The 66,778-nt window shown below is 35.4% G+C and overlaps 5 protein-coding genes and 1 pseudogene across 5 annotated transcripts in view; 4 read left to right on the top strand and 2 right to left on the bottom strand.

The window, feature by feature from the left end:
• Positions 1-94, bottom strand: part of LOC122578243 (exocyst complex component EXO70E2) — a 2,304-nt gene extending 2,210 nt beyond the window's left edge. Inside the window, exon 1 of the mRNA XM_043750157.1 lies at positions 1-94. This exon is cut by the window's left edge and continues 2,210 nt beyond it. The gene's annotated coding sequence lies outside the window, so the exon portion shown is untranslated.
• A 39,767-nt stretch (positions 95-39,861) lies between these two features.
• Positions 39,862-42,251, top strand: LOC122580547 (glycine-rich RNA-binding protein 4, mitochondrial-like). Its single transcript, XM_043752817.1, has 5 exons — positions 39,862-39,911; positions 40,747-40,894; positions 40,988-41,056; positions 41,389-41,495; positions 41,695-42,251. Exons 2-5 carry the CDS (start codon positions 40,759-40,761, stop codon positions 42,025-42,027), a joined length of 645 nt encoding a protein of 214 aa, XP_043608752.1. The 5' UTR covers positions 39,862-39,911; positions 40,747-40,758; the 3' UTR covers positions 42,028-42,251.
• A 1,333-nt stretch (positions 42,252-43,584) lies between these two features.
• Positions 43,585-46,147, top strand: LOC122609692 (annotated as a pseudogene).
• Positions 46,148-47,557: 1,410 nt separating this feature from the next.
• Positions 47,558-52,889, bottom strand: LOC122580548 (protein RIK). The gene is made up of 12 exons (XM_043752818.1): positions 52,773-52,889; positions 52,540-52,663; positions 52,012-52,110; positions 51,823-51,857; positions 51,667-51,742; positions 51,424-51,519; positions 51,254-51,340; positions 50,925-51,018; positions 50,724-50,838; positions 49,797-50,226; positions 48,046-48,277; positions 47,558-47,966 (listed from the first exon to the last, which is right to left on the bottom strand). The coding sequence occupies exons 1-12, from the start codon at positions 52,838-52,840 to the stop codon at positions 47,842-47,844; spliced, it is 1,581 nt and encodes a 526-aa protein (XP_043608753.1). The 5' UTR covers positions 52,841-52,889; the 3' UTR covers positions 47,558-47,841.
• Positions 52,890-55,322: 2,433 nt separating this feature from the next.
• On the top strand, positions 55,323-58,078 carry LOC122578069 (UDP-glycosyltransferase 83A1-like). Its single transcript, XM_043749939.1, has 2 exons — positions 55,323-56,026; positions 56,991-58,078. The coding sequence occupies exons 1-2, from the start codon at positions 55,549-55,551 to the stop codon at positions 57,902-57,904; spliced, it is 1,392 nt and encodes a 463-aa protein (XP_043605874.1). The 5' UTR covers positions 55,323-55,548; the 3' UTR covers positions 57,905-58,078.
• A 5,077-nt stretch (positions 58,079-63,155) lies between these two features.
• LOC122579463 (UDP-glycosyltransferase 83A1-like) lies at positions 63,156-65,729 on the top strand. Its single transcript, XM_043751646.1, has 2 exons — positions 63,156-63,679; positions 64,677-65,729. Exons 1-2 carry the CDS (start codon positions 63,199-63,201, stop codon positions 65,588-65,590), a joined length of 1,395 nt encoding a protein of 464 aa, XP_043607581.1. The 5' UTR covers positions 63,156-63,198; the 3' UTR covers positions 65,591-65,729.
• Positions 65,730-66,778: the final 1,049 nt, after the last annotated feature.

Below are 66,778 nucleotides of genomic sequence, written 5' to 3'. Positions count from 1 at the left end.
CAAGAATTAATACAAAGAAAAATAAAAGTTGCAAACTTTTTGATGACCCAGAACAAATATTTAGATCCCAGATATTATATGGTCAAAAGAAAGACATGTGATATAATAAAAGAAAGTTCCTAGTGGTTTATTTTATATGCATATATAACTTTTTATATTATATTTATATTTTTATATGTTTATGAATTTTATAATTTCCTAGAACATGATCAATGATTGACTGAGCACAAAAGTACAGAAATGAACACTTGTTGTGCATGTGACAGGTTTTATGATCTGACACAAAACAACAAAACAAACCCTTTTGAAAGTTTTAAAAAAAGTGTAACAAAAGTTTATAAAGATCAAGAAAACAGTCTGTCAAAATGTAGTCTAGAATACTACTATATGTTAGGAATGGAAAATATAATATAAATTTTTGTTATTTTGATAATGAAAATGAGGTCAATATACAATGAATTCATAGGCCAAATGGGAGATGGTTCGGTGTGGGTGGGCTTTTTTAAAATGATGTGCAACTGGCGGCTAATCCGCCGTAGATGAAGCATCGAGATGATTGTGTGAATGTGCCACGTGGAGAGATGTTATTGGTGGTTGTGAAAGTCTAGGTTGGGACTTTGAATTCCATCTTGACGAATTTGGTAAACCGAAGTATTTTGACATTTTTAAAGTTCTAATTTTAATTTAATAACGATTTCTTATTAGGAAAAACTTTAATTACACGTTTGAAAATTATTATAATTCGAAATATGATAAACATGTGTAGTGATTATTCGGTTTGACAATTATGTTAACTAAATTAATAAAGTTGGGTGATTTAAACCGGATATTAAATTCTATGTTAACATTATTATTATCAGGAAAAAGACAAATAAAATGAAGGGATAACTGCAGAAAATAGAAAGTACCTTTCGACCAATTTACGAAAATAGCAGTGACCTTTAAAAGTTTTGTTATTTAGAAATGAACTTTCATTTATTACCGGATATAGCAACATTTGACACGTGGACATTTTTGATTACGTGGCATTTTTTAATGACGTGACATTATATTTTATTTATTTACTATTTAATTTTTATCAGTCATGTCATTCCCCCCAAAATGGCTTCGTTTCAGTTTTGGTTCCGACAAGGTATTTTTTCTCGTCATTATATTCTGAAGCTAATTTCACCTTCTTTTCATTTATTTTTGTTGTGTCTCTTCCATTTTCAAACATTGAGAAGTTGTGTTTGAAGTTCATAAATGAGACATAGATCTATATCTTCTTCGTCTATCTCGAGTTTTAAATCTCTAAAACTAGATGCCAAAACGTCTTTGTTTTCGTCGGAGAGAGATCCTGCGGATGTTCAGGTGAGACGAGAGTTTCATAGGCCAGATTTGGTTCATTTAAGAAGAGTTTGTTTGCACATGAGATAGATCGATGGCGAAGGTCCAGAGGTTTTCTCGAACTCGAACAAACTGTCGACGGTTTCTAAGTTAGTTGAAGAAATCGAAAAAAAAACCATCTCCACATCCAACACCGACGAGGTGTTCTAGTAATCCGACTATAAATTAAAGTTCATTGCTAAAAAGTAAACTTTTAAAGGTCATTGCTATTTTTGTATTGTTTGAAAGGTCCTTTCTATTTTCTGTGTTGTAAAGAATGACACGTCATTAAAAATGCCACATAATCAAAAAATGTCCACGTCACCTTGTCCACGTGTCAAATGTTGCTATTTCCGGTAATAAATGAAAGTTCATTTCTAAAAAACAAAACTTTTAAAGGTCACTGCTATTTTCGTGAATTGGTTAAAAGGTGCTTTATATTTTCTGCAGTTATCCCTAAAATGAAAGATTTGAACTTTTGACATGGAAAACTATATTCGTGGCATTAAGGGGAGGTTATAATGGGGATCTCAATCTCCATCCTCCATCCTCATATAAGGTTTTCACTTATAATTTTTATCTTCATTTTTGTCGGGAAATTAAATTACATTTCATATCCATCCTCTCTCGGATATCTGGTGATTCGAGAATCGGGGTATTTTTTTGAATAAACATATTTGTAGTAAAAGATAAGTAGTATAATGTGTAGTTCGACCTTTTCTTATTATGTATAAACTAATATCTATGTTAAGTAAATACCGTAATAAATAAAGTTCAGCACTTGAAACAATATTAAACAAAAAGTTCTAAACTTAAAATGATTCTAATATACGAGCATAGTACATGTACGTTGCGGTGAAATATTATAACCACCTTTTTGGATAATACATTGGTTATAGAGTGTCAAAAATATAGATTATCAGATTATGTTGACTGTTTGAAAACTATATAGTATTTTAGTGTTGTAGTGTATAGAAGGGCATTTTGTGAACCATAAATGTGCTGAAAGGGGCATTTTGAGAGCAAAAAATATGTTTCATCTCTTAATCCAATTCTCTTTATAAAGAGTTAAAGATAGTAAAAACTTAAAGTTTTTTTTGTAGAGTTAGTTTCGATTCAGACATGTTAGACACAATTTTAACCAGCGAATTGCTAGACCCCCAACCCCCTCCTCATAGAAACTATCTTGAGATGAGAAACCCAAGACTCGAACCCGAGACCTTGGGAAAAAAACTCACCTCCGGGGCCCACATAGTGGATTTAGAAGATATCCCTAAGTGATTCTAATAAATAAAGATACTGTTTACGGGTGAAGATCGGGGATTTACGATTTTTTATCCTCGTCCCCATTCCAATCAGGGAATAGAATTAGATCTCCATACCCGTCCCAATCCCTGTTCAACTTGTGGATTCTCCGGTCAAATCGAGTTTGGGTATCGAATTTCTTATCAATTACAGATATTTTTGTCATCCCTTGTCGATGGAAGTTCATGAGTGATCGACACCACATGTTAAAAATTAATTACTATAATGTCACGTATGTTTATTTCATTTTTAATAGGGATAAGTGCGCCAGAATGCAGTTAATCATTCCCAAAAAGTTATTGTGTACACGAATTGTAGGTGGACTTTATAGTATCCAGGAAACTTGAAATTATATTTATTGTGAACATAAAACAGGATTATGGCTATATGGGACCAGTTACTTCACATAATACTTTTTTTTTATCTTCTTAATTCTTCTTTCTTTCTTACATTCCCTACTTTCTTTCTACCTTTTCTTTTCCCAGTCAATAAATCCGAACACCATGTTTTTTCCGGCAATCGTTTTTCCCATAACTTCACTTCCCACAAACCTAACAATCTCAATCAATCAAATATATATACAAATATATACATACCGATATGTAAATATATAGAAAAAACATGAGCTCCACAAACCGATAAATTATCTCAATTCCAAGCAATCTTTGGAAGACACCGATCTATGCACCGAAATTCTCTCCGCTCATAACTCGAATCTTGATGAAGCTACTTCAACCATTACTTTTACTTCTTTAGATTCCGATTACATCCCCACCGCCATCGACACCTTCGATAAGCAATCAGGTTTAATTACCATCGACGGTGCCGCTCCACCAGGTTTAGCTTGGAAACTCATTACTATGGCTGCTACTAATCAAAGAATTGCTTTGCCCCAGCAGGTATATATAACCTTTGTTTTATTTTATATATATATATATATATATATATTATTTTTGTTGTGTGTAAACTAATCACAAAAAGTTATTGTGTGCATGGCACGTAAGCAGTCAACGGGTCAACGCGAAAGTGGTGACCGACTAACTTTTTACCCGGTAACTCTTGTTTACTATGGGACTTTTGAACAAGTTTCTTGAATACAATAAAGCCGACCTATAGTTCGTGCACACAATAATTTTTTGGGATTAGTTAACTGCATTCTGGCGCACTTATCCCTTTTTAATATTATATACATTTCTTGACATTCGCTTACCATTATATTTTTTTATTTTATACAATGTGTCATAATTATAAAACAATTTGTAAACAAAAGTTATAAAAAGTATGTCATTTCTCTTATATTATCTATACGTATAATATATATATATATATATATATAGGGACAATCAAATAAGAACAGTTTTAAAATAAAAACGGTGAGATTACCTTAAAATCATCATTTTGATGCATTAAAAGTCCATAAAACTGACATAGTGCATAACTAATTATCATTATTTAAGTGTTTAACAACACATTGATTTATCAAAATCGAAAAAATCACGTTTTTTGTTGGATGCATCATTTTGATGAATATGCATCCAAGATGGATGCACTAAACAAAAAACATGATTATTTCGATTTTGGCGGATGAATGTGTTGTTAATCACTTAATTAATGATAATTAGTTATGCACTATGTTAGTTTTATGGACTTTTAATGCATCAAAATGATGTTTTTAATGTGTTCTCACCGTTCTTATTTTAAGAGTGTTCTCACCGGAGTGTTACCATATATATACATATATATATAGAGAGAGAGAAAAGATAAATTGAAAACCATAAAATTGTCAAGAACCGCGAAAACTAGTATTTAACTAATATACATAGGGTATTATAGTCATTTAATTAATAACTTTTAACTAATTATCAATTCTAAATAAAATTCCCCATGAATAGGTAATTTTAATTAGAGTTTTGTTAATGACAACCCTTAGAGCTGTCAGTATTAATTAATTTGATGCATTAAAATTTGTACTTTATCAGTATCTGGGGGTGATTATTGATATATAAGGTACCACTTTTTATGCATGTAATAAGTTGTTAATGACAACCATTAGGGCTGTTATTATCATTTTCCATTTAATTATCGACAAATACAAAAAGAATTTTCCTTTTATATAAGCTATCATGTATTCATGTGTAAACAACATAACTACATGCTACCTTTTAAGTTTTAACATCAAATTAATATATATACAGGTTTAACAAATATTTAAAAAATATAACATATCTTTCATATCCATTTACGCTAAACGAAAGAGAATCAAAGTTATAATCCATTTATTTGTTAAACACTTTGGAACATATATGTTTAGGCTAAAACAAAGTTATAACTTCTTACGATTTACTTAAGTTAAATGTAACTACATAATTTTATATTGTTAAAACATGTGTACCAGTTAAAAACTTTATAGTTTATAGTTAAAATATGTGTACAAGTTAAGTTAAAATATGTGTATAAGTAAAAACATGTATACAAGTTAAGTTAAAACATGGCACCACTTAAAATGTTTTATAGTTAAAAATATTTGTACATGATGAGCGATAATTATATAGACTTTTTCCGCACTAGTTTCGGCCATTATATAGTCATTTGAGTAAACTTATGATACTTAATGACATGTATATGTGATTTCAGGTTCATTGCTCGTGGCATGAAGGAAAACGTCAAGAAATGGTGATAAAAGACTTAAAGGAAGATAAATGATGCTTCAATGAAGATTCGGGTCGAGATTCAAGACTTAAATGAAGAAACTTGTGTCGACATGATACCTATGACCATGTGTTAGTATTTTGGTCATAACTTCTTCATACGGATTCTGTTTCGGACGTATAAGCTGTCCACGGAAAGGCGAGAGAAAGATCTACAACTTTCATGTTGAACCTGAAGCCTCCAGCGCCGATCCAAAGCCTCTAACGCCGCTGGAAGTGTTCTTGTAGCTTACTAGCACCGCTGGGGAGATCACCAGCGTTGCTGGGAGTGCTTGAGCGCCTCTGAAACCTTACTAGCGCCGCTGGGGATGCATGAGCGCCGCTGGGACTTCCCCAGCGCTGCTGGGAATAGGTCAGTCATCTAGGATTTTGCCTTAAACCTATAAATACCTACCTTAAATCCTAAGTTACGTACCACAATCATTCCAATCGACTTTGGGGTTGTTTCTAAGGTATTTTCATCAGATCTAAACCCTTGCAACATCCCCATAACACACACATCATTGAATCATTCATAATCCTTCGTAATCATTCCAATCACTCCAGCCATTATTCCATTCATGAATCAAGGATTTTCTTTATCAATTGTTGAAGATTTGAAGATGGAGATGTCCTGCTAAACTTCTCGTTATCTCTCCCGGTGAATGATTCTTGTTTAACCATGTTTAGAAAACTTTTTATTGATTTGTATGAACATTAATTCCCCGTTGGTGATTTATGCAAGTACTTGAATATTTGTTTATTTAAGTTGTTATTTGATTATCGTAAGACAGTCTTGTAATAACACGATTTCTGCTATAGATTCGATCTCAACAATGGTGGATGTAAGTGTGTGTGTTCTTGGTGTATTTAGTGTGTGTATTGAGAGAGAGTATGTGTGTGTGTGTGTTTTAGACGGATAGAGGTGTGTGAAAATTATGAAGGTTGTTATTGAAATAGTTATATGTACATGTATATATATGATGCCTAAGGAATGAGGAGTATTTATACTATAAGTCCTTACACATGCTAAACTTTATATTTAGCTCCTCATCCTTAGTTATCATATATCTATGATTTAACAACAAGTAAGTCCACAATCTTAATTACAATTTATCACTATTTTTGGATTTCTAACATTTTCCCCCTTAGTGATATATTGTAATGGATGAAGTACGTGTTATTTTGTCTTGTGGGAATGAAGTAGATGGGCCCGGTGGTGAAGACAATTGGTATGATGAAACAAGACTTCAAAGCTTTCTCATTGTCTTTGGAGAGCTTGAATCAATCTTGGTCTTGGACTTCTTGAAGTTAAAACATAAGGTAATTCTCAATGTTCTTAATTGAACAGAGAATAAAAAGTGTGTCTTGAATCTTTGAAAATTGTTGAACCAAGAATCAGAGTTGTCTTTTGAAAATGCGGAAGGTATAAACTTGGCGTTGGTTCTTCAATCTTCGATTCTTGAGTGAAAAATTGTTTTCTTGGAATAAAGTATCAAAAACTTGTATTGTCCCCCTTGATGTATGCATAGGAACATTCTTGAACAAGTGTAAATGAACAACTTGAAGATCTTGAATAAAATCTATTGATGAAGAATCTTTTGAAGCTTTACTTCTTGGTCTTGAATCTTCCAATAAATTTTCAACTTTTCGTAGCTTTGATCTTTGTTACATTTAACTTGAACACTTTGGAGAGTAAATATTTGAATGAAATTTGGATAAATCTCTTATGAAGTGATCATGCTCCCCCTCAATTCATGAGTATAAACATTTTGGAGCATCTTTAAACATTTGTTCCATCTTGAGATAATATCCTCTCATCATTGGTCTTATTCTTATCTTTGTAATCATCTTGTTTTTCTTTTTCAAGTGAAGAACTCAGTCGACTAAAATCCAGTGAAAATCTGAGCTCAATTGACTGAAATTCCATTAATTGCAAGTTTTTCCATCAATCCCATACATCCTTAACTCTAAATATTCTCTCTTATCTTCATCCCTAACCTCCATACATTCACTTCAGCACAAATCAAGCTAAAAAATCAATCATAATCGTTTTCTCCCCCTCATAATGACAAAGTTGGGAACCAATGTCATTATGCAAACATTGATTGATTAAATACTAAAAGAAATAACACAAGTTAAAACAAGATTTGCCTGGAGAAATATCAAGCATCAACTCATCAACTCAAACCATTAGCCCAACCCAAAGAATCCTAATGGTAACTAAAATGTAAGTTTGAAGTTGTTGGTACAAACGTTATAGAATGGTGTTGGTGGTTTTTGTGTTTGTGAGAAGAGAAATGGAAAAATAAAAAAGAGTAATGAAATAACCGATAGAAATGTATAACATTTTTCAGATTTCCTATGTATCATTGAAATATGCACAAAGCAATGTTCTAACATAGTTCGGTCTTGCAGCTTTTCAACCACGAGATTGCTTCAAAGAATATAAATCATGGTCAGTGTCACCAAGGCATTCGATAACCATAATCTATTATCCTTAAAGACTTTTAGGTAATAACCGAGGTCACTATTAGACTTCTCGTTCACTCGAAAATCAGATAAATGCAATTATGAGACCTATATCACATAGATAAGCAATAATATCACAAAGATATGACTCAAATGTGTCTTAAGAAAATGAAAATGATCAAATGAATGATCAAGCACGATAGTTCTAGACACAATGTGACCAAATGAAGTCGGGGACTGGAGCAGAATGTCTCCCTTTTTCAATATCAACATCTTCAAAATGAAGAGTCAATAGAAATGTGAAAATCTCCGTGAGAAATGAAACAAGTATTTGTTAAGAAAGACTTGAGTGGTTAGGTAAAGATGTGTATCGCTTCACTGGGTCCATGAAGTCTTTATCAAGATATCAACAAATGACATCCGATAGAAATGTGTTTTACCCGGCGATTTTAGAAATTTAGGGAAGGGTATCATTTCTTTTAACCCTTTTCTCACAACATATCACCATAACCTCTCACTTTTCGACTTTACTCCCTCCAACCTATTTGCACGAAATTATCATCACTCAAAATACCCTCACAATCTAATGAAAGAACTGAATACTCCGGGGTTAGAACTCATTGGTGATGATGAAGTTCATGGAGTGAATGAATCACTCAAGTGCAACCTAATCAATGAACTTCAATTGATGAAAAGTCATTTGAAAATCATCAAACGTGTGTATGAAAAAAAAATTTGAAAACACATTTGAAGTTTTGAAATTTTTGAAATCATAAACTCCCCCTTAATCTAAGCAAAGGTATATCAAAATGTTTTTCATAGAAAGGTAGAGCAAAAATTGGTTTTTGTGATATCAAAACAAAATCTTTGTTGTGATATATACAGAAAAATTTGAGAGTCTAAAGTGAACAAAAAAAAAATTTTGGAAACACAAAATTTTTGCTACAACAACAATGTTCATAGTAAGAATACTAGGGAGTACACAAAGGTGTTCAATCCTTTGCATCTTACATTAACAAGTTGGATGCAAAAAAAAACATTTAAAAACATTTAACTCAATCAATTGTTCAAGATGAGACAACTAGGGAGTACACAAAGGCGTTCAATCCTTCTCTTCTCATATCAACAATTGAGAGTTTTGGTAAAAAATAATTTGTTTAACAATGGAGAGTAACAAAATCTTTTGACGGGAAAAATAATTTTTGCCCAGGGTTTTCAAAAGAAATCATGAAAGCCTCTTTTGGAAATAAATCAAACAATGAAGCACGGGTTATACACAGAATATGTATAAGCCACTTTGAAATAAATAAATCATTGAAGCACGGGTTACATACATAGTATATGTAAACCACTAGGATATAAATAAAATTATGAAGACCGGGTTACATAGATATAAATAAAATTATGAAGCCCGGGTTACATACATAGTATGTGTAAGCCACTAGAAAAAGAAAATCTTTTTGTTATCTTTCAAAATTTTATATTTTTGTATTTGATTTTTGTCTTTTCAAATTTTGTATTTTGTTTTTCAAGAATGTATCAAAAACAAAATAAGTTAAGGTTCAAGATTTAACATGCCAAGCTTGGAGATAAGAAAATTAATCCTTTTTTCATCCAATGGTTTGGTGACCAAATCTGCAAGCTGATAGTCTGTGCCCACAAAGTAGAGCTCGATGTCACCTTTCTCAATATGATCTTTGAGAAAATGATATCTCACATCAATATGCATTGATCGAGAGTGGTTCACTGAGTTGACTGCAATAGCAATGGCACTTTGAGAGTCACAATAGATAGGGATATGATCATATTTCGGACCATAATCAGTTAGTTGCGTCTTCATCCATAACACTTGAGCACAACAACTAGCCGCAGCCACATATTCAACTTCAGCTGTTGATAGTGACACACAATTCTGTTTCTTGGAAGACCAACTCACAATTTTATCACCTAAAAATTGTAAAGCCCGGAAGTGCTCTTGCGATCAAGCTTACAACCTGCATGATCTACATCTGAATAGCAGTTAGATTGAATCCAGTATCCCTTGGATACCAGAGACCTAAATTGGGTGTACCCTTCAGATAACGAAATATTTGTTTCACAGCTTGAAAATGTAAATCAGTTGGAGCAGCTTGATACCTAGCACACATACATGTTGCAAACATTATATCTGGGCGAGATGTTGTGAGATACAACAATGAACCAATCATACTTCTATATCTCTTTTGGTCAAATGGTTTCCCATTTTTATCAGCATTTATGTTTGTTCGAGCAGCCATTAGGGTAGAAATTGAAGAACATGAAGTCATATCAAACTTTTTCAACATATCACTTATGTATTTACCTTGTGATATAAAAATACCATTTGGTATTTATTTGATTTGAAGACCCAAAAAGTATTTTATTTCCCCAATCATACTCATTTCAAAATGATTAACCATTAAAGATGAAAAGTTTCGGCAAAATGTTTGATTGGTTGACCCAAAGATAATGTCATCAACATATATTTGGACAAGAAGAACATGTTTAACTTGTTTATGAATGAACAAGGTAGGTTCTATTGTGCCTTTGGTAAAGCCACCTTTAATCAAGAAAGTAGTTAAGGAATCATACCATGCGCGGGGTGCTTGCTTAAGATCGTAGAGAGCCTTGTCTAACTTGTAGACATGGTTTGGCCTTTTAGAATCAACAAAACCTTCTGGTTGTTCAATGTAAACTTCTTCTTTGAGGTCCCCATTCAAGAAAGCTGTCTTCACATCCATTTGAAACACAGTGAAGTTTCGAAATGCGACATAAGCTAAGAAATCCGAATGGCTTCCATTCTTGCAACTGGAGCAAAAGTTTCGTCGAAGTCAACACCAGGTTGTTGGCAATAACCCTTTGCAACTAGTCGAGGTTTATTCCTTACTACTACTCCATTCTCATCTTTCTTATTCTTGAAAATCCACTTTGTTCCAATAGGTTCATCTTTTCTTGGATTTGGAACTAATCTCCATACTTTCAGTCTTTCAAATTGAGCGAGTTCTTCTTGCATAGCTTTAACCCACTCTGGATCACGAAGAGCTTCAGAGACAGTTTTGGGTTCGATGTTGCTGAGAGAAAGTGCAACAAGACACTCGTTTACTGAAGTACGAGTAGATACTCCGGCTTGTGGATCTCCAATAATTTGATCAGTAGGATGATTTTTTAGCATACGTGACCATTTGTGATCATGAGGAAGAGGATCTTGTTATTGAACATCTACATCATCATCATTAAAACCTGAGTTTTGTTGAGAGATGGAATCATAGCTTGGTAGAACAGCTTCCTCATAGGATGGATGATCGAAGTCAAGTGGCACATACACATTTGGAGTGTTTATCGGATTGGTAGTCTGAGTAAACTGGGTAGGTTGTTCTTGAACATTCACTTGAGAAGAATTATTAGGAGAGGGTGTTGAAGAAGAATCATTAGAAGAGGATGAAGAACTACTACTAGAAGATGTAGCACCTTGCTCAGAAGATCTTGATGATGATTCATGATTGTTGTCAGGAACTGGATTATTTGTCTGAATTGGTTCAACGATGATTCGAGGTTCTTTATCATGAATCGGTTTAGAATTGTAGAATTCTTCAAAAAGAATATCTAATTCATCACTTGTTGGAGTTGGAAACTTCTTGAATTTAGATGCTAAAGTAGAAGTCCTTGATGAGGTACTTGAATCACTTGGATCATTACTTGTTGGTATCAAACTTTCTTGTTCAAAGATCATGCCCGACATCTCATCAAACCAAACTTTCATTGTTTCTTGAATTGTATTTGTTCAGCGATTGTAGATTCGGTAGGCAATTGATGTCTTGGAATAACCAACAAAGTAACCTTCATCACCTTTCTTCTCGAACTTTCCAAGATTCTCCCGATCATTCAAAGTATAACAGACACACCCAAAGTTATGAAAATAGTTAATGTTGGGTTTGCGTTTGTTAACAACCTCATAAGGAGTCTTCTCGAAACGCTGATTGACAATGGACCGATTCCGAGTGTGACAAGCAGTGTCAACAGCTTCAGCCCACATATTGGAAGGCAACTTGGAATAAGCAAGCATTGTTCTTGCAGCTTCCACTAGCGTTCGATTTCTCCTTTCAACGACACCGTTTTGTTGTGGGGTACGAACTGCAGAGAATTGGTGAGTAATGCTCTTGGATTTACAAAACTCATCAAATACGGCATTCTTGAACTCAGTACCGTTATCCGAACGGATGTAACGGACTGGAAGTTGAAGATTTACTTGAGTAGAAGTGATGAAATCGATCAAAATCTGAGTTGTTTCATCTTTGGAGGCAAGAAACTTGACCCAAGTATATCTTGAATAATCATCAACAATAACCAAGATGTATTTCTTCCCATTTCGACTTTGTACTTTCATCGGCCCACAAAGATCCATGTGAAGCAAATGAAGAGGTGCTAATGAATTTGGAGATTTCTTCGGTTTATGAGAAGCTCGTTTAATCTTCCCAACAGCACAAGAAGGACAAACATGCTCACTCTCATACTTATAGTTCGGCAAGCCTTCAACAAGATGCTTGTTGACCAAAGTATTGATGGCTGGAAAATTTAGGTGAGAAAACCTTCTATGCCACAACCAAGAATTCTTTGATGTAGCTTTCGAAACGAGACAAAAATTGTCGGGTTGGTTGGTTATCATCAAGATTGATGGTAAAAAGGTTACCATCGCGGTCGTCACACAGAATGTCAACTCCATCTAGAGTTTGGATTTTGCAAAAAGATTGTCGAAAAAGAACTTGAAGATTATTGTCACAGAATTGTCAAACACTGAACAAGTTATGACTTAATCCTTCAACATAATGAACTTTCTTGATGACAATTCCATTGCGTTCAATGTCTCCATAACCTAAGATAGGAGCGAAATTGTTGTTCCAAAATCGAACAGTTCCCATGAATCGTTCGATAAAGTTCTTGAGCAATGCTTTATTGCCAGTCATGTGTTTTGAACACCCGGAATCGAGTATCCAAACACAGATGGTTATTTCCTGCAATCAAAGAAATTTAACCGACTTTAGGTACCCACTTGAAGACGGGTCCTTTGTGGTTAGTTAACATAGGCAGGGTATATAACTTAGGAATAGCATTCAAACATGCTTTGGAATCAACATAAGCATTAACAAACACATTATCAATAAGTACATTTGGATAAAAAGTACGAACATTCACACATGAATTAAAAGTCACATGTCTATAAGCATTCACACCAGCACAAGAATTAAAATTGTTTACAGACCTACAAGGCATTGCCTTGGCATTATTAACATTGTTTAACACAGAGGACTTAAAAGATGAATTGTTTGAACTAAAAGAAACATTCTTCTCATTACTACCAGCTTTTCTCCTTCGCCTTTTCTTCTTTTTCACAACATTAGTGAACTTAGGTACTAATGACTTAGCTACCCATCTAGTATCACTAGTTAAGCTCTTTCCACCTGTTGAATTGACACTAAGAAGATTAGAACGAGAGTTTTTGAACACTTTCATCTTTTTAGAGTCTTTTGTTGGTGCGGAAACTTCTTGTTTCTTTGGTTTATCGTGAGAAAACCACCCATATCTATCCCTATATCTAGTTGCACCATTTGAAGTATCCCTAGTTAGCGAAACTGAGCTAGACTTAGATACCTTAGGTAATGAACTAGATTGAGAGTTAGATGAAGAAACATTAGGATTGTCTTTCGGAAGTTTCACTTTGGTGTACTTTGTTCTGGGAATGGTCTTTGGTTCAGTCTTGACGAGTTTGGACTTAACTCGATCCTTAGAATAATATGAAGTTGGAGCTTTGTCAAATGGGTTTTGAGAATCCTCATTTGTTTCAACTTTGATTTTGGTAGATTTAATCTTTTTCTCAGTTTCTGAATCAAAAACATATTCTCCCTCCATGAATTTATCAAAATCATCTTTTGTGAAGAATTTCACCGGAGGTTGATTAGTTTTAAATTCTTTTGAAGTTTTTGAAAAATCAGGAATCTTGGGATCCAACTTCACATCATGGGTAGTCTCAGAAATTAGGTCAACTTGAACTGACATATCTTTGGTTTCACAAGAAATTAGAGTAGAAGTATCAACACCTATATTAGCACTAAGCTTAGGGTGAACAACTAACTCATCAAGAGTATCACAAGTGAAAAACCTATAGAAGTACCATATCAAAACTAAACAATGTGCAAGTTCGTCATTAGATAAATCAGATTGCACATAATCATCAGCTATTACAGTAGCAGCATTTTGACATGAACATTTAAGAGAATCAGTCAAGGTCTGAGTAGAGGAATTTGTAGATGAGACACAAGTATTTTGGGTTGAATGTTCTACTAAATCAATTAGGTCAATTTGAGTAGAAGCATTCTCACAAACTTTCTTAGCATGTACAACAACTAATTCATCTTCTGAATATGGATTTTGAGACTTGAGATGATCAATGACTTTTTGTTGAGAATCCACCTTTTGTTGTAAACTTTCTATTTGTTTTTCCAAAAATGTTGATGGAATATACATCTTAGCAGGTTTAGGTGAAGGACTAACGGATTCTTGGTTTTGAAAATTCGACGCAATTTCTTCCAATTTAAAAATTGAAGACTCTTTTGTTTTGTAAGAAGCATTTAGAGCATCGTAGTTAACCAAAAATTCATCTTTAGGTTTCTCAACTTCATCGGTCTCAAATTCGTTATCCAATGGACGAATAAATTGTTGTACCATACCCAGTCGAAGAAATTTTTCATCATACAAAGGTTCTATTTCATCCTTGGCTTTTTGCAATGGTGTGATATTCTCAAATCCCAACCCGAGAAGAAGATCATCTTTTCCAATTTTTGACTTGTTAAAATAGGTAGTGAAATCCAAGAGAGGGTTTTGTTCAACTTTATATAACTTCTCTTGATAGAAAAGTATATTCTTTTTAAATTCCTCAACTTGCTTTTCAAGATTTCCAATTTGAACGCCTTTTAGAAAACAAGTATGATTTAAGTCAGAAATCTTCCTTTCGAGTTCAACGTTGTTTGGTTTAGCTTCTTGAAAATATCAACATCTATTTGTCTAGCATTTGCCCGAAGCCATTCATTGGTCTTTTGAATTTCAAGATCTTGATTGGTTTTTTCAAGATCTTGAATGGTCTTTTCAAGATTAAGACATTTTTCTAATAATTTAGAATCAGGAGAGGCATTCAACTCACATTCTTTAACCAACATCCTTTCTTTATATGATTGAAAGTCTTGTTTAATAGTATCATGATCAAAAAGTAATTTTGAATATTCTTTAAGAAGATTTTGAAAATTCACTTTTAGATAATGAAATACTATTTTGCAAATTTTTGTTTTTGTTGGCTAAAGTCTTAATATGAGTTGTCAAGTTAGATAGAGCTAAATTAAGTGACTCTTTATCTCTAACTAATGAAAGAGTAGAGTTAAGATTTACCTCATCATCAGGGTACTCCTCATCAGTGCTTTCAGCCTCAAAAGCTTTGTTCTTGGCCAACCTCTCCATAAAGCAAACATTAGCAGAAAGATCTTCATCTTCATCATCTGAGAGCAATAGCCATTTGTCATCTTCAGCAAGCAATGCATGATCAGCTTCCACTTGCTTGGCTAATAACATCTTCTGCTTGTAGTACTCATAGTTCCGCTTACGAGGTTGTTTGCAATCAATAGCAAAATGACCAGGAATACCACAATTGTAGCACTTTTTGTCAGATGCTTTACCCTTCTCAACAACTTGTTTCTCATAGCCTTCTTTCTTTTCAACATGCTTTGATCCAATTGATTCACCTTGTTCATAATTCTTGGAATGATAGTGTTCCTTCTTGGGAAATGCACTTGTTGAAGAAGTGCGGAGATTGTTATTTGTAGGCCTCGCTTTGTAGAACTTTTTCTTGAAATGCTTAGTTACCGCGGCAAGAGCTTGATATAGTTCATCTGAGACACCTTCTCTTGTAGCCATCATATCATCTCCCTTCTCATCAGATGAAGAAACAACCACCATTTGCCTTTTAAGAGCTTCAGAAACCTTCTTTTCAACAATCAATGCCAAAGGATCAGAAGATACAACTTCTGGCATTTTGTTTGATGAAGCTTTGTTTAGAACTTGATGTTCATTGAGTTTGAAGGATTCATGAAGATTATGGATGGTGAACTTGGCCAGATTTTGATGTTGCTTAATCTGTGTTCCAAAATCTTCCCATTCAGGACCAAGAGCTTTGATGAATTTGATGTTTAACTCAATCTCTGATTTCTTGACATTGTTCTTCCTAAGTTCATTTATGACATTGCAGAATCTACAGTAGACAACCTCTAGAGATTCATTTGGCAATTTGCTGAAGTTGTCAAACTCAGTCAACACATTTGTCAATCTTATTGTTGAAGTCAGGTCAGATCCTTCCATTTGCTTGCCACCTCATCCCATATCTCCTTGGTTGTATCATAAGAATCACCAGAACCATAGATTTCATCTAGTAGTGCTTTGTATAAGCATGATCTAGCTCTGTTATCTGCAGATGTTCGATCTTTTTGTTCAGCATTCAAAAGATCAAGAGTGAGTATTGCATCGGTAGTGGGATGGCGATGAACTGCAAGTCCATTAAGAATGGAATCTTTAAGTAAGTGACCATTTGGTTGACATTCCACATAGTCCATGAATCTTTTCTTCCATAGTCCATAAGAACTAAGGTAGAGAACTGGAGGTCTTGTATCGGAACCCAATGTCAATGCTTCACGAGAAGCCATTTGAAAGAGATTTGTTTTGAAACTTGAAATGAGAGTTTGAAAAAAAAATCAGGAAGTGAAACGATCTTGATGAAGATCGTTCTAGGTGAAGATCGTTTTGGAAGATTGTTAGGTCCAGTTTAAGCTATAAACTGGAGCTCTCCAGCGACATCTGGAGAGCATGCAGAATTGTCCGAAATATTAGAAGTCTAGTTGCATTGTACAGATTTAGCAACTGATGACTTCCTCCAGTTGAGATCTGAAGACTAGAATCTGAAGACCTTCCAGTTGAAGTCAAAGACAACAAATGGAAGACAGAGATTGGCAATGGCAGCGAAGCCCAGTTGACAATCTACCAGATCAATCAACTGGAGAATCCTCCAGTGTAAATGCTCTTACAAAGCTTTACACTGATTACGAGGAGGACCTTTTACACTACGTCCTTTTAACCGGACAACAATATTGTCTCTGGATAAAAGTGCAATGATGTAGAGTGGTTGAATAAAGTAACCTTTTGTCTTACTTTATTTAGCACACACAAAGGATTATTTAACAATACTTTTGTGTGCTGTCAACCATATTTGTACGTCGAAGTTGAGATCCCTATGCTCAATCTTCGACTATAAATAGAGGTCCTTGCATAAGCATTTTCACAACTTTGCAATTACATACATTCTGCAATATTGGTGAACTTGTGCAATATTCTCTCAATCGCAAAAAGGAACATTTCACAACTTTAAGTGTTTCGATTGTTTAGGAGAATTTCCAAGTTTAGATCAATTGTATTTCATGGGTTGTTAGGATATTTACATTCTTGTATTATCTTGGTTCCGCAACAACCTTGTATTTTATTTAAACAATCAATAAATAAAATACACTTGAAAATTACATATTGTCTCACCAATTTATATACTTGTCATTTATATTATTGCATTGCATTAACTTACACATTCTGTCACCTTAAAACATTAACTCCAGTTAACCTGGTACACAATCTTTCTAAACTGGTCATATCCAGATTAATTGATTGTGTTGCAAAGTTCACTCACCATCGACATAGAGGTGTCTTCAGCACCCATCTAGTAATAGTTGGGACTTACAAAGATCGTTCTAGATTTGAGAAGAAAGGCAAGACGATTGAATGGAAGATCGTCTTGGAAGAAATTCAGTGGAATTTGTCTAAGTATGAAATGAAATTGAAATTGAGATATTGATATGTAATTTCGAGTCTTAAAATTTGTTACACGAATCACCTAGCGACTGACTTCTACACACTTGCGGGCAGTGGACCCGTTCGTATGCAGTATAGTTAACTTGGTAAATCCGAGGTCGAACACAAGGACTTTGTAAGCAGTTGTTGATAATAAAGTAATTCAAATAAAAGGGGTTGTGACCAAGTTGTTACTTTGCAAAAGTTAGTAGAAAAAAGTTAGTAATCCCGTAGGATTAATCGAAAAGAGAATTTGGCGTTTTTTTTATGACAAAAGAGATTAAAAAGTCATCCGTCTTGACCTCGCTCAACAACATGTTCGGATTGCACATTAATGAAGTTCAAATTCAATTTTAGTTGATAAAGATAATCGTGAGAAAATAAAGACACAAACTGGTACCACCAACGTTTGTAAAATTATTTAAATCACCTAATTAATTAGTTCTATTGTAAAAGCTGGTACCACCAACGCTTAAATCAATTTCCCTAACCAACTAGTTTGTTTGACTATAAAATTAACAATTGTACCTATGTGAAGATAACGTGGTACCACCAACCGTTACACAATACGTTGACAAAATTACTCCTTTTATTAAATGACATTCACTATCATACCATGAACTAGTGATAACTGTTTATAGACAAACAGTTAATAGAAAATCACATACGTATTCAACTAGTACCACTAACGAAGAACACATATGCCACCAATATCACATAATAATCAATAAGGAGTTAAATCACCAAGATCTCGATACAACGATAATTAAAATCAACTTTGAATTATTTAAAATTAGTGCAATCCTACATATTGTATCACTCCATCAAGACGGATGATAAAAAGATTAGCTACTCATGGGAAGACAAATAAAATTAACAACTATCATATAAATAAAATCCATAATAATAATTGTATAATAATAAAGTCTTAACAATAAGCAACTAATAATAATAATAATCATAGTGAGTTTGAAAAGTCGAACGAGATTGATGAACGCTCAATGATGTATTCCACTTTTTATGCGGCTGCTTCGAACGAAAAACCAAAAACAAAGTGTTTTCGTCTTTTTGTGGCTGACTTCCTACACCACCGTCCAATTCTCCAAATCCCACCGAACCGACACCTCCTATTAATTGTAACTTAGTATCTTTAACATTGAGGAGCTTACAAAATATATAAACTAAGTTGTTGATGTTGTTTCTGCCGTAGCCGACTTCACCAAACAAAAGAGGCTCCGACCTCTTTTTTTCTTTTTTTTTTCCTGGGCTCATGCACCACAAGGCCAAAGTCTTTGGGCTTTTCTTTCTTCTTTTTGGCTGAGCACACCAACGAGACCACCACCTTTCTCATTTCAAATTCCAATTGTAATAATAACAATATTAATGTTAGTGTATGATGGATGCATATTCAAGCCTTTTTTTCTTTGTTGCTTTGTCCAGCCGTTCTAGTACATCAACAACAATAATAATATTACTTGATGTCCACACCTCTTTGTTGTTGATGTTCATGATCTACAGTAGACTTACAGTGTTGTGCTCCATTTAACCGACTCTAATATACGACATCTTTGTGAACCTTAAAAATGCCGTTTCTTCTACAATTATGCTCAAGTACTTGTTAGTAACCTGAAACACAAACAAATATAATAAACGCACCAAATATATACGAAAACGACTCACAAATCATGCAAAAACGACTAAATTACAATGTGAGAAATGGGTATAAAATACGACACATCAGATATGTTTTTGGATTCTTGAAAATGAGAATTGAAATTGAATTAAAGGAATTGAAAATGAAAAATTGAGAAATGAAAGACTTGGAAATGAAACGATCTTGTTTAAGATCGTCTTAGAAATTTTGAAGGGAAAATGAGATGGTCTTGTGATGAAGATCATCTTGGGGTACTGAGAAATTTTCTAAGTAGTTTTTTTTTTGAAAAATTTGACAGAGTTTCAGTATGAATTTGGAAGGAATGAATTTGAGCAAAACCAATCAAGAATGATCAGTTACCTAGGAAGTGTGTGATTCCCAATCACAACAACTTCGATTTAAACAACCAAAACACACTAACTTTCAACAGACACTAAGATGATCTTGAGCAAGATCGTCCTAGAGTCAGGTAACTGAGACGATCTTGGCAAGATCGTCTTAGTTTTCTGCCTTAATTTTCAAAGTAAAACCACTTTGAATTGACCAAAACCGATCCTTTCGGATTAGTTAGCCACAATCAATACTTCACACCACAACCACTTGCTAGAACGATCTTGTGAAGATCGTCCTACAAGCTACGACACACAAAGTATGAACGAATGAAAATTCAAGCACTGAGACGATCTGCAGAAGATCTACCTAGTGAGAATCAACCTGAGATCATCTTCTTCATCAGATAACAACACATTTTCAGAAACTCCATTAACGACTTTTAAAACTTCAATATCTTTCGAATTACATGGAGTTAGAACTTGAAATCACTTGCAAACTGTTTGTTTTCACATCCGCAACAAATCCTTGAACAAAATTCAGCTAAAAACACAACAGAATCAAATTCTGAAATTTGAGCGCCAAAATCTAAAAATTCAATCTCGAGTTCTAGATCGAATTGAAACTTGAAACTTAACAGGATTATGTTTTAAGCTATAAGGAATCTAAATTTGAACAAAAATTGATGATTTTATGTGATTTAAACGATGAAAAATGATGAAACAGGGGACGGTATGAAAAACGGTTTTTGAATTTGATTTTTGATGAAATTGAGATAAAAAACAGTTATGGATCGGTATCAAAAGTGATGTTTAGCTCTGATACCACATGTAATAACACGATTTCTGCTCTAGATTCGATCTCAACAATGATGGATGTAAGTGTGTGTGTTCTTCGTGTGTTTAGTGTGTGTATTGAGAGAGAGTATGTGTGTGTGTGTTTTAGACGGATAGAGGTGTGTGAAAATTATGAAGGTTGTTATTGAAATAGTTATATGTACATGTATATATATGATGCCTAAGGAATGAGGAGTATTTATATCATAAGTCCTTTCACATGCTAAACTTTATATTTAGCTCCTCATCCTTAGTTATCATATATCTATGATTTAACAACAAGTAAGTCCACAATCTTAATTACAATTTATCACTATTTTTGGATTTCTAACAAGTCTATTGCGAGTCAACAATTTGTGTCGAGTCCAACTAGATTAGGGATTAAGACAAGTTGTGTGGTAAACATAAGTTGTACCCAAAATAATTTATTTCAACTTAACAAATTATGTCTATGTGATTTGGAGTAAATAATTCATAGGGTTTGTTAAACTAGTTTATTCAATTATCCAAGAATCGGGAGGGATACGTCTTTTGATTACTGTCCACAACTTTATTTTTGTTATTGCTTTGTTATTGTAAACTTGACTATAACCACAGACGCTCCTCGTGGGAACGATATCCACTTACCCTATCTAGTATAAGGTATTTAGGTATTTACTCTTGATCGGTACTTCGACGTCGATGAGTACACTTGTGAATATGGTTATTCACAGTTTGTGTTTTATAAATTCACATATTAATATACTTAAAAGTAAACACTGGTAATAATATTTAATTCGATTTTATCAATAATAAATAAACAAAATTTAATACTTAAAAGGAGATATTTTAATTTGACATTCCATGATTTTTTCAAACTATATGTGCGTTTGTTGGGTTTTTTTTTTCCAATTTTCCTATTTTGCCATTTTTTAAATTTCTTATTTATTTGTATTCAGTATAACAACAAAAATGTCATCATCATTAATAACCATGGATTAATCTATTCTAATGGTACTAAGTGGTTCTCGCAATTCTCGATAAAAATTGAGTTCTCATAATAACTCAATTATATATAACTATATATATATGAGAAAAGTGAGTATGAGGCTGTTATACACCCAACTTGGGTGAAAAACCCCTCACATACCAATATTTTAATATTTTGAATAAATGTTTGCCCCCACATGATTTTTATGGTTTAAAAAAAGGTATGTGATGGGTTTTTCACCCAACTTAGATGTCTAACAGCCTCATATTCCCTTCCCCTTTACCCTATATATATATATATATAGGGTAACACTCCGGTAAGAACACTCTTAAAATAAGAACGGTGAGAATACCTTAAAAACATCATTTTGATGCATTAAAAGTCCATAAAACTCACATGTTGCATAAATAATTATCATTATTTAAATATTTAACAACACATTCATCCGTTAAAATTGAAATAATCATGCTTTTTGTTTTGTGCATCCATATTGAATGCATATTTATCAAAATAATGCATCCAACAAAAAACATGATTTTTTCTATTTTGATGAATCAATGTGTTGTTAAACACTTAAATAATGATAATTAGTCATGCACTATGTCAGTTTTATGGACTTTTAATGCATCAAAATGATGATTTTAAGGTATTCTCACCATACTTATTTTAAAACTGTTCTTATTTTATTGTCCCCCTATATATATATGAGGGTTATTTTAAGTACAAGGGGAAAAAAAAGTACAAAAAGTACAACCTTCTTCCTTCTTCTCCCACCACCTTCTTCTCCGACGACCCCCACACCTCCTCCTTCTTCTTTCTTCTCCCCCGAATAACCACCGCCACCACCTCCAGCGACATCTCCGGCGACTTTCCAGCAAGAATCAGGTTCGTTTTCGGGTGGATACGGTACGAGCCAGTAGCCCTCAATTTATCTAAATTGGTTGTCAAGGGACGCATATGGGAATCATATGGATTTGATGGGCGACGATCCAAGAGGATGGTCATGGTTTGATACGGTACGAACGAAGCCCTTACTGCCAGCGCCGGCGCCGTGGTTGGGGTGGTCGGAGATGATGGTGGCTGGTGGTGGTTGTCTCGCCGGAGAAGGAGGTGGTGGCTGGCGGCGGCAGTCTCACCGGAGAAGAAACAAGCTGTTGGCCGGAAAAGGAGGAAGAAGGCTTGATCTGATCCATGCAAAGGTTTGATCCAACGGTTGTGGAGTGTACTTTTGTACTTTTTTTTCCCCATATATATATATAGGGGGGCTTTCAAATACAAACTAATTAAAAATAAGAACTAGTAAGAACATACTTGATCCCTTGATTTTTTTCATCAACGGTTACTAATTTTTACAAGATTAATTATTTATTAAAAACATGAAAAGGGTAAAAAAGGAATGGCCCGTAAGTTTTTCAAAAACACGTTCCCAAACATTTAAAAATTAAAATTTATTCTCATTTTCCGAAGCCATGTATGCGTTGGCATTCATCAAAAAAAAAATATCCATGCACTTTCTTTGTTTTTTTTTTCCATTTTTATTTTATTCAATTTGTTTCCTATGGTACGTGTTAAATTGGATGCTCAACCCATTAGTCTATTACCAATGTAAATAACATATCATCTCTATCTCCCTAAAATATATTATTCAATCTCTATCTCCCCTAACAGCAAAATTGAGATTCGACATCCCTATATACATATAGTCTCTCTCTATATAATCTGAAACTCTAAGTTATTTTCAGATTTTTTTCTTTTTTCATTATATTTTTTTTCTTTCATTTGTTCATATATTTATTTATTCCATTTTCTTGTTTGTGCATCTAAAGGTTTATCTGGTTAATTTGTCATTCAATTATTTGGAATTCTAGTGCAGGTGACATAAAATTGTAATGGATGTACTTTTATCCATCTTTTAATTTCTAATAACTAATAAATTATTTTAATTATGTATGAATTACTAAGCCCAGTTTACACATATTTTGTAAATTTTAGCATGGATGTACAATTTTATGCTTTGTGTACATTTTTGGCATGGATGCACAATTATTTTAACATGGATGCACATTTTTTTGGGGGACAAGGATGCAAATATTTTTTTGTAAGTGCATCCACTTCAATTCATCTATATGTGTGGATAATCTATTTTTGGTGTGAAGCTTGATATGTTTGTCTGACTTTTACATCTAAATAGCTCTTTTCTTTTAAATGTTCATCCATTTAAAATCAAGGAAAAATATGGATGCAAAAGTGTTATTTGATCAAAGAGATTGATGTCAAATTAAAGGCAATTAAAAGGTGGAAATTTTGATAAGTGTTATTTGATCAGAAAGTTAATTACATATGGTTTATGTTTGATTGAAAAATTTGGAGATAAAGTGTCAATGAAATGTTAAAAAGGCTGCAGGAAAAACTGTCAGACAAAATTCCTATAATGTCCTTCTGTTCGCACTGTTCTCACGTTAAGCTGGTTTGCAGGAGAAACTTACCCTATATATATATATATATATTTGGGTGGATAAATATATATATATATATATATGTATACTACCTTATAAAAACTTGAGCATATTTTTTTATATAAATAATTTTTTAAAAAAATAGATATTGGAAATTACTTCGTTGTCCTAATAAACCATCTGTTCAGAAAAAGTTATAAAAGATTACTCATTTTGTCCTTAATAAACTATTTACAACTTAAACTCTTATCTTAATTAATAACTTATGGAGATTGGAGACCCTTTCACGAAGGCGTTAGTTGCTCAGAATGCAACATATAATGTCATGAAAGATTAGAGACTCATTCTTAAGTAATTTGATGGAACCCAAAACTGCATTAAGACGGGATTTGACTATTCCTGTGAAAGTCAGTACAATCTCAATATACATATATTGAGGTTTTAGCCAACCATTGTAGTTGATAAATACTAATGTACACTTACTATATACAGTAGTATATACATACCATCGCATAATTGTTTTTTGAACGACAGAATAATTATATATATATATAAATAACATCAGCAGCAAGGTGATGGATACAAACAATAGTACAACTACAAATCTATAATTCGAAATAATCTACTTATTCTAGATTCATCAAAGATCAGCTACAATTACTTGAGAACTTACTTTTCATGTAGCAAAACAAATCAATGATACACACCACACTAGCCTATTGCAATAATCTCCTTTGCAACAATAGAATAGCCAATGTCCAAATAGATTATCCATTCTCATAGCTTTGCTTTGTGACCTTCAAAAGCTATTAAACCATTATTATGATATTAATTGTTAGTGTATAAGTTACTGTAACTTGTATCATTTTGTATTCCTCATTCATGTAATCCATCTATCTATAAATACAATACTCCACCTGTTTGTGGAGTCATTCAATCTTCAATCATTACATGGTATCAGAGCCAAATCCCCTCCCACCACCCTTTCACTTCTCCTCTATCATTCCATAGCTTCTTCTTCTAATATTAATTCCACCGTTCACCTCAACACCGTAATCCATATGCTCACTATTAAACTTGGGGCTTCCAACTATCTTTTATGGAAGAACCAAATGCTTCTAATTCTCTCATATCAACATTTATTGCCTCATGTTGATGGTTCAGGTATCGTCCTTGAGTCGACAATTAAAAGGATAACAAAACCATTAATAATCCTGATTACACAACTTGGAAAGTTTCTGATGAGAAAACAATCATCATTCTTCACGCTTCTCTCACCGAAGAAACGGTTTTGTTAATTGTGGGGTTACCTACTTCTAGGAGTATATGGACGACTTTGGAAGCTGCTTATGGTAATTCTTCTATTGAAAGGGTTCATACCCTTAGGGACCAACTTCGTCTTATCACCAAAGACACTAAAACTATTGCTGAGTATGGCCATGCCTTCAAAACTCTTTGTGATAAACTTGCAGCCATTGGTCACCCGGTTGATGCAAATGATCAGTTCCATTGGTTCTTGTGTGGTTTGGGCCCAAGTTTTGAATCTTTCTTTGCCCCTCTTAGACGCACCCAGCCGCCTCCAGCTTTATCTGATTTGTTGGCTTGTGCAAAAGGCCATGAGATGTTCCTACAAGCTATTCATCGTTCTCCGCCAACACTAATGTACCACCCTCATTTGGTCGCGGTCGTGGTAGCAGGAGCTTTCTCGGAGGTGGTACAAATGGTATTCGTGGTCGTGGTAGACGACCCTCTCATTATCAACTTTGTCGCACCAATGGTCACTATGCTAATATGTGTCCAAGGTTATCTTCGTTTGCCTCTCAAGCAGTCCCGACCAGAGACTTGTCTCAAGCTTTTGCTGCAAATTGTCACATTGACCCTTCCTTTCCAGATTACTATGTGGACTTGGCTGCGACGGATCATATGTCTCCTACCTCTAACACACTAAGTCACACCACTGCTACTTCAGGTAATACTTTTGTTACCTTCGGGAATGGACAGTCTCTTCCCGTTACTCATATGGAAAATGGTTCTCTTCGAAACAATCTCAAGCTTAACGATATTTTAGTGGTTCCTAATCTCACTAAAAAATTGTTATCCGTAAGTAAACTCACTCATGATAATGGAGTGGATGTGTTGTTATCTTATCCTCACTTTTTTGTCCAGGATCGGAACACAAAGCAAGTTCTAGCTCAAGGAAAATGTGAACATGGACTCTATGTGTTACGCGATAATCATGAAGCTCTTCTTGCATTTAATAATTGTCCAAAGGCATCTTTTGAGATTTGGCATTCTCGATTGGGACATGTCAATTTTGATACTCTTAAGTTATTACAAAAATTTGGACATTTGTCTTTTACTTCATTATTACCTAAGCCTGGTATTTGCATCCCTTGTCAAATGGCTAAAAGTCATAAGTTGCCATTTGAATTAAATCCCAAACGTGCCTTACAACCACTAGATTTGATTCATTGTGATGTTTGGGGACCATCTTCAGTTGTCTCTTACAATAATTACCGCTACTATGTTGTGTTTATTGATGACTTTTCTAGATTTTCATGGCTCTACCCTCTCTCATGTAAATCTGATGTCTACATGGCTATAGAAACTTTTGTTAACTTTGTGCAAACACAATTCTCAAGGAAAATAAAAGTGTTTCAAAGTGATGGCGGAACAGAATTCGTGAATCATCGGGTTCGCGACTTGTTTATTCAGAATGGGACACTTCATCTGTTTTCTTGTCCCTACACGCCTCAACAAAATGCCCGGGCCGAAAGAAAACATCGACAGATTGTGGAAACTGGATTAGCAATGTTATTTAATGCTCATGTTCCTACCTCATTTTGGGTTGATTCCATGACATCGACAATATATATAATTAACCGTCTTCCATCCTCGGTGTTACATGGTAAGACCCCTTTTGAGCTTCTCTACAACCAGGTTTCAACTTACCATGCTTTTCGGGTATTTGGATGTCGGGTTTTTCCTTATCTTCGACATCACTCTGAACACAAGCTTGCCCCTCGCAATATACCTTGTGTTTTCATTGGTTATAGCTCCATACACAAAGGCTTTCGGTGCTTGGATCCTGTTAGTTCAAGGATTTTTGTTTCTCGTCATGCTTAATTTGATGAAACCATACTACCATTCTCCAACACATCCTCGACCATATCTACCCAGCCCCTAAATGTTACAACCTTTATAGATTCGTTGATATCATCTAACCCGTCACCAACCTCACCCATCGTCACCAGTAACAACAACCAGAATAACTCTAACCCTCCAACTCCATGTACGTTGTGTATGGATGATTCTCCATTGTCATATGTGATGCCCACTGATTTAGTCACTCCTGAAACCTCTAACCCGCCACCTTACTCACCACAATCAACAACGAGTCTACCTCTTGAACCTGCATCATCTGTACCTACCAATACTCATCCTATGACGACGCGTGCTAAAGCTGGTACATTTAAGCCTCGTCATATTGCTGATCTTTCTCAATTGCATGTTGAGCCCCTTCATGAAGCGTTGTATGTAAATACCGATCCTACAACATTCAAAAAGGCTGCTCCAGATCCCAAATGGGTGTCTGCCATGAAACATGAACTTGATGCACTTCATAAAAACAAACATTTCATCTTGCACTTCATGAAAACGGCAAGTAGTTGGTTCCAAGTGGTTGTATCGTACCAATATCGTTCTGATGGCACTATTGAATGATACAAGGCTCGACTTGTGGCCCGGGGTTTTAGCCAACTTGTTGGTCTTGACTACTCACATACTTTTAGTCCGGTTGTTAAAGCTTCAACTGTTCGTGTCATCCTCTCTCTTGCTGTTATATATAACTGGCAGTTAGGCTGGTTCTTATAATAGAAGGAGTCCTTGGGAGTCCTGACTGTCACGTCAGCAGGACTACTTCCAGGACTCTCCCTACCTATAAAACAAACTTCTTTAGAATTTATTCGCCACATCATCAATTCTTTTATATTTTGTTTTTACTTAAACATAAAATTAATGACTATATATATTGATATTTAAAAACTCAAATTGATTAATATAATTTTAAAAGTATAAAAATAAAAAAGTATCACCCATTTGAATTGATTAATAAAGTCTAGAAATAAAAAAAAATGATAATAATTTGAATTTAGGGGCTAAATTGATCATTTTCAAAACTAAAAAAGTATATTTCACAAATATATCATACTATAGGGGTAGAATTGAAAACTCTTTCATCTTCTATACACCACACATACACACACCTTCACACCCATCTTCTAAAAACACACACACACATGACACACACACACGACACAGTGAGACACACACACATATAGATATTTATCCCACAAATATGTATATATATTAACCAAGAAAGAAAAAGAATAAGAAAAAAAACACAAATGGGCCACCTTCCTGCGTTCCTCATAGTCCTCACGAGGAATCTTGTGCAAAGACGACCATTTCAGACGCTCGGTGACAATGGTGTCCTGCGTCCTAGTCTTCAAGGACTCCCCGGGACTCCCTTATAAGAACCGGCCTTACATCAACTCGATGTTACCAATGCTTTTTTGCATGGACACATTGGCAAAGACATCTATATGGAGCAACCTCCGGGATTTAAGCACCCGAAGTATCCGGATTATGTGTGTAAACTAGACAAAGCTCTATACGGACTTAAACAAGCTCCTCGTGCTTGGTTTCATCGACTTAACTTGTTTTTTCTTTCTAATGGATTTTCTGCTAGCCGTGCTGATCCTTCTTTATTTGTCTTCAAGAGGGCAGATTATATCATGTACATGCTTGTTTATGCAATGATTTGATTCTCACTGGAAACAATAGTTCTCTCATCACCTCATTCATTGCCAAGCTAAACCAGGAGTTTGCTATTAAAGACTTGGGGGCTCTTAATTATTTTTTGGGTCTTGAGGTTATTCATTTACCTTCAGGCCTTTTTATTAGCCAATCTAAATATGCCAAAAAGATTCTTGCTCGAGCTATTATGTCTGATGCAATCACTAACACTCCTTTATCTCCTAATGTTTCATTCACGAAGAGTGGAGAACCATACACTGATGTTTCTTTCTATCGGTCGTTGGTGGGTGCTTTACAATATCTGACTATCACTCGACCGGATATTTCATATGCTGTCAATCAAGTAAGTCAGTTTCTTAGTGCTCCAACACTTGATCATTTTGCTTAGGTCAAACACATATTGTGCTATGTTAAAGGCACCCTTACATATGGCCTCATGTTTAGCAAGCAAAATTCTTCTTCTCTTTTGGGTTATTCTGATGCGGATTGGGCACGTTGTTTGGAGACTCGTCGTTTTACATATGGTTACTCGATATTTTTAGGTGGTAACCTTGTTTCTTGGAGTTCTAAAAATTAACCAACTGTCTCTCGGTCAAGTTGTGAATCTGAATATCGAGCTATGGCAAACACTGCTGCTGAACTGATGTGGTTAACTCACTTGCTTAAGGAACTTCATGCTTTGCCTGCAATCCATCCTACTCTTTTAAGTGATAATCAAAGTGCCATTTTCTTGACTCAAAATCCCATTTCCCACAAACGGGTAAAACACATTGAACTAGATTATCACTTCCTTCGTGAATTGGTAGTTAGTTCCAAATGGGTTGGTCTCACTAATGTCTTCCTTAGTGAGAACTATTTGGTTGTATCCTAAGGTCATGGTCATTTTCTTTGCTCTCACATTAATTGACGATCCAACTGAAAGCAAAAACTTTTGTCCTAAGACGATATGATCTCTTGTAATCGAATCATCATCGACTAAAAAGAATTCAGCGGGGATGTCGAACCCTTATATTCTAATGACTAGATATCTAATGAAGCCTTTGGTTAAAACCTTTGCTCCTCCTACTAACCTAATTTCTAACTCTTCCCATCTAACCCTATGATGTGCAAAATCGAGATTTAAATTTATAAAACTAGAACTACCTAAAAACTCACTACTACACACTAACGGGCAGTGGACCCGATCGTTTGTAATATAGTTAAGAGATAAGTCTGAGTTCGTTCTCAGGGATTGGAAATGACTAGTTGCTTATAAAATGGTTTGGAAAAACGAGTGTTGCTTTGAAAATCCTTTTGACAATTAAAATAAAATTGGTTTGCAAAATAATTGCATAAATTTGTAAAGAACTTCAGACAATATAATTAAAAGTCATCCACCTTGACTTCCCTCGAGTTCAAATGTGATTGCATTTAATTAAGAACAAATTCTCTAGAGTTTAAAGATAATCGTGACAAGATTAAGGTGCTCACGTGGTACCACCAACCGTGAACAAAATACCGAATCACCTAACTGCTAATTAAATTACCCAAGCCGGTACCACCAAAACTAAGGCAATTCTTCCAACGATCAGTTTTATTGACTATCAAATTATCAATTGAACCTATGTGACAATAACGTGGTACCACCAACCGATATCAATCACGTTGACGAGATTAATCTTTTCTTAAAATGATATTCACTATCATACCATGAACTAGTGATAATTACTTATAGACAAGTAACCGTTTTAAAATCACATATACATTCAACTGGTACCACCAACAAAGAATTATATGCAACCAATATCAAAATTAATTAATAAAAATAATTAACATCATCAAGATCACAGGACAACGATAATTGAATAACTTTTTTGAATTAAAAATATTACAATCACATTATCCGTCTAGTTTCATCAAGGTGGATGATTAAACGTTTAGCCACTCATGATCAATCCACAATAATAAATAAAATAGAAGAGAAACATGATGTACCAATCGTTTGATGAAAAATAAATTGCAAGACAGTAAGTAGATACGATCTAGATGGGTGCCCGTGAATCTTCAATGAATCCGCCTAAGAAATTATCTTGCTTGGAGAGTGAAGAAACCTTGTAGAACAGCTCCTAGAAAGAGTTTTGATGCCTTAAATTCGACCTAGGTTTCTGCTTATATACCCTCTGAAAATCTGATGCAAAACCGACCTAGGTTTCTTTTCCCTGTGCACCCACTACGACGCAGTGGGGTTGTGCCTTCCCTCACTGCGGCGCAGTGAGGTGTGGTTTGACTTTGACTACAAGGTGACTGCGGCGCAGTGACAATTGATACTTCCACTGCAGCCCAGTCATTTTCCTCGGCCTTCTTTTCTCCCTTCCTGACTGCGGCGCAGTGGGGTATGTTCCATTATTTTTCGTGGATAAGGACTGCGGCGCAGTGGGCAAGACAACCTCCACTGCGTCGCAGTCACAAGCCTGGTGACTAAGATTTGTCTTTCGATCTTCAAGCTTGCTGAACTCTAAACTTCTAGACCAATAACCCTTCGTAATTGCACCAAATGAACGCGTAACCTGTTTAGAGCCTGCATACAAAATATACTTAAAAAGCATAAGAAATAGGCCAATAAAGATGTGGGTAATGGGTATAAATTAGTCACATCACCCTATTTCTATTTTTCCTTATATATGATCCTCATATATTCCTATGGGTAAAATGTTAGTGGTCGATCTAAGGTCTATGTAGGTGTTTTCAAAGCAAACGGAGTTAATGTAGCCGGGAATTTGAAATATGCTAGGGTCAACATAAAACTTAACATGGGTTTCTCTAGCCATTATTTCGTTCATTTTATCTCTTTCTAGGTCTGCTACACGTTCCTCCCATTTCATGTTACCTAAGATTCTCCTAATCCTATTTGCTATCTCTCTTCCCTATTTTAACTATTCTTCTATTTTCTCCTTCTTCTCCTTTAGTTTCCTAAAGCATTCATAAGTTATTTCACTCTTATGCTTTCTTTCTAAGGTTTCAGTATGGGCTCCTATTCGCTCACTACGGTTTTGATCATCATTGCTTACTTCCATACTAAGACACTCTTCTTTGATCAGTTCAATTTCCTTATCAAGGTCAGACACTTTAATACTCTTTCTACCATCAGACAGTGATATTTCCCATTTAAGAACATGGATGGTCACATCAGCAGTGAGTAAAAACAGTCGACCTAAGATCAAGGGTGTCACTATTTCATCTACCGAATCAAGCACAACAAACTCAGTCCAAAATTCTAAGTCCTTAACCCTAACATGGACTCGTTCGACAATCCCCTAAGGTTGTCGGTAAGTCTGATCAGCCAACCGAATGCTCATGTTTGCGGGTTTTAGCGAACAAAGGGTAAGTCTCTCATATATCACATAACGGGTAAGTTTCTCATAAATAACAGTAGACATGACATTAATACTTGACCCTAAATCAGCTAATGTACTCGAAAAATATTCATTATTAATAGTGCAAGGGATAAGAAAACTTCCTGGATCTTCGGATGCTTGCGGTAGCTACTTCCCGTTATCCGGTGTGTCGGGATTTTGAACTTCTTCACTTCTGTCTAAATAACTTCCATCCTTCATTTTTCATTTGGATGCGAGATGGGTAACTAGGTCTCATTCTGAAAACGAAGCTTTTTGCGAATCTGAACTGACGGACTCCGGAGCGGCGCTGGTTGGTCGCCTAGGGGCCACTAACGGCGCTGGTTTGCACCTGGAGGGTCACCAACGGCGCTGGTTGTTACTTGTAGGGCTTCCAGCGGCACTGGAGGATACCTCCAGCGGCGCTGGTGTGTTCTGGACAGATTACAGAATTGCCTTTTTGTCCGTTTCGTCTCCATTTTGCTTCTCTATGACTTGTACCTGATTGGAATTTTCACAAGAATCATTAGAAACCATAGTAGAGTCATTACCTTCGGTGATCACGGCGTTCACGTTCTTATTTCGTCCGATGGGTGGTTGGTACTTTTGACTCGAGCTAGGGTTTGAGCTTGAGCTTCCTTGCATGATTGGTCTTGATGCCAGACTGCTCTTCTTCCTTGTATTCTGCTCAATCCATCTATCTATCCTCCTTTCTAGCTCCTTGATTGCGGCTTGTTGATTTCTTGCTCCTTCGTCAACCTTTTGATTGAGATTGCTTATTTTCTTATTGAGCGACTTCGTGTAGCTTGCCAAGGAGTCATACCTTTTGTCATTCATGTCCATGTACCTTTCCATCATGTTTGTAAGCTTGGCAATCAGATCCTCCTTGTCTTCATTTTCCACCTTAGGTTACTCTGGTTGACCACTACTCCTTTGCCACCTATTTTGAAAAGAACCAAAATTATTTCTGGCATAATTTGCGTTAAAGTTAGAATAACCGGGGTTTTTTTGAAATAGTCTTCGTTGATAGCCTCCTCGGTACTAGTTCTGAGCAAACTTAACTTTCTCAGTAGCCTCCTCTTCACAATCTTCGGTATAGTGCAATCCTCCGCAATTGTTGCACCCGTGTGCAATCACCTTGGGGTCTTTATCCATAATTTCCAACCTATCCTCAAAAGTATAAAAACGGTTAGATAAAGCTTTAAGTTCATGAATTACCTCATTGTCGGAGCTGCTCTCGATGCTAGCCACGGTCCTTCTCGGCTTCATTTCTCGATCCTTATCATCCATATCTCAAGCTAAGCTGGCTTGCATCATATCCTCCATCATTTTGTACGCGGCATTAGTTGTTTTGTACAAAAAGTTACCACCGCCGGCTAGGTCTAAATCCTTTTGGGAACTCTTGGTTAAACCATAGAAAAAGATTTCCATGATCTCGTCTTTGCTAAGTCCATTCCTGTAACAGTTTCTGATCAATTCCCTTAGCCTTTTCCATGCAACAACTAGTGATTCTCCTTCGTCTTGCTTGAAAGCCTTGATGTCTCGAAGCATTTTCCTAGCTAAACTAGGGGGAAAGAACCGTGAAACAACTCTTCGCGTAGTTGATTCCATGCAGTGATGGTACCTTCATCGAGCTCATCGAACCAAGCACATGCCTCTCCGGTGAGAGACGACGGGAATAAGCTAAGTTGCACGTTGTCATCGGTGACATCTCCTCCGTATTTGAACATTTTGCATAAACTGGTGAACTTGCTTACATGCTTATGGGGGTCGGAATTGGCTCGGCCGTCAAACTGGTTATCCTGAATTAACTTAAGGTGGTATCCTTTCACTGAAAACGAGTCTCCTAAGTTGGGTAAGACTATGGCCGATCCTGGCGTCGGTGCTACAACCCTCGTCCTTTCCATCATCGGTTGGTCGAAATCGTCAACTACACCTCTAGGGGAATTGGTTTGAGATATGGTTTCAGTTGTTCCTACGGGGTCTTCTAAGTTGAAAAGATGTTCTAGATTACCTACGGAGAGTGATGCCGATCTTTTAAACCTTGTCCTACGTCTGAGTCTACTTAGGCTTGTCGAGCTGCGTCTTAAAACTGTTCCGGATCTCAAACGCATCAACTACCTAAATGTCCTGCAAAACTCAAGAAAAAGATCAACGCACCAATATAAAGCTTAAAAATGAAAAGCTAGATTAAACTACTTAAACTAAAAATGAAAATGAAAATATTTTTGGATTTTTTATCTTAAGAAATGAAAATACAATCTAATTAAGCTAACCCTAATTTTAACCTAATTTACCACTTAACCTAATTTGACCTAAAATGAAGTATTGAAAAGTAACTACTTCGTGCCGAAACACAAAATAGGGTCGAACTACATCACTAAACTAAGAATGCGTCACGTCCCCGGCAACGGCGCCAAAAGACCTGATGTGTTGTTTTTATTCTTGTCTTTAAATTTATGTTGTACAAGTAACTATCTAACCTAAATTTATGTTGTACAAGTTACAGGATCGTTCACAGGGACGCGGTGCATTACCTAATCTAGTAGTACGTGCAATTCTAGTTTGTTTGGGGGTTTATCACTAACTCCTAATAAACTAATACTTTTAACAGTAAATTAAAATCTAGCCGCAACCGCTTTTCAGCGAGAGGCTAATCTGAAAATATTTGAAAAAGCAAATAACAGTAATTAAATTAAAATACTTGTTTGGCATCTCCGATCTCATGGTGCGACCAAATATTATCCTACTGGTTTGTTAGTCTGTTGGAAACTTAATCACGGTTCAGATTCTCGTTAGATTCACTTTGCCTAGTTAGTAGTGCTGTCGCTAGACTCAGACTATCCTTTAAAACAAATTCTCGCTAGATTCATTGTTTTAAGCATTAATGACCTAAAGTTTGTGTTACTAATTCATCTTTTAATTATCTAGCTCTTAAGCCATGACCAGATATAATTCCCTCCGGTGACCACAGTGCTCGGTTACAAGTCAAAGGAACGCGTCTGACATTGTTAAGCTTCATGTTCAAGTCATCCTAGTTACTATGGTTCTGGATCCCTCGGTTACAAGTGAATCACTTTTTACTTCTAGTTATAGATCGACTAGTCGTTTTCTATCCTAGCATATTAGTCCTAGTGTATGATCATAGACAACCATCAGAATTAAACTAATATGTTCAGATATAAAACCAATAGCAACATGAATTACTAATAAACATGGATCTACGATAAATAGTAAAACACACTCCAACAGAATCTAAACAAACACAGTAAAACAATAAGCGTCTACATGATCACATCGATCCAAACAAGTATTCAGCCTACTAGCCTAGCATTATTAAAGGAATAACAAAGTCTGAAAAGATGAAAGACATTGTTTGACAATATAAAGTATATAAAGATGAAAGATCTAGACCAAGAGTGAAGATCGGAAGGTGTTAGAAGCTCCAAAACCTCCTTGGAATCTGCAAAGTCGATCTAGGGTTGTTGCTGGGCGGCTAGGGCTGATGAATCGGCTCCCTCTTAGGGTTTTGAGGGTTAATTCGACTTATATAGGTGTAAAAGTCGGTTTCTGATCTAGGCTGACCAGCAGCGCTAGTCCTGGGCTTTTCTGGGCTAGTGGCGCTGGTGACATAGGGAGCAGCGCTGGTGATGGCCAGCGGCGCTGGCATGATATCCAGCAGCGCTGGTAGTTGCTGTTCTTGTTCTTGCGTCTTCGTTTGGCTCCTGAATCACTTCCTTGTGTCTTGTAACTTCATAGTCTTCTTTCTTGAGTCAGTTGATGTCATTTACCCTCTCTCGCATCTTCCGTGAACCTGCATAAACACATCATTCATTAAGTACCAATAGTTCCGGAATAATAACTCATTTAAACATGGAAATGAAGCTTTTCCTTAGGGGTTTTTATCACAAAATGGACATTCATCACTGGCAAACTTCATACTCAGTTTATACCGACCAAGCTTCGGGTAGCAGACATTTTTACTAAAAGTTTACCTGAGTTCTTTCGAGATATGCTGCGTATCGGTCCGCCACCGTCTCGTTTGAGGGGGGATATTAAACCATTATTATGATATTAATTGTAGTGTATAAGTTACCGTAAGTTGTATCATTTTGTATTCCTCCTTTATGTAATCTGTCTATAAATACAATACTTCACCTATTGTGGAGTCATTCAATCATTACAGAAGCGGATTCTTGAGCCAATCGATCCAGTTAAGCTTGAACTTTTTACATCTATTTCAGGACCATATGTATGAAAAATGAATAATCGAATCCACGAAAACCATCTCCCTTTTTTTAGTTGGATTAATAATAGATTCGTTTCTAAATCGTCATAACTCCCACCAAGCCGTATATATAACAGTTATGACGGTACTCTTCACCGTGTAACTACGATCTAGAGACATAATTGAATCCAAAAAACCAATGTGATCAATGTCCTGGACCAAGTTAATGTCCAGCCATTTGGAAAGTGAGCTCCACACCTTTTTTGCAATGATACATTCTGACAGAGTAGGTTGGATAGTTTCTAAACCATTTGCACAAAGAGGACAAATTAAAGGATAATTGATGATACATTTGAACCATAAATTAAGCCATGTTGGAAGTCAGATCATTTAAAACCCGCTAAACGTGAATGTTAACCTTTCTAGGGACTATTTTATACCATCGCATAATTTAAAATTTGGTGTCGTTGAATAAAGAAATGTGCGTATAATTAATTTTATATTTTGATATATATATAACCCATTATCTTAATTAACAGTAGAAAAAATATCATGATAACATGTTTTAGATTTATCTTTCTTTGTTAAAAATATATATACATCAATGAAATGAAATATGGATAACGCCACTTGTACTTACGAAAGTCATTAAATTTTGACAGATCGATCGATTGATCATCAATGACAACTTGACCAACTTGTATTTTTTCGGTAAAAATTGTAGCATTTCTTGTTTGCAACATTAATTTCTGCGGTTTTTTTTGTTTGTTTTTTGGTGCGGTTCAAAGAAGTAAAATCTTCCTAGCTATAATTAGCTGGAAAAGGTCTTTGTTCAGTCCCAACTCCCAACTTCCAAGTGTGTGCCACTTGCAACTTTCGGCTCCATTGTTAACAAGTTACAACATACATAACTCTTTATATCAGTTTATCCTATAATTTTAATTTCTATTATTATTCTGCATCTTTAATAAAATACATAAAATAAAAAGAAGTGACATTCCTACTATTTTTTTTTATTGATGTACCCCACAACTATATATTACCGGTTTATACTATTAGCTATATAATTTGAAATGATTATTTAAATAGAATTTGAAAACAATCTAAAATATATAGATATAAGACTGTCTATATCTTAATTTCCCTCATACATCATCGATGTTTAAGACCCAAAACCCGTGTAAACGGACGTTGAGTGATTTTACTAAATTACATAAATTGTAACAAAATTAACCAACAAAATCTGTCAAGTTACATAACAAAAATAATTAGATAAAACAACAGTCAGGTTTCCCATTTTTTACACAAAAGGTTTGTCTATTTCATTAGTTTGAAATTCGGTTTTGGACTTTTGGTCATGCTTTTGTATGTTATGATAGCGCGATTAACTGACTGAATAAAAATTTACATCATTTTTCTAGTAAAAATTTTTTTTACCAAGTTTGTGTTTTACTTTTTTTTTTCTTTATTGAACGCTTTTTTTCTATTATTAAATACTAGATTATTGTTCAGCGTAAAACGTGTCTAAACATATTAGACATTTATTTTTATCTATACTAGAATATAATTTTTTAAAGTAATTATTAACCAATTAAAATGTTCAAATTCAGGTAATTAATATTTGTTTATGTCATTTATCTTATCATTAAAAAACGCTCATTATTTATCGTTCTTTTAATTAAATAGTCTTTCTGTTTTATTGGAAGTGCTTCATTTTTAACTTCAAAGTTTTATTTATAAACTTTGACATTAAATATATATTTTTTGAATTATATAATACTTGATGAAAAATTATACAAATAAATACTTTTAAAACATAATTAATTCATTGAACTTGAAATACCCAACATTTCCTGACTAATAGAACCAAAATTAATTAATTTTTTTTTATAAAATAATGGTATAAAGTTAAAAATAGATATTAACTGTTGGTTTTGATATGTCATAGATAATTAATGACATGTTAAATTTGTATAATATCATAGTTAAATAAACATTGATAAAAGATGTTTAAAAAAGGTAATATCGTTGCCATTAAAATCATTTATTTTTATATTGTTATAATACTTATACATTCTAATAAAGAATAAAAAAATGTGTATCATCTGTTGAATAAAAATAAATATTATAAAATATTAATACATCATTAATTTTATATGTTTACTTGCGTATTTCGCCGGACAATAGCATGTATAAACAAAAATCTTAAAAATTATAAAAGGACTTTTAAAGCTAGTCTTCTACTTTCAAATGGGCCAAGGAAAAATTAAGAAAAACAACTACAAATATAATGTCGACAGTCAAAGTAACTAAAAACACAAAGTTATAAGGATTTATATTGTGTTTCAATCAATAATAAATTTGGTAATGATATTATTATTTTGATTTAAAGATTGTAATTAAAAGTTTAAACTCATATAACTGTTCATAATTCTTCATAAAAATTTAGGATCTTGTTATGCATATATTAATAGATAGGACTATATGACACAAATAAAAGGTGTTTTACTTTGTGCTCATGGTCTATTCCTCAATTCCATAACAAGGCCTTATGATACAAGATTTCTTTTTTACGAGAGCAGTAAAATATAAAGCTCAAAGGCAAACCAATTTTACCTTTGTAAATTTACATTTACATTTTCGATCATCAAATATATATTTTTGACTTTTGAGTGGACCTATAGTAGAGACGGAGCCAGAAAATTTTTCGTGAGGGGGCAATTTTAAAAGTTATTTGTCATAGTTATAAGAGTCGTATTTGAGAATGTAAAAAACCTTAACCCTCAAAAGAATTTCGTTCTCGCACCGGGTGTAACACTCATATCTTAAAATGCAAGTTTATTTTGAAAAAAAAGGCCGCACGCGTCGGACGAGGTCTTGTTGAATGAAATTAAACATATTCAATCATAATGCAAAAGTCGAAAATATATCTAATATTTAATAATTAGCTTGTGTATACATCTTTCCTACATGACTATATATTATCATTGTTATAATTAGTTGTTCGTAATAATTATATATAATAATTGGAAAGAAATTATTTTTTTTCACAAACGACCTACTACACATTTACGTAATGAAACAAAGAAAACTTTTTCTTTTAACCTTTCTTCATTTTTTCGATTAAAAATCAAAACAATTCAAGTTTTTTATTCTGTCTATAGAGAGATTTATCTCAACATTAATGCTTCGATGATCTATGACTTTCAAAGAATAAATTTATAACAACGGATGTAACATTTGTATGTATATCCTACTATTTATTTTTTTAAAAAAAATTATAAATATGTCATTTAAATTTTAAAAAATTACATTATACCAAAATTGGAGTGGGGCAGCTGACCGCCCCCAAAGGAGCTCCGTCCATGACCTATAGTATATATCACGTGCTTAGAACGTGCTACTTCTAAGCAATATAATTTACCTTTGCGGGGTAAAAGAGATTTCAGTTCCACTTCACCCACCGCTTCTAAGGTTAGTCACCTTAAACCCTAATTATTATCAATTTCCTTTTTTTTTCTCTTAATTATTATTTAATTAAAATCCCATCTTTTCTTTCTTTTATGCTTCCTTAGTTTTACTAATCCCATATTCCCATCTATGTTTCATTTTTTATTATCTTTGAAAATGAATTAATTACTGATATGTATATTTGTTGGCCTTTTTATGTGTAGCATATTTTTTTTCCCCTAGTGTAGAAATTGATTTATTTCATTATTTACTATATTCTGCTCATACATTATGATCTAAGTTTGATTTAATTGTCATTAGAAGGGCCTTTAATGTAAAATCTTGGCTCCGCCACTGCAGCGTCTGCACACACGTTCTCGGCGTGGTAATAACCACTTTGAGAAAATCACACTGTCTATGGGGTTGTTTGGGATTGATTTTGTAGAATAGATTTTGCATTTAAAAACTGCATTTTGAAAAAGCATGTCTCGACCTGTTTTTCCAAAACTGTGTTGTCTTTGTGAAAACGCAATTAATCACTTTTTTTGCCAAACACTTTTTTTTCATTAATTGCGTTATGCAAACGCAATAATCAGATAATCACTTCAAAACTCAATCCCAAACACCCTCTAAGAAGTGTCACCACACTAAAAACCCGGTGTAGTTGGCAAGCTTCACGCCTATACAACATTCCACACCGGGAACTCTTAGTTATTATGGAGATTGAATAGGTAGAGTTAGTTGATAATTACTTGTGATAGCAACATAAACAGGAAATTTATTCTGTATGATATTCGCTTAGTGTTATATTTTTTTATGACAAATTTGGCATTCACTTAATATCCCCTGTTTATTTTAGGTTTGTCTCAAAATGGCTCTTTTTAGTAAAGTTGGTAATCTGCTAAAACAATCGGGAAACAAGAATGTTAGTATGGGATTGTCTTCTACAAATTCGCTACTTTTTCAGACAATCAGGAGCATGTCGTCTGCTAAGCTCTTTGTTGGAGGTGCATTACCTTTTTTACTATAAAGGTTATATGTAAAGTGCATATAGACAAATGGGTGTTTGGAATACTAAGAAGTTTCTATATTCCTTGCAGGACTTTCGTATGGAACCGATGAAATGGGATTAAGAGAAGCTTTTCAGCAATATGGCGAAGTGATAGAGGGTATGCATTTCTCACTTACGACACTTCACCTTGATAGAGTTTGGATATGGGTTATGTTTTTTCTGTAATGCTGCAGATATGTAAAATTTAAAGAAAAAAAATAGATTGTAGGGAAATGTTTGAAATCTGAAGTGTGCCAGAAATGTTTTAAATGCATAAAATCCTCTTATAACCTGTTAAAAAGGTAGATGATTATTGAAATGGTATAAACTTATATATACATACTACTTGTTTATAGAAGAATTTGATATCCATCGACATAGAAGGTCTTGGGTACAACTGCTAGTGTTTCCATACTTAGTCTCGCTACAATGGTTCCCTGATTTTTGCAGCCAAGGTTATCACCGATCGTGATTCTGGTAGGTCTCGAGGTTTTGGCTTTGTTAGTTATACGTCAACCGATTCAGCCAGCTCTGCTCTGCAGGACATGGATGGCAAGGTATTGTACATATTTTAGTCATAGAAAATAAGGTTACTTTAAAATATATAATTTTTTTTTGGTACTTATTTGCATTATATGATGGGGAAACTGAACCAGTAATGAAATGATAAATGATATGGAAAAGTAAGTGGCATTAATGAGTCATCACATGATTGCCTTAGCGGATATTGCTTTTCTTGTTGGTAATGTGTTTTAGGAACTCCATGGTCGAAGGATTAGAGTGAACTTCGCAGAAGAGAAGCCTCGTCCATCTTTTCGCGGTAGTGGTGGATATGGGGGCGTTGGTGGTGGTGGTGGTGGATATAGAGGAGCTGCTGGTGGTTATGGTGGAGGCTATGCAGGAGGTGCTGGTGCTTATGGTGGTGCTGGTGCAGAGGATCTCTTTAGCGGCGGTTTAGGTAGTGCAACTGGGGCATCAACCGGTGGCAATGGAGATGATGATGGTGGCAGTTTCAACCAAGATTTAGAAGGAAAATATGGTGAGGATGACTTTGAAGAGGATGATTATGCCAACACTTCGAAAAAGTGAGAATGGAGGTACATAACTATTGGACTATGGCAAGCCTATGCTGAATAAACTGGTCTTTGTCAATATGTCGTGGTTTTTACAATATTGTAGATGAACAACTGTCAAATAACGTCGGGTTCCTTTCTGACGTGAGTGTCAACCTGCCATTTAAATTTTGTTTTCTTGGTCGTTTCTTACATTAGTAGTTAGTTTTGGTATGAAAGTAGAGTTGCCCGCTTTTGTGACTTGATGTGTATTTTGCTGCTACCTGCTTTTGTTATTACTGTTTGTCATACTACGGCACTGCACCATATATAACTGGATGATGTGCATGGACTATATCATCATTCGCTTACAATCCTCCTCTAGTTTGATACAAAGAGGAAAACTTTTACTGCCATAATGTGCGCTATCAACATTACCCAAGAAGCCAAAATTGCACCATACAGCAACTACTCCATTTAGTTATCATGTACCGAAAACCTTCCAATCGAGTAGTCAATATAGTGGACCAGGATGGAAACTGAAATTTTCTTTTCAAATTATTGGAGCCAAGAATCTTATGGCTCAATGCTGGCTAACCTAACCGTCGATCATGAATTGGACAAACTTTGGGACTGTTAAATAATTTACATGTTGGATCCACCATTTGGGGCTTTTAGGGGTGATGGAAATAAGTGAATTGGGTAAACATTTGAGGTGAACAGCGACAATGACCTGGTAAGCTATAAATCAAGTGAATTGAGTAAACCGTTGAAGTTTCTTATTATTAGAAACAAATTTGAATAGAGAACTTTGTTCTTGTAATTAAACCGTCGGAATACACACTCCATTCATTAGTTTATTTATACAACAATACTCGATCCTGACATAAACAAAAAAAACACCAGGTGGGAGGACAAATACAAGTAACCTTAAGTATTAGCGTGTGAATGCAGGATAGCGTATACCAATATGCTGGTTGGTCTATTGCTGATTTGCTAAATATGTTAAGTGACAAGGGTACCTTAATAGATACCAAATTAGACTGCTGCTGGTAATTTGGTGTACAAATTGTTTTAGAGAAAGCCATCTCTACTAGTGTTACCTTCTAACAGTTTCTGTCCATGTTCGGAGCCAACTTCATGTATACATAAAATGAACACTACCTTTCTCAACGACAAACAGTTGACCTACTCATCAGTGTCTTTTTTTAGAAGGACGTCGAGCAAAAGTCTAGGTTGATCTAAAAACTGATTATTATAACCATGATTAATCCGCTGAACTGTTCTTAACGGAAAATGTATCATATAATTTTAGCAAGATCAACATATGACAAGAATACCAAGGACAGATAACCACAGCCCCAAACCTACTACATACCTCTCCAGAAAAAAGAACACTGCATTAACTAGATAGATACCTAAAAGGTTGGTCTAACTACACCTAGATATCCCAGCTCAACCCGAATGGGTCTAGTTATATGAAGATAAATATGGAGAGAAAGAAACTAGGTAAAAATTCTGAGCTGAATTTACTATATGACTTCATCAACTAAATTGTCATTTTAACACTTTTCAGTTCAACACAGTTATAGTAATGAACCTTGTGCTAAATACTACTGAAGACCTTCAGCTCCTACTAATTGAAGCCTGGTAATCAACTGGAGACCAGAATGAGTGATACATCTTGACATTCTGTTCTTTGCCATTGCCTGACGCTCCATGACACTATTGTGTATGTGCAAGGAATACATTTTGACATTATCAGTTACATACAAAGCCAGCAGCTGCAGTTTCACACAGCCCAACCAGGTTTAGAAAGTGGCAACGAATTTGAACTTTCCGTTACAGGTTCTACAATGATCTCCTCAATGTCGTCATTATCGTCATCTCCATACACCATAAGACATATTTACGTTTCTGAAATCTTTTTGGAATCATGATTGGCAAACACAATTAAAAATAACAAATTGCAAGTGGTTAAGTATGTGAACTTACCAGGTACAACTTTGGTTTTTGGTTGGAAGGAGGTATTTGCCTCAACCACCTTTGTGACAGAAGGTGGTGGAGCCATTCTCTTTGGAAGCGGCGGAGGCATGGTTCTTGAAGGAGGAGGTGGTGGAGGCATGGTTCTTGGAGGAGGTGGCATCATTCCATTGGATGATGGTTGGGCCAGCTTCACCAGGGCTGGCATTGATGATTTTGCTTCACTTGGTTTGAAGATCCCTGATCCATGATAGTACACATTCCAAATCTTTTCTGAGTCGGTTTATCTTGACAAGAGTATAGATCAAAATAACAAACTATATGTAATGTCAAAACATCGTTCTCTTGATCCATTATGAATTGTGGTTCTATGTCACATGCACATAAAACAGTGCAGGTATAGGTAACATAAACAACTCCTTTATCTCACAACTTGAACCATCGTTCGAAGTAAGTAAACATGAGTCTCCATTTACCGAAATTTTCCCTTCTGACAATCCCCAGCAAAAGTGATTGTTTATTCTAGAGGTAGCAATTTCACCACATTTGCTTTTAAATGGTCAATTCGAGTTAAGTTTTATGTTTGGCAGATAATGGATTGAAACCATTCAAAGTGTATACTTACTGTATAAACTATAAAACCTCCTTTACACTTCTAAAACTTTTCTAGCAAATCACTAAAAGCCACTTATTTACCAAAAAAATTGCATTTTTGATATAAGTTACAGTCAACCGATCCATGAAAAGTACCATGTCTATCTACTACCCAATCGCCCTATGCCCTTGTCCACCCATTTTGCGACATATAATTTCTTCTAACTCAAATCTATGACTTCAAATTTTATTCAATGACATTTGCCACTCATCGCAGTTTAAAGGTAAAGCCTCTATATAATGCACTTTGATGTTTCCTGGGCAGATGGATGATGGATGTTGTTGGCAGGGAAAAGGGTCAATTTATACATGTAAGGTAATCTGCGCCTCCATGCCTCTATAGATTTAATTGCATTTTAAGATAAATATATAATTATTTATACACTGCATAGCAACCCCAGTTATAAGCACCAAAGCAGCGCCAGTCGCCGCATTTGAAAACCCTGTGAAAAATACAAATGTCCAACAGACAGGTCCACTATCAGCTTATAACGTCATACAAGGTCAGAAAACATTTTAAATAAAACATTTATGAACTGTAGTCGGATTAGCACTTTATCTTGAATGAGTTTGGATATGGGTTATGTATTTTCTGTAATTCTGCAGATATGTAAAATTTTACAGAAAAAAAATAGATTGTAGGAAAATGTTTGTAACCTGAAGTGTGCCAGAAATGTTTTTAAATGCATAAAATCGTCTAATAACCTGTTAAAAAGGTAGATGATTATTGAAATGGTATAAACTTTAATATACATTTTACTTTTTATGGAAGAATTTGAAATCCATGGACATAAAGGGTCTCTGGTGCATTCGTTTCCATAGTATTTGACTTAGACTTGCTACAATGGTTCCCTGATTTTTGCAGCCAAGGTTATCACTGATCGTGATTCTGGTAGGTCGCGAGGGCTTTGGCTTTGTTAGTTATACGTCAGCCGATTCAGCCAGCTCTGCAGGACATGGATGGCAAGGTATTGTGCATATTTTAGTCACAGAAAATAAGGTTACCTTAAATCTTATATGATGGGGAAAATGAACAAGTAATGAAATGATATGGAAAAGTAAGTGGCATTGAAGAATCCTCACATGATTGCCTTAGTGGATATTGCTTTTCTTGTTGGTAATGTGTTTTAGGAACTCCATGGTCGAAGAATTAGAGTGAACTTCACAGAAGAGAAGTCTCGTCCATCTTTTCGCGGTAGTGGTGGATATGGGGGCGTTGGTGGTGGTGGTGGTGGATATAGAGGAGCTGCTGGTGGTTATAGTGGAGGCTATGCAGGAGGTGCTGGTGCAGAGGATCTCTTTAGCGGGGGTTTAGGTAGTGCAAGTGGGGCATCAACTGGTGGCAATGAAGATGATGCTGGTGGCAGTTTCAACGAAGATTTAGCTGGAAAATATGGTGGGGATGACTTTGAAGAGGATGATTATGCCAACACTCGAAAAAGTGAGAATGGAGGTACATAATATTGGACTATGGCAAGCCTATGCTGAATAAACTAGCCTTTGTCAGTATGTCGTGGGTTTTACAATATTGTAGATGCGCACCTGTCAAAAGACGTCGGGTTTTCTGTCTGATGTGAAGTGTCAACTTGCCATTTAAATTTTGTTTTCTTGGTCATTTTTTACATTAGTAGTTAGTTTTGGTATGAAAGTAGAGTTGCCTGCTTTTGTGACTAGTTGTGTATTTTGCTACTCCTGCTTTTGTTATTACTGTTTATTATACTATGGCACTACACCATATATAATGGATGATGTGCATGGACTATGTCATCATTTGGTTACGATCCTCCTCTAGTTTGATACCAAGAGGGCAACTCTTACAGCCATAATGTGCGCTATCAACATTTCCCAAGAAGCCAAAATAGCACCATCCAGGAATTACTCCATCTAGTTATCATGTATCAAAAACCTTCGAGTCGAGTAGCCAATAAAGTGGATTTCCTTTTCAAATTATTGGAGTCAAGAATCTGATTGCTCAATGCTGGCTAATCAAACCATGGATCGTGAATTGGACCGTAAACTTTGGGACTATTAGGTGTTATGGAAATAAATTTCATGATGGAAATAAGTGAATTGGGTGAAGATTTGCAGTGAGCAGCGACAATGATCTGGTAAGCTATAAATTAAGTGAATTGAGTAAAGCATTGCAGTGAGCTGGTAAGCTATAATTATCCTTATTATTTGATACAAATATGAATAAAAAACCTGTTCATGTAGTTAAACCGTTGGAATATACACTCCATTCATAATTTTATCTATACAGACAGTAACAACAATACTCAATTGCTTCAAAAGAAACAAAAGAAGCCTCCGGCAAGAAAGAGGGTAAGACATAAAAGTAACATGCAAGTGTAAGTGTTAGCGTGTTAGTGAACTTCTACGTGAGGGAAAAGAAAATAGATAGCGTATGCCAATATGCATCGCTGCTTTGCTGAATATGTTAAGTGACAAGGGTGCCTCAATAGATACCAAATTAGACTGCTGCTTGTAATTTGGTGTACAAATTGTTTTCATGAAAGCCCATCTCTACTAGTGCTCACTTCTAACACTTTCTGTCCATGTTTCGAGCCAACTCCAAGTATACATAAAATGAACGCTCGACGACAATCTGTTGACCTACTTATCTGCGTCTTTTTTACAAGGGTGTCAAACAAAGGTCCAAGTTGATTTATAAGTCGATTATCATAAGTTCATAACCATGATTACCACAACCATGATTAATCCACTGAACTGTTGTTTTAATAAAGGGAAATTTATCATGTAAATCTAGCAAGATCCAACATTATACAAGAATACGAAAGGACAGACAACCACATCCCCGAACCTACCACACATTACCTATCCAGAAAAAGTAAAACACTGCATTAACTAGATAGCCCAGCTCAACCCAAATGGGGTCAGTTTATATGGATATAATATGAAGAGAAAGAATCTAGTAAAACTTTCGAAGCTGAATTCACTATGACATCAAGAACTAAATTGTCATTAAACCACTTTTTAGTTCAACTCAGTTATAGTAATGAACCTTATGCTAAATACTACTGAAGACCTTGAGCTCCTAGTATTGAAGCCTAGTAATCAACTGGAGAACAGAATGAGTGATGCATCTTGACACTCCGTTCTTTGCCATTGCCCTGATGCTCCATGACACTTTTGTGTATGTGCAAGGAATACATTTTGTCATTATCAGTTACATACAAATCCAGCGGCTGCAGTTTCACACAGCCCAAAAAGGTTTAGAAACTGGCAACGAATTTGAACTTTCCATTACAGGTTCTTGAATGGTCTCCTCAATGTCGTCATCATCTTCATCTCCATATGCCATAAGACTTATCAACGTTTCTGAAAGATATTTTTGGAATCATGAGTGGCAAACACAATTTAATTAACCAATTGCAAGTGGTTAAGTATGTGAACTTACCAGGTACAGCTTTGGTTTTTGGTTGGAAGGAGGTATTTGCCTCAACCACCTTTGTGACAGAAGGTGGTGGAGCCATTTTCCTTGGAGGCGGAGGCGGCATGGTTCTTGAAGGAGGAGGTGGTGGAGGCATGGTTTTTGGAGGTGGCATCATTCCATTAGATGATGGTTGGACCAGCTTCACCGGAGCTGGCATTGATGATTTTGCTTCACTTGGTTTGAAGATTCCTGATCCCTGATAGCAGACATTCCAAATCTTTTCTGAGTCGGTTTATCTTGACAAAAGTACAGATCAAAATAACAAACATATATGTACAGTCAAAACATCGTTCTCTTAATCCACAAACAACCCCTTTATCTCACAAACTTGAATCATTGTTCGAAGCAAGAAAACATGAGTCAAGATTTACCAAAATTTTCCCTTTTTGACAATCCCCAACAAAAGTGATTGTTTGTTCTAGAGGTAGAAATTTCACCACATTTGCTTTTGAATGGTCAGTTCGAGTTAAGTTTTATGTTTGGCAGATAATGGATTGAAACCATTCAAGGTGTATACTTACTGTATAAACTATAAAACCTCCTTTACACTTCGGGTTTTTTTTATGATAAATAATAACTGAATTCTATAACTTTTCTAGCAAATCAGGAAAAGCCAGTTATTTACCAAAAAAATTTGAATTTTTGAAACAAGTGTTACAGTCAACCGACCCATGAAAAGTAACATGTCGATCTACTACCCAACCGCCCTATGCCCTTGTCCACCCATTTTGCGACATCTAATTTCTTCCAACTCAAATCTACGACTTCAAACTTTCTTCAATGACATTTGCCACTCATTGCAGTTTAAAGGTAAAGCCTCTATATGCACTTTGATGTTTCCTGGGCAGATGCATGATGTATGTTGTTGGCAGGGAAAAGGGTCAAATTACACATGTAAGGTAATCTGTGCCTCCATGCCTCTATAGATTTAATTGCATTTTCAGATAAATATATAATTATGTATACACTGCATAGCAACCCCAGTTATAAGCACCAAAGCAGCGCCAGTCTCAGCATTTGAAAACCCTGTGAAAAATACAAATGTCCAACAGACAGGTCCACTATCAGCTTATAACGTCATACAAGGTCAGAGAAAATACCTGTAATATTAAGTGATAAAAGTCAGAACCAAAATAATGTCAGGATTATGTAGACAAAGACATGTGTATGCGAGAATCTCAAATATTTCATCTATTAAGAGCTGCATTGTATGTTATGTTGAAGTGAAAAACACCAAATTCACAGCATATAGAAAGTTCGGCTTATCAAGTTAATGTACAAGGCCTACATGCTTGGGAGACCCAAAACAAGTCCTAGGGCCAAATGTAATAACAACCTTAACAGCTAAAGATGAGAGTAAGCAATGTAAACCAGGTTGAAGCTTTTCACATCAGTTGCGCCCACTCAATCCATATAAAAAAATGGGCCGATTTGGGTTATAGTTTATCTCCAATGGGTCATATGAGTAGAATTCTAAAAATCGGCAGCACATAACTGGCAAAATGGGTCAAAAATTGCTTGACTGCATTTAGATACTTTCAAACGCTTAATCACTTTATTTAAAATGTTAGATTATAATTTAACTGTATAGTTTAATCACTTTTACCATTGTAATTATTTACAAAGTTAAAATTAGAACAAGATTGTGGTGGCAAAGCAACCGCCTGCTGTGACCCATTAGCATAGACATACTTGCAGGATGAGAGTACACATACCTGATGCGTTCTCACAGACTCATTTGCAGCAGCAGGCAATTCCTGAAACTTCCGCTTGTGAGGGGGTCGTTTTTCCTTTTCATTTATGGTGCTAGTAGTTGTGCTTCCAATCTTTTGGGTTGCGGAAACTGTAGATGTGATAGGAGAAGTGGATTGCCTAAGGGCCAAGGCTACTTGTTGCAGAGGGGTGGCTTGTGGATATATCCCGCCATACCCATTGTAGCTCGTACCATGGCTCAATGATGGATGATAACCCACACTAGGTAGAGAACACCCATTTGAGAGAACAGCAGATGTAACCAAAGAAGCTGGCGGTAATTGAATGAAGTCTGAAGTCGATGGCGCTGAGTTGGTAGTTATTTTGGTAGTACTTTCACCAGCCAACTGTTGTGGTGGTGGAACAGCACCATAAACCTTAACTGAAGATATCCTGGGACAGTGGAAAGAAATCAGAAACAAAACTCCTAGTAATTAAGCAGTGGTGGCAAAACAAGTCGGGTCAAGATGACACGAAACATTCTTTGTCCAGAACTTTTACATTTTAAGAAATTGTGTCAAACACAACCACAAAAGTCATATTATTCAACAATAACATGGTCTTTCAGATAAATATGAGGTTTAATTTCACTAAATAGACACTTTGGACAGCTCTAACCCATTTGACCTGCGCCCTTTTTACTTACTTACAATATAGCATGGACATAAAGGGCCCATTAATAAGTGAATGAATTGACATTGCCACCTCTATATGTAAGGCCTCACAACATGCAAAATGCAAATCAAGCTTTTCCCAAGCGAACAAGTTAATTTTTTTATATACAGAAAAGGAGAAATGTAGATGAGAAAAAAATCGGCATGCTGTATGGCACGAAAACATTCTTTCTGGAAAATGCTGAAATAATTGACATCGCTGCATAGAATGACTACCTAGAGGCACCACACTCTGCACATATTGTATCCAGAAGATTCTCAGCTAGAAGCTTTGCATGTTCAAGGCTTTTAGGATTATTACTCGACAAAAAAAGATGCAGCGCCTGCTTCTCTGCAAGTAAAATAAATGCGCATATGTAACTTATAACTTAAAAAGTAGAAATCAAAAGACATCACAAAAGGTAGTAAATATACTACCCTCAGAATTTAAAGTTGCTGAATTTCCTGAACCACGTCCTCTTAGTAAGACTGTTGATCCTGTTTCATTCATAATGTGATTTACATACTGATCCTGCATTTACAAAACCCAACCAGAAGCAACAAAAAGAACTCCCCCAATCGTATGGAGATGTTAAAGAGAACTTCAGAATCAGACTTTTCATCTTCATCATGAATAAAAGAAACTTAAATATATCTAAAAGAAATAAATTATGCGGCAAAATTAATATAATAAGTATAAATATAGTAACAAAAAACCCAATTAACTATACCAAAACAAAAAGACGCGCACACATAGAGAAGCTCACATTTGGTCCACGAATACGAGCAGTAATGTTCAAGGTGGGATCTGGTTCAAAGCCCAAAAACACACATGTGCTAAAGGGTTGAGGCAACTGAAAAAGGAGGAAAATAAAGTGTCATGTGTCAATAACATAAGTGGTGCACCAATAAAAAAAATCATCAACTGTCATTTCACCTTTAATCCATTAGTTAAAGCCCCGTGTTTCAAGATTTCCTCTACCATAGCAGCTGCCTGATCAACTGCCTTTATCCTTTCTGCCGTTGTTTCCAACTACAAATGCAAATTAAATGAATATGACTCAGTTTCATCTGTAGAAACATATAACCAAAGACCTTAAAGCTCGTGTTGCCATCCATAATCTCCCACTAAAAGCACAATAATCACCCAATCCTATTAGGTTGGAAAAATCAAGCTTACATGTGTGCCAGCTGATACGTGAAGATATAATGGTTTTTCCCCGTCAGAAGGTGCATTTGGAGGCCGATATTTACCCCTGCAAAGGTCATTCAGTATCATCATACAAATAAGCAAAATGAAAAATGCATCAGATCAGTATCGCTACAACGCACTTACCTAGTTATCACAATGGCACCAGTGCATTTTTGAATCTGCAGAAGGTAAACCACCATATCAGTATTAAGTTAACAAACTAGCAAAACCCAAAAAAACATATACATGTATTAATGTATATATGCAGATATGTACAATTACACGCTACTTAAAGATTAATACATTAAAAACAAAAATAGACCACATATTCACCTCCTCTTGCGTTTGGCGTTTTGTAAGCTTATATCGAATCGACGACTCCGCGTCATTTATTACAATCTCTCTTGCTATCAACTCCTCCTGAATCTTTGGCTACAAGAAAGATATACAATTCAATTTATACTCCTAAACTTTATAGGATTGCTTAAGTGCAGCTTCTATCTTACAAGCATTAAGATACAATATTTTAAATGATAAGTTCTTGAAACCGTATTCAACTACTAACCTAAAGTCTATTGAGAACGCTTCTATTGCGTATATCCAACTTACAAATATTCGATGTAATATGCTTTTTTTCTTTGCTGACGTGACAACTTATATGATGCCGCACAAGCAAAAGTACAATTCAATACATATAAATATACAATAACGATATCCGAAAGTTGGACTAAAGTCTAATACATTTACATACACCTTCACATCTTTTAACCAGCTAATGTTAAGCATTTTCAGAACCCCAATTGACAATACATTACTAATACAATATATATATATATATATAGAAAGAGCAAGAAATCTTACTTGAATCTTTTGGGCCAATGCGGTAGCATGATGTGCAGAGGACCCAAGATAAGCCCCCAATGGATGAACTGCTATTCCAGCTGAAACCAAACACTCAGCTGGCTGATCCCATTTACTCTTTTTCCTGACCCACATAACAATTTATAATAAAAATCCAAACTTTAAACATAAAAACAAGAAAAATATCAACAAAAAAAAAAGGAAAAAAGAAAAGGGGGTTATGAAAAGGATACTTGTGCTTTGTAATAGAGGAATCAGGGGCAGCAGGCATTGAAACTTTAGAGCAATTGTTGTCTGTCATATGTTTTGTTTATAATCTATAGAAAAAGAAATAGTTAGGTTTTGGGAATATACATAGTACAGATTTCTATATGTAATGCAATTGGGTTGGGAGTTTGGGGACTGGAGAAGTTTAATTATACAAACATCCCCAAGTTATGAATAAGTTAAATATTTAGTCCCTATACTTCTATAATACGTTGCAATTTATCTATATATGTGGATTGTGGAGAAGGTTGAAATTTCTGTTTTCAAGAAAAACCCTTGACTTGGTGGTCAATGACTAGTTGACCATCATTGTAGTGTTTGCCTCCGCCAATGGGTCTATATGTTACACCAATTGTAATGGCTAGATGATGTAAAAAGCAGTGCAAAAATAACTTTTTTTTTAACGGCCAACAAAACTTTTTATTAATTCACCGAAAATGCTAGCCAGAAGCTAGCGAGTATATAATACATAAACGCCAAGACCCCAAAAACCTATATTATATCCTAGGCATATCCAAAATTAAAAGAGCACCATGACAAAATTCACCATTCTTGCTCGGTTTTTAACCCATTGGAAACTCATGAGCTTGATTTCTTCAATGATTCTTGAGAGACTAACAGTTTTTTGATTGAATATAGCGTCCTTCCTGGTTCTCCATAGGCACCAAAACCCGGTTAAAATGATCGCGTTGAATATCTTTTGCATCTTCTTAGACCCAAATACATGGTAATGTAACCCCAAAAGATCCTTTATGTCAAAGGCAAAGATATCGGGGATTCTACATCATTGGGAAATGATACTCCATACCGATTGTGCGAGTGCACACGATATAAAGATATGATCTGAAGTCTCTGGATGTTCCAAGCAGAAAGCACAAACACACGTTGGAACATAAATATTTCTTTTCAGGAGACCGTCTCTCGTTGGTAGTCTCTCCAACTCAGCCCGCCATGCCACAATAGAAACCTTTTTAGGAACCCAGTTGTTCCAAAAAAATTGTGAAGCCTGCTCCACCTGTTGAGATGCCTGAATAGCCTTTTTGATTGACTTAACCGAGAACACACCACTTGGGCCTAAAGTCCACTGCCATCTACTGGTCATTTAAAGACACCGACTGTAATAATGAAACCAAAGAATCTAGCTCCTGTACTTGATTATAATTTAACACCTGTGTTCTCCAAAACCAACTAAATAGCAGGCCATTAGGTCCAAGTTGCACCCTTTCATTCACATTACAAAGCTTATTACCTTCTAAAGCAAACAAAAGTGGAAAGCAAGTACATAAAGGATCATTCCCTAACCAGATGTCCATCCAAAACCAAATATTCCTACCTCCTCCTAACACGCCTTTAATGAGCTTAGAAAAATTAATATTAAAATGAGCAAGTTCTGATGAAACCTTAAAAACATATTTCCAAGGCCCTGGCCTAGTCAACCTCACTAGAATGAAACTCCAGGAGCGCGAAGAACTATGGATTGCAAAGATTACCTTTCTCCAAAGCCCATTAGTGTCCACTTTAAATCGCCACCACCATTTAGCAAGCATAGACATATTAGAATCTTTAAGGGACCCGAGACCAAGACCCCCATTAGCCATAGGTGATATTACTTTATCCCAAGCAATCCAATTCACTTTGATTTTGTCTTCATCACCTCCCCAGAAAAACCGCCGACGAATTCTATCCATTTCTTGTAGAACTTTGACGGGTGCTTTAAACAGTGAAAAATAATAAACCGGTAGCGAGTTAAGAACTGATTTAATAAGAGTGATACGCCCACCATATGATAAATTCCGAGCTTTCCAAGATGATAACCTTGACTTAAACTTTCTGATTACGGGCTCCCAGTTTCGAGCCAAGGTCATATTCGCTCCCACAGGAAGACGCAGATGAGTAAAAGGAAATGTGCCAACCCGACATCTCAAAATAGTGGCCATTCTGATCTTTTCTTCGTCCTCAACCCCTACACCGAAAAGACTACATTTGGAGAGGTTTACTCTAAGCCCTGACACCATGCAAAAATAACTTTTTCATATGCCTTTTGCAAAATAAATTCTTCATATGAGTTGATTCATTAAGATGGCTGCAATGATTTTTAAAGAATTCTCCTTAAGAAAATGGTTAGGCAAATTCGTGATACCAAATGACGCAACTCTAAACTCTTGCAATGGTGATTAATTAATAAATAGGCTGAATAACCTAAAATGATGCATGATGGTTTTAGCTGTACACGACCAAACATGTTTTAGGATATAATACAATAATAGGAGCAAATTTAATGGTCTACAAATTGCCTCCTCAAAACGATCATTTTAACCATTTGAATGAATTGAAGTACTTTTTTGTGCTAGACAAGTAAACAGAATGATCAAAGTGATTGTTTTATACAGTAATTCAGAATATGTTATTGTCTAATACAAACAAAAAAACTACAACTTATATACATGGTGTCCTTTGAGCACATTATTGTAATCCACAGAATATTAAAAAGGATAATCTTTTGGACCCTTTAGACACATGATCTTGTCAAGCAATATCGATTTTGAAATGATAACAATTCCTTTTTATTCTCCCCTGTTAAATGAAAGAACTGCCTAAATAAGAATACTTTTTTGGAATCCAAACTTCCTTGTTCTTTCTAAGTCTTCGTCTAGCATAGAAGAACGCAAGTGTTGCAAAAACGGGTCTTTCACCGCATAAATTAAGACATAGAAGCTCACTTCAAAAACTCTATAACAAATCATGGGAAAATCTCATGTTCTCATCATACCATATCCCGCACAAGGTCACGTAATGCCTATGATAGAGCTTGCTCGATATTTAGTCCAACAAGGTGTCAAAGTTACATTTGTAAACACAGAGGTCACTCAAAAGGCTGTCACAAGCAATTGGCAAAATACAGATGGTTTCGACGATCTAATGATGGTCTCAATCCCTGATGGGTTAGAACCATGGGAAGATAGGACTGATCTTTGTAAGTTGACTATATCTATATTAGAAACCATGCCAGGCAAGCTGGAAGAACTTATAGAGAAGATTAACAAAGAAGACAGCAATAAACTGAACTGTGTTATTGCTGATGGTGGCATGGGATGGGCTATAAAAGTCTCGAAAAAGATGGGAATCATAAGTGCATTATTCCAGCCTGCCTCAGCTGCTTCATTGGTACCTGCACTTTGTGCTCAGAGACTGATTGAGGAGGGATTCATAAGCAATAATGGTATGATAAACTAATGACTATGTACTTCAGTTTTATTCGGTATGATAAACTAATGACTATGTACTTCATAAGCAAGAATTTTTATTGGAAAGCTAGAAAATTGATGAAAATTTCAGGAAGAAAATGTTATTTGAAAACAGAAGTGTGTTTAGTTGCATAAAACTAGGAGTGTTTTATAAAACTATTTTTCTGAAGAAAACATGGAAAACAGAAATTATGATTCTCCAAAATAATTTCCATTGAAAACAGAAGACTCATGTTTAACAACTTAGACTATCTTCAATGGGTATGTTTTTGGGCGCCCTTGGGTGCCCTTAGGTGCCCTTGGATATCCTTTGCGGTTGAAGCTTGTCCAAAACTAAAGATTTTTTGATGCATGCCCTTAGGTGCCCTTACTTATTTTTTTTTGGTTTTTAGTGGAGTTAAAGGATATGTAAGGATGTTTGTATGGTTGGAGATAAAATTATAGGATTTTAAGGATTTGTAAGGATATGATGTGGCAGCTTAAGGACGCCTAGCATTGGAGATAGCCTTATAACTGATACTTAGAAATCTAAAAAGGGTAAGCAAGTGGGAACCCTTTGGTTCCATGCAGCGTTTTGGCACCCATAGCGCCCGGTGAAAAACCATCCTCATACATGGATCACAAGATATAGTTTCTTCACTTTCCTTTGACAAGTTTTGAACATGTGTAGTCTTCATCTACAGATCCAAGTGGTTACATGGTGACGGTACCACTGGGTTTCGGGCCTTTGGCTACCATTAGAAAACTGAGATTTATAGTTTTCTAAATACTTTGATAATTTGATATTTCCTTGTGTTTTCCAAACTTGCAACTAAAGATATTTTCAAATTTTTCTAGGGATTTCTAAGGAAACTAAAAAAAAGTATTTTATAAACATATGTACGCTTAAGTTTCCTACACTAAAGTAGGCCTAAGATGTTTGTTATGTTCTTTTTGTAGGCATACCTCTAAAGAATGAGACGATTCAACTGTCAGAAACCATGCCGCCTATAAAACCTCAGAACCTCCCATGGGCATGCTTTAAAGACTCGGCTACCATAGAAGCCATTTTCAAAGTTGTATCGGAAGTTATAGAAGTTTCAAAAATGACGGAGTGGTATATATGCAACTCAACCATCGAGCTGGAGCCTGCCGCATTTAGCATGTTCCCACAACTGATGCCGATTGGCCCTCTGCTGGCAAGCAACCGGCTTGCTGACCAGGAAGGTCACTTCTGGCAAGAGGATCCAACCTGCTTAACATGGCTCGATCAACAACCAGAATGCTCAGTCATTTATATTGCGTTTGGGAGTTTCACTATTCTGAATCAAACTCAGTTTGAAGAATTGACACTTGGTCTTGAGCTTAGCAACAGACCTTTCTTGTGGGTTCTACGACCCGGTATGACCAAGGAGACTTACCCAGATGGATTTATGGAACGAGTAAAGTCTCGTGGAAAGATTGTGAGTTGGGCCCCACAACAGAAGGTTTTAGCTCATCCTTCTGTAGCTTGTTTCATGAGTCATTGTGGTTGGAACTCTACTATAGAAGGTGTGACAAATGGACTCCCATTTTTGTGTTGGCCATACTTTGCTGATCAAATTCAAAACGAGACATATATATGTGATATTTGGAAGACTGGACTCGGGTTTAACAAAGATGAATCGGCTATCATCACTCGAGATGAAATAAAAAGTAAGGTGGACAAGCTGCTTAGTGACAAAATGTTCAGATCCAATGCCCTGGATATCAAAGAAAAGGTTACAAATAGTATTAAGAAAGGTGGATGCTCAAACACAAATCTTACCAATTTTACAGAATGGATACAAAAGGAAGCCACACACGATTCCACGGATCAACCAGACTCCATGTGATCTGCTGCAAATTATTTCCTTTTCTCCCATATGTCGTTCTGCACGTTCTGTATCTGCAGCTTTAATTTATTATACATTCAGTTCACCTTAGAAATCATAAAGATTTATTATTTGGAAGTTTAATTCCAGTAAATACTTTGGAACTATGAACATTAACGGAATATTTTGAACTTATTCTATTGCTTCTTTAATTATGTCAGTTCCTATGTATAAGTTTAATTACAGTTGCATGCATCATCATGAAAAGATTGCCCAAAAATTTGCAGTGCCCAAGTTTGATTCAAGATTTTAATCATAAAATGAAATGTTGGTACGATGACCTATTTGTTACGTACTTTTTGCTGTGATGCTCCAGTTCGATAGGCGTTTCTTAGGACATTGTTATTGAAGTGGGTTTGCAAAGCAAATAATTACACATGTTATTATGTATATGATCTCATTTGTATCCTGAATTTTGTGATATATTATATGTAATGTATATTAACTCACAAACTTTATTTAAAACTATATATCTATATTAAAAAAGAGTCATATGGTAGATATCAAATTTTCAAGTCATAATCAACATTGTCCATAGACATTTTGTTACCAAAATGTACTTCCATTCATTACTTTTTCACTTACATTATATTATAATTCTTAATTTCGAACATAGTCACTGACAACGTCACTCTCAACTAAGCTGTACTGGAAGCCCACTCACTCACTCAGGCAAGTAAGTGAGCCAAATAAAAAGTTCGGGTGGAAAAGTTGCGGTTATGAAATAACGGGCTAGATTTATATAGGAGACCCCATGAAAGAAAAGAGAAGATACCTTCGCCCACCATCCGATAAATATAAGTGATGGCCGGCGTATGCCTTCATAAACGGGAATAGAAAGAGCCGTTCCAAAAAAAAAAAAAAGAAAAAAAAAGGAAGACCCACATTTCAATTCTCCATTTGACCGGATAATAACTATAAATTCCAGCCTTACACGCAATAAGGACTTCCAACTAACTTCCTCACTGATTGGCAGAGACCCTATTCGATTGTATGGACCTATTCCCATTTATGGAACAGTATCCCTGACTCTGTAGAGCTGCTGATACAAAACTTTTTGCTGCCTGCGAATTAAGCTGTAGAAGGCAAACTTGGCAAGTGACAATTGAAAATCAGGCGAGGTATGAAATGGTTATCTCGGCCGGCCCCAACACAAAGAGCTGTGGGGCTAGGAGTGTTTCAATCTGAGCATTCTGAGACGGTCGTCGAACTCCATAAAAACGCGTTTGAAGGGCTTTCATTTCTGATATCTTAACCTTCCGCACCTCTCCATATCAGTCGACTGGCTTCCACTATCCTGCTAGCACCCCTTTCTTATAAGTACGTATAAAATAATAATAATGGTAGAACTCGCTTTGCGCTACCCTATCCCGGTGCCAAAAAGAAGTCCCTAGGAGTACCGACTGTTGTGTGTCCGACATCGAAAGCAACGGTGGTCACTTGAAATGAGTTGGGTTCGCTCGAAGTCGTCGCGAGCCCTACGTTTGAAGCTTCAACACAGTCACTCCTTAGTAGCTCGTTGCTACAACTTCTCTTTGACTCCCCCCTATGTCTCTAAAAGGGCTTACTCACTTCACTCACTCTTGTTCAGTAGTGCTTTCTTCATTCTTTAGATAGCAGCGCGAGAGCTCTGAAATTCCATTCAGGTCCTTAGTTACAGTCGAATCGCGAGCAAAGCTTGACACTGCTAGCGAAGCTCTACGACAGAGCATTTCCATTATTTCAATTATTTCACATATTGCTTTTGTTTTTTTACTGCATATTATAACACATGTAGTTTCACCTACATTATATTATAATTCTTAATTTGTTTCTGTGCATTGAACCAGTAACATTTATGATAGGAATACAAATGTAAATGTTCGAGTTTTAAATTGGCAATATGCGATTGGCACAGATCTCAGCTTGAATCTATTACAACATTTAAATGTCTACGGATATTTTTACTATATATAATTTATGAAGAATCAACAATAAATAAATAAACGTACAATGTCTGGACTAACCTAGTTATGTATATAATCTCATTTGTATCCTGAATTTTGTATGTGATATATTATATGTAATGTATATTAACTCACAAACTTTATTTAAAACTATATTTCTATATTAAAAAAGAGTCATACTGTAGACAGCAAAATTTCAAGTCATAATCAATATTGTCCATAGACATTAAAACTTGTTACCAAAAAGTACTTCCATTCATTACTTTTTCTCTAGCTTTGAATATGATTCTATGGAATATGTTGAGCAATTATGTTGTTTTTATGCAAAAAATATCTCATTGGTATCCCATGAGTAACATGCATGTAGTGAATTTACAGCAGCTCTAAAAGGACTCATCGGTTGCCCATAAGTGCCTTATTGGTAGTTGTGATGCCATTAGCACCGACTCATTAGTGGGTCTGTGTATTCATAACTGTATAAATTAATGATAAAAAAAAAAAAAGTGATAAAGAAAGTGATGAGATCCATTAGCAGTGTTTTGATGGTGTGACATTAACCGATGAGGATAGTGATGAGCACTTGAAAGTATGCTCTTGAACCAAAATGTTCACTCTTTCTGGACTTACCATATAAGCATTGTATATTGGACTAACTAATTTTGCAAATACCTTTATAACAAATTAACATTGAACTAATCAGTGTACACATGAAAATGCCACGTCAAAGTTCGTTTATTTGAAAGCCAAAATATCTGCACACATCCAGACATATTTGTAACTTGCCCACCATATGACGAGAATCGACAACCTCTTGGTTGAAGCGTCACCTTGAAGACGCCAAAAGGCCTATGGTCTACACTCTACATCAATATTACCCCAGCAAAAAACTGATGGTAGAAACCAACAAAGCCACGGCTCTTCTGGGCTTTGAAGTGTTGCGATAATGATCAAAACTGGTCCCTAGATTGCAGTATGTATCCACTAACAGTTTAACATCACGTGATAAGTTGAGTATTCCTAACCACAAACACTGATATACCAAAGAGGAAATACATACATTATCTTTATGGCATTTATTGGATACAAGAAATAAATGACAAATTTTACACATTGGGTAACCCTCTCCTTCAATTATACATTTACAAAACTCAACTATTATATCACTGAAAAGAATATGTTTGACCGTAAGGTATTAGTCACCGTGTCAAATATACATAAGTAAAGTTCATATTGAACAATTTGTAATTGGGGACGGAATCAGAAGAAGGGATCATAGTTGAGGTGGCAAGATGGGCAGGTCGGAATAAGATCATAGGTTTGGGTCTAACTGGGTAATTTTTTGGTGCTGGTTGAAACTGCTTATATACTCGTAACAGTTAATATTTCATTTACAGTTACATACTTTATATTTTTTTGTATCTGCAAGAGTAAAATGGTTTATGTAGTCTTATACACTATAAATACACCAAGTGCTGACTCTTCCTTTGGCACCTTTGATTTTAGGAAACATTATTTTTAGTTTACCCATTTGACCTGCTAAAAGAAGAACATAACTTGAATTGCCACAATGATAGGTAAATTGGTTGAAATACAAACTTTTACTAAAGACCCTGTGATAAGTTCATCATTAACTTCAACATCCTAACTTTTATCATATATAATTAACCAAAGATAAATGGCAAGACATCAAAGGACAAACATAAACATACACAAGTAAAAACAGAAGATTGTCCATATGTTAGTGAAACAGTGATACATTTCATCAAATATTTTTATCCAAGTTAGTTTTCGATAGGTTAAAAAGAACATGAAGAGATGAAAACCAAAGTTTAAATAAGCAAATTTTGCTAAAAATATTGTCAAAAAAGGAAAAGTAGGAGTTAATCTTAAATGTTCCTACATGAAAAGTTGTTATGAGTTTTATGGTAGTAAGATAAATAAACTTAAACTTCCAACCCATTTTTTTAACTATAGTGGTTGTATCTGTTTAGAAATTGATGCCCGAATTGATTTACAGTCAATATTACAGAAAGAAGCACCCAACTAGCACCAACCTGAAAGAATCCAACAATTACGATAAAGCTCAATGGACTAGTGTCATACCTTGTAGAGATATGTGAATATTTATTTATTTGCATATAGTTTTTTAGAGAACTACTTATGTAACCAACCAGGTAGAATTAAGTGGTTGGGGCTCTTGTCTCTAGAGATATAGGTCAAGGGTTCGATCCTTATGCCCCATATTCGGGAGGTACTTTTCTATCTTTGGTAGAACCTGGAAGGGACCCAAAACATGTGGAAGACGAAACTAGGCGTTAATTTTTTTCTAGAGGACTACCTATGTAATTAGTAGACATATAGTAAAATTAATGATAATTAGTCTAGTACTTAAGCCATGTTTGGCTTCATGTTCCTTCTAATGAAAAACTGGGATTTCTCCAATTCTCTCTAACTTATTACACGGACCACTTCCACAAGGTGCCAAGCCTGCAAATCAAGTTACAAACATGGCTTTTAGGATAAAGTTCAATAGACTAGTGTTACCTTCATGGACCACGTCCAAAACCAGCCAAGCCTGCAAATCAGATTACAATCATGGCTATTATTTCTATAGATACTCAAAAATTTTGCATCAAGATTACTGTTATCTATCTTCCAAATACAGGGTATCATGACAGCCACAAGATTGACTGTTAGCTGTTTTTAGATTTATTAGGCTTATTGAAATTAACATATCTAGTTTTTATGGGTAAGAAGTACAATATCAATAGAAGATGTTACACCATATGGCCCATATTAGTTCACCACACCTGTTTTGAGACATGTGATGTTCTACAACAATAAAATAACGAGATAAAGACCGAGAAATGACAAACGAATTACTTAGAGTCCCGCTTAACTACATTCTGACCACCCACTAGAGAGAATATATGATTAGCTAATATACGCTGATGAATCAGGATGAGGATTCACTCAAGTTAATAAACAACTTAATTTATCAACTTGTGACATTTATCAAGTCATGCTTTGTGAGTGCAAAGATACGTGTGGTTCTTACGATGGGTCTGTTTTTTTTTTAAAACATATTCTTTAATTAGTTTTTATCATCTCACAACATCAACTTGATAGGTCAAGTAACTTGAGAGTATCCAAACTCAAAAGGTAAATAATAATAACAAATTGCATGGAAGAGAACCAATAAAGCCTTGACAACTCAGCCATTTATGTCTATATAAGTAAGCTCAAGTTCGTTATGAAGAGTACAACTACTTTTTAAAAAGCTCCGAAAGAAACTTTCATTAGAAATTTATGGCAAAATCTCATGTTCTAGTCATACCATATCCTGCACAAGGCCATGTGATTCCTATTATGGAGCTTGCTCAGCTCTTAGTCGAGCAAGGCGTGAAAGTTACGTTTGTAAACACAGAATTCAATCACAAGCTCGTGACAAGCAATTGGTTAGAAAGTGATGGCTTCGGGGATCTAATGCAGATGGTCTCGATCCCGGATGGATTAGAACCGTGGGAAGACAGGAGTGACATTGGTAAGCTGACATTATCGCTATTACAAACCATGCCCCAGAAGCTGGAAGAACTTATCAAGACGATTAACAAAGAAGACAGCGATAAAGTCTCATGTGTTATTGCTGATGACTGCATGGGATGGGCCATAAAAGTTGCAAAAAAGATGGGAATTAGAAGAGCAGGCTTCTGGCCTGCCTCGGTTGCTACATTAGCCTCAGTACTAAGCATCTATAAACTGATTGATGATGGAATCATAAACAGTAATGGTACGAAGCATATTTATATATGTTTTGTTTAAAAGGCTTAGAATGCTCCACCCTTTTACTTCTAAATGGGTCAAACTGGGTTGTCTTTTATTTCAAATGCGTCAAATGAAAAGAATCTGCTTACATGGGAATGGGAAAATGGGTTCAAAGCCACCTAAGATTCTGTTTTCAATGCATAGAACTATGGGTGGAAATGTAGACACTAAACAAACACAAGCAAGAAAGTAAATGCTTTTCGGCAGGGTTAAACGGGCTTGGGTCATAAATGGGTCGACACGACTACATGTTTAACAAATGGTTGTGTTTTGTACTGGCTTTCATAATCTGTTTTACAACCCACTAACCAGTTCAAAGCTAGCACTAAAAATTGTCAATCATTATAAAAAAATTTCCATAAATCTGAACTATTATATACAGTTCTTTCTTATTTTTACCTATGTATTGTATATCTTTTAAATACTTAAAATTCTTTATACCTGTGTCATACTATATTAATTAAAAGTACATGCATTTTTTACCTATAATGTTTATCTTGTACCTTTCGATTTATTATGGGTCATATAGGGGTCAATGGGTCACCCCCACTATAACCCATTTATTTAATATGTAGGTTAGGGTTCAACTTTCTAACACTATTCACCAGATGGGTTGGGTATATGAACCTGTCAACGCGATAACCCCAACATGGCATGATTGCACTACCTACATGGTTTGGTGGTGTACGGTCAAAAACTGGTGGTGTACAGATCACCGTATGTATGAATAATAATCTCCAAAAGCATATCCAAATTAGTTTCCTGGTAACAAAACTAATTTATAAGACGTTTCTGATCTAACCCAATGGACTCAATCTGACATGACCTATACTATAATGATCAGTTTCAACCCAAACCCTTTGTGATGTCCCAAAAAAAAGCAGACCATCTTATCACTTCTAGTTTCTTTAAATAAGATTCTGAAATTTCGTTTAATCTTTTTACTGAATATTTCAATCTAGGTGTACCTATAAGTAATCAGATGATTCAGCTGTCAGAAACCATGCCACCAATTAAATCCGAGAATCTTGCATGGGCAGTCTTCAAGGACGTTGCTACAGTTGAAGCGACCTTCCTAATGGTTAAAGATGGCGAAGAAGCTTCTAAAATGACAGATTGGTTTATTTGCAACTCAACTAGTGAGTTAGAGGCTGCAGCATTTAGCTTGTACCCACAGCTGTTGCCTATAGGCCCGTTGCTAGCAAGCAATCGGCTTGCTAACCAAGCGGGCCACTTTTGGCAAGAAGACCTCACCTGCTTAACATGGCTTGATCAACAACCAGCATGTTCAGTAATTTATATTGCCTTTGGAAGCTTTACTATCCTGGACCAAACGCAGTTTGAAGAATTGGCACTTGGGCTAGAGCTTTGCAACAGACCGTTTTTGTGGGTGGTGCGGCCCGGTATGACAAAGGAGACCACTCCTGCTTACCCAGATGGTTATATGGACCGAGTGGGATCTCGCGGAAGAATTGTGAATTGGGCACCTCAACAGAAGGTCTTGGCTCATCCTTCTGTAGCTTGTTTCATGAGTCATTGTGGTTGGAACTCTACTATAGAAGGTGTGACAAATGGACTCCCATTTTTGTGCTGGCCATACTTTGCTGATCAATTTCACAATGGGTCTTATATTTGTGACATTTGGAAGACTGGGTTGGGGTTTAATACAGATAATGCTGGTATCATCAATAGAGGTGAAATACAAAGTAAGGTGACACAGTTGCTTAGTGATGAGTGTTTTCGGGCTAAAGCTTTGGATATCAAAGAAAAGGTTACCAAAAGTGTGAGAAAAGGCGGATGCTCACATAAAAATCTAACCAATTTTATTGAGTGGATTCAAGAAGAAAAGACAGATGCCAAGGATCGATCAGCTTGACTGTGTTATTAAAAGTTAACTTTGTTGCAAATCCTTTTCTTTGTTTTCGGACATTGGGCTGCACTTTATGTATTAAAAACATTTTCACCTTATCACCTACCCACTACACACGATATCTAAATGAAACATTTCTTCTTCTTTTTTTTTTTTTTTTACTTTGGTAACCAAGACAAGCTTACGTCCTTCTGCAAGTGTCCTTACTGAAGGGCCGGTAAGGATAACTGATATCCAATGGTTAGGGCTCATGGTGTCTAAGGGCTTATCTCCAAAGGCTGCATGGGAGATGGTCTCAAAAACTAGGCTGATGTCTAGATATTTCTAAGGGCTTATCTTCTAAGGGCACATTGACATATTATACAAGGTTGTTGATCTTTAATTTTAGGGGGCAATAACATTTTATGTACAAGTTTGCTCTTGATTGTCCCTGTTTTCTCATTGATCCAAATGAGATTACATTATAATCATATTTACAGACTAGAAACATGCCTAAACTATAATGGGCCCAGCCCGTTAGACAATCGGCTCGGGCCCTAATAATCTAATACTAATCATTTTCTAATAATATGTATCTTTGTGGTATATGTTCTGTGTGTGTACTGTTGCTTGATATATTAGACCTGTTAGGTCTTTTCATCACTTTCTAACTAGGAAAAGTGTCAATTCCATGCCAATCACATAAGTGTATTTCGATACTCTAACATTTCTTTTAAATGAGCTAATCTTTAATTGCAAAAGTGATAGGTTATACGAGTCAGGTTTTCACTCCCCGTTCTCCACCTTAACAAAATGTTTCTACTATATGTCTGGAGTAGTCAAAAGAAGTACAACATCTGAGCTTTTTGTTAAGTTGTCATAAATATCAATATTTTGAACCTTTTGAAGCAATAGCAGTATTTACTTTCTTTTTGTATTTTCACTCAAGTAATTTATAGCAAAGTTCTGAGTTTCTGGTGAATAATACTCCGTAGTTGAATTTGTAGCAAAAACACTTTCGATAAAGTCTGCAGAAATCTCTCTATCAGACACAGATAAACATAAGAACATAATGGTTCTGATGGCCGGCCTGCTGTTATCTCTTTAAAAAACAAAACAAATCTAAAACTCGACGGAGGGGGCAGAAAATTCTTACGAGACTCACCTCTGAATAATACTTCTAGCCATTAAAGCAAGGACTCTATGAAAGTGACA

This window comes from Erigeron canadensis, chromosome 8 (assembly GCF_010389155.1).
Source record: "Erigeron canadensis isolate Cc75 chromosome 8, C_canadensis_v1, whole genome shotgun sequence".
Classification (NCBI taxonomy): Eukaryota; Viridiplantae; Streptophyta; class Magnoliopsida; order Asterales; family Asteraceae; genus Erigeron; species Erigeron canadensis.
Note: the sequence above shows the minus strand (reverse complement) of the source record. Positions and strands in the feature narration are given on the sequence as shown.

Bases quoted from the DNA above. Each gene is read 5' to 3' on its own strand.
- LOC122580547 (XM_043752817.1), top strand. From the start codon at position 40,759: ATGGCTCTTTTTAGTAAAGTTGGTAATCTGCTAAAACAATCGGGAAAC. The intron at 41,057-41,388 runs GTATGCATTTCT...TGATTTTTGCAG, and splicing joins ATATGGCGAAGTGATAGAGG to CCAAGGTTATCACCGATCGT. The intron at 41,496-41,694 runs GTATTGTACATA...AATGTGTTTTAG, and splicing joins TGCAGGACATGGATGGCAAG to GAACTCCATGGTCGAAGGAT.
- LOC122580548 (XM_043752818.1), bottom strand. From the start codon at position 52,840: ATGACAGACAACAATTGCTCTAAAGTTTCAATGCCTGCTGCCCCTGAT. The intron at 51,743-51,822 runs GTAAGTGCGTTG...TGACCTTTGCAG, and splicing joins GGTGCCATTGTGATAACTAG to GGGTAAATATCGGCCTCCAA. The intron at 51,019-51,253 runs GTGAGCTTCTCT...TTGTAAATGCAG, and splicing joins CTCGTATTCGTGGACCAAAT to GATCAGTATGTAAATCACAT.
- LOC122579463 (XM_043751646.1), top strand. From the start codon at position 63,199: ATGGCAAAATCTCATGTTCTAGTCATACCATATCCTGCACAAGGCCAT. The intron at 63,680-64,676 runs GTACGAAGCATA...ATTTCAATCTAG, and splicing joins TGGAATCATAAACAGTAATG to GTGTACCTATAAGTAATCAG.
- LOC122578069 (XM_043749939.1), top strand. From the start codon at position 55,549: ATGGGAAAATCTCATGTTCTCATCATACCATATCCCGCACAAGGTCAC. The intron at 56,027-56,990 runs GTATGATAAACT...TTCTTTTTGTAG, and splicing joins GGGATTCATAAGCAATAATG to GCATACCTCTAAAGAATGAG.